Here is a 72,089-nt window from a genome sequence, read left to right as displayed (position 1 = left end):
TTCAGACTTCCAGCTTTCATTTGAGGGTATCCACATTAAAATTGGATGAAGAGTTTAGGAGTTTCAGCTCCTTAACATGTGCCACCCTGTTTTAAAGGGACCAAAAGTAATTGGACAGATTAAATAATTGTAAATAAAATGTTCATTTCTAGTACTTGGTTGAAAACCCTTTGTTGGCAATGACTGCCTGAAGTCTTGAACTCATGGACATCACCAGACGCTGTGTTTCCTCCTTTTTGATTCTCTGCCAGGCCTTCACTGCGGTGGTTTTCAGTTGCTGTTTGTTTGTGGGCCTTTCTGTCTGAAGTTTAGTCTTTAACAAGTGAAATGCATGCTCAATTGGGTTGAGATCAGGTGACAGACTTGGCCATTCAAGAATATCCCACTTCTTTGCTTTAATAAACTCCTGGGTTGCTTTGGCTTTATGTTTTGGGTCATTGTCCATCTGTAGTATGAAATGACGACCAATCAGTTTGGCTGCATTTGGCTGGATCTGAGCACACAGTATGGCTCTGAAGACATCAGAATTCATTCGGCTGCTTCTGTCCTGTGTCACATCATCAATAAACACTAGTGACCCAGTGCCACTGGCAGCCATGCACGCCCAAGCCATCACACTGCCTCCGCCGTGTTTTACAGATGATGTGGTATGCTTTGGATCATGAGCTGTACCACGCCTTTGCCATACTTTTCTCTTTCCATCATTCTGGTAGAGGTTGATCTTGGTTTCATCTGTCCAAAGAATGTTCTTCCAGAACTGTGCTGGCTTTTTTAGATGTTTCTTAGCAAAGTCCAGTCTAGCCTTTATATTCTTGATGCTTATGAGTGGCTTGCACCGTGCAGTTGACGCGCCCAAGGTGATGGGGGTGACTCGGCACCCGGGCCTTGCTGTTAGTTTTGGGGGATGCCGCGGTGGCCGGCTCCTGGGCCCGTACCCTGGGGTCACTCTTAAAAGCAAGGGATAATGGGGGAAAGGTGTATGGGATAGGAAAAGTTTGTGACGCCACCCGTGGTGTCTGGTGAGGATCACCAGTGCTGCTACAGTCCTCTGAGGCCGGTGGTCAGGCAGCTTAGTTGGTGCGGCTCCGCACGGGTGGAGCGGGGCCTCAGGGCAGCGTAGGAAAAGGGATGCAGGACAGAGGGGACTCAGAAGAAGAATAGGCACACTCACAACAGTTCACTTCAGTACCTTTACTGGTGGTGTTTCAGGCACGATCCAGGGCACTGTAGGGTGAAGGGTGCATTTCAGGACTCTCCCCAGTGAGCGGGTGTGGGGCCTCCTGTTTCTTGCCTTTTCCTGATAAGTTTATGACCTGCCTGGAGCTAGGCCTAACTTGGCCTCTGTCTTGCACCTGCTGACCTGGTGGTAGGGCCTTCTGTTGGAGATCACACTCCCTGGTCTCTTGGGCCTCTGTGATTCCTAACCCTGGGATAACGGTCAGCTTTTGGTGTTCCTGGGACATGTAGTTTGTCAGGGGTTCCGGTTGTGGGGTGAGCTGGCTAAGCTCCTCTGCCCCCTATGTAGCTCGCTTACTCCACTTGCCTCACTAGGCTTCACACTGGCAGTAGGCCTCGCTATTCTTCACCGCTCTTATGGCGTCGGCACGCCTTAGGCTCACTAACCTGAGCTCCCTGAGTCTGGGCTGGACTCACAACCTCTCTCTGGCTGCAGCAGACTGTAGACTCTAGACTGCAGACTCCAGACTGACTTTAAAGTGCCTAGCTCCACCTTCCCTATTTATATCCCTAACGGGCTCCCTCTGCTGGTCTGAGGTGGAAGGTGGAGGTGTGTGAATGCTATGAGGGCCTCTTGTGGAGGAATCCGTCCATGCACCCCTCCAGGATCTGTGGCACTAATGCACATTCCCCCCTAGCAAATCTCAGTACTCCCGGACTGAAGTACTTTTTATAACAACAATAACAATAACTCTTCCCTTTATGGGAGGCACTTAGCTTAAATGTTACATATAAAACATTATAAATAATAAATAGATACTGTATGTGCATATAATAAGCAACCCCAGAATTCAAGTCTCTTCCGGTGAGGTTCGCCAACAGGATGTCCATCTCACAGGGTAGAGTACTTGGTAGCTTGAGGGACCTGTCCAAAGCAAACCCTCCACGTAGGCCCTGGGGTGGCTGCAGGGCATGGCGATCCTGAGTTGGACCTCCCTTAGTGCCACACCAGATTTTTCTTCTGAGGTCACCAAAGGGGCACTGCAGGGAGTGCAATTAATTACAGCAAATAGTTTTTGGGCTGCACATAGTCCTCAGCCACAAAGTTCTGTATGTACCCTGACTGGTAGTTAGAGGCAAACAAGAAAAGTGTCCATTTCACTTAAATTGTCCATTATAAGGCAAAACACAAGTTAATAAATACATATACGTGAAAATACACAATATAATACCCCAGGGGCAACTATTTACACTGTTAGAGTTTCCTTCTTTACTCTCTGTATCTGACAGGGGTCTGACCTCGTGTGCTACGTGTCGACCTACGTGGTACTGGGATGCGTGAGGCACTAGTATTTGCACTACCTCCCATTCTGTCAGTTCTAAGTGTTGGGGAACTGCAGGGTTGCCTTAACCTCTCTACAGGACTGGCAAGTATACCATTGGCTGGGCCTTCTTGCTCTGCTCCAACCGGGGATCCTTCTTCCGGGGATTCTTCTTGAGCAGACTCTTCTGAAGCACTTACAGGCTCTACTTGCTGTGGAGGGTCTTCTGGCTGTTGAAAGAATTGGATCACAGGTATTATTACTGCTCCTCCTAGTTGAGGCCAATCTGCCGGGAAATCTCCTAAGTCAGTATGGAGTACTGCTTCTTTAGGCTCCTCCGGTACGGTGAGAGGCACTTCTTCTTGGGGCTTTAGCAGGTCTGGACACAACTTCAGATGGTCTCTAGATACCGTTGCAGTCGTTATTCCTCCGTCTTTGCTAATCAAACAGGTCTTCTTGTTATCAAATCTTGAGTTTAACACAGTGTAGAGTTCTCTCTCCCACTGGTCATCAAGTTTGTGGTTTCTCCTTTTCCTCTTTAACACCACTTCTCCTGATATGAAGGGTTCTGCGGGCACACTTTTATTGTAGTGGGCTTCCTGCTTGTCCCTTACCCGAGTGAGACAGTCTTCGACACAGGCCTGTACTCTTCTGTACTGCTCCTGTCTGGTCGTGTCCCAGTCCTCAGTGGACATATCTGCTTCTGGTTCTACTACACCAAGCTCCAGGTCCATGGGCAACTTTCCGGGTCTGGCTCGCATGAGATATGCTGGAGTACAATTGGTGGAACTCACAGGTATGTGGTTGTACAGATCTACCAGGTCAGGTAGTAGGTCTGGCCACTGATTTCTCTCCTCTAGTGGTAAGGTCTTCAGCAGGTCGATGACAATGTTATTCATCTTTTCACAGAGACCGTTGGTTTGGGGGTGGTACGGTGTAGTCCTGATTTTTTTACACCCGTACAAATGGCAGAACTCCTTGAACAATTCGGCCTCAAAGGCTGAGCCTTGATCCGTCAGCACCTGATCCGGGTATCCATGGGGCCTGCAGAAGTACGCCTGAAACGTCTTTGCCGCGGTTTCTGCCGTCAGATCCTTGACGGGGGTGACCACCAGGAACCGGGAGTAGTGATCCACCATGGTCAGGGCATGAGAATATCCTGACCTGCTGGGTGACAGCTTGACATGATCCACGATCTCCAGGGGATGAGTCAGCTTGATGGGTTGCAGGGGTGCCTTCTGGCTGCTGTAGTCTTTTCTTCTGAGGCTACAGGGTCCACAATCCCGGCACCACCTCTCAATGCAACTGCGCATTCCTACCCAATAAAACTGACACTTCAGCAGGGTTTCTAACTTCTTCCAGCCAAAGTGCTCCGCCTGATCATGGTAGGCTTCCAACACCATCTGGATGTCTGTCTTGGGCACCACTATCTGCCATACCATCTCATCGGTTTTGGGGTTGACGTACCTCAGGCACAGCTTCTCTCTATAGATGAACAGCTGGCTCTTCTTATTCCACAACTGCTTGGCTTGGAGAGAAGCTTCCTTCTCCAGGGAGGAACCTTCCTGGGTTATCAGTTCTTTGATACGGCTGACAACTGGGTCGCTGTCCTGGGTCTCCTTCCAGCTGTGGTGAGGCAGGAGGTTTAACGTCTTACCACGTTGCCTCCTGGAGGCTCGTTGCTCGTGGACCATCCCATTCTGATGAAAGGCAAGTAGTTCAATCTCCTCCAGGTCATCCACTTCCTCTTCAGTGTCCGACTGGTGAGGCATCCTGGACAGGGCATCGGCGTTGGCGTTCTTGCGGCCCGCCCGGTACTTAATAGTGAATTGGTAGTTTGACAACCGAGCCATCCATCTTTGTTCCATGGCTCCTAGCTTGGCTGTTTCCAGATGAGTCAAGGGGTTGTTATCAGTGAAGGCAGTAAATTTACTGGAGGCTAGGTAGTGCTTGAACCGCTCGGTGATGGCCCAGACCAGGGCCAGGAACTCTAACTTGAAGCTGCTATAGTTCTCCGGGTTCCTCTCCGTCAGGCGGAGCTTCCTGCTTGCATAGGCGATCACCTTCTCTCGGCCATTCTGCTTCTGACTCAGTACAGCTCCTAATCCTTCGTTGCTGGCATCTGTGTACATCAGGAACGGTTGGCTGTAGTCAGGGTAGGCTAGGATCTCTTCTCCGGTCAGGATCTCCTTCATCACATTAAAGGATTCAGCTTGCTCCTTACCCCACTGGAACGGGGGATTTCTGCCTCTGGGGGACTGTCCTACCAGGAGGTCTTGCAGAGGCGCCGCTTTCTTGGTATAGTCCTTCACAAACCTCCGGTAATACCCGACTAGTCCCAGGAACTGACGTACCTCCTTGAGGCTCTTCGGCTCCGGCCATTTCTGGATGGCAGTGACCTTCTCCGGGTCTGGTGCTACTCCCTCTGGACTAATGATGTGCCCCAGGTATTGTACCTTTCTCTTGAGCAGGTTGAACTTTGAGGGCTTCAGCTTCATCCCATACCGCGACAGCGACTCAAATACCTCCGCCAGGTGCTTCAAGTGGTCCTCATTTTTTTGGAGTACACTATCACGTCATCCAGGTATAGTAGTACAGTCTCGAAGTTGCGGTGTCCCAGGCTGCACTCCATCAATCTTTGGAATGTTCCGGGGGCGTTGCAGAGTCCAAACGGCATACTATTGAACTCACAGAGTCCCATCGGGGTGGTGAAGGCCGTCTTCTCCCGATCCTCCTCAGCAACAGCTACTTGCCAGTACCCACTAGTGAGGTCAAGGGTGGAGAAGTAATTAGCAGACTTCAAGGCAGCCAGGGATTCCTCTATATGTGGTAAAGGGTATGCATCTTTATGTGTAATGCGATTTACTTGTCTGTAATCTACACACATTCTCATGCTTCCGTCCTTTTTCCTGACTAGAACTAGGGGAGCTGCCCAGGGACTACAACTATCCCTTACTACCCCTGCCTTCTTCATGTCGTGCAACATCTCCTTCGCCTTCTGGTAGTGTGCTGGTGGTATAGGCCTGTAACGTTCTTTGATGGGTGGATGGTTGCCTGTGGGGATATGGTGTTGAACCCCCTTAATCCTCCCAAAGTCAAGTGGGTGCTTACTGAATACCTGTGCGTATTCCTGAACCACCCGGTGTATACCCTGCTTCTGATGGGCAGGAGTGGTGTCTGTCCCAACATGGAGCTGTTGACACCAATCATCCACCTGGGTGGCCCTGTCATTATCATCTACTTCATCTGGTGAGGTTAAGGACTCCGCCGTGTGTATGGAGTAGTTATTTACAGTGTACAGTTTGGCAATAGTGGCGTAGCGTGGTAATCTAACCTCGTCCTCCCCATAGTTTAGGAGGCGTACGGGCACCCTCCCATTGCGTACATCCACTACCCCTCTGGCAGTCAAGAGTGTAGGTCTATGCTCCGAGCTAAGGGGTTCTACTACCGCCTGGTAGCTCCGTCCTTTGAGACCTATTGCTGCTCTACACCAAATCAGCATTTCACTCATCGGGGGAATCACAATGGGTACCGGGTTTGTTACCCGTACATTACCAATTTCATCGCCTGTTAGCTTTACCTGTTGCTGGTACATAAGGGCTCGGATCTCTTTCTGGAGCGCCCTTCTCTGCCCTGGTCTGGCAGTGTCAGCTATCTGTTGGAGCAAGAACAACACTTCTCCCAAACAGTTACTAACAATATTAGTGCCAAGTACCATATGCAAGTCTGTATCGTCAGGATTAGTCTCTACTACAATTAGTCTAAGGTCCTTCAGTTCCACTCTTCCCACCTTTACTGCCACATCCTTAACCCCGACTAGGTTAAGGGGGAGGCCATTTGAGGCATACACGAAAAGATTTGGATCTGGTGGGTGAAGTTCGTCTATGGACCAGAACCTTTTGTAGGCATGATGGTTACCTGAGATCCTGTGTCCAGCAGAGCAGGTGTCGCGATGCCGTCCAGCACGATGGACAGGAAAGGTCTTCCTCCCACGAACCTGCGGTACCAGTTTGATGGGCCTGAGGGGTCTACTCCTGGGTGTCAGCTCTCGGCCCCAGGGTTTGCTTGTTTAAAGGGCAGCTCTGGACGGCGTGACCTGTCTTGTGGCAGCGGTGGCAGACAGGGTCCCTCGGCGGGCGGCGTTGGTCGCTGGTCCTCCCAGGAGGTGGCGTTGTCCTCCTCCTCCTTCTCATCCAGGGGACATCCTCAGGGCTGTCGGCTAGCAGGATCCTTCCTTCTGCCTCGGGCTCCATCCTCAGCTGCAGGGCACTCAGTACAGTGGTCAGGGTTTTGCTCAACTGACGCACTTCAGAGCGCAGGCTGTCCAGCTCACTAGGGGTCGTTGCTTGCACCTTGGCTTCAGCAGCCACTGGGGAAAAGGTGGACGCTGCAGGCACTGGGGTGGCCCCACCCTGGTAACATTGGATAGCAGTTGTTCCAGGGTCTGCAGTCCTTTTATAGCCATGTCCTTAAGGGTGTTAAAGGTGGCATCTGGATGATCCAGGGACCACCAACGCACAGTCCTGCTCTCCTCTTGAGACCTCAGTCCCCGGATAAACTGTTCCTTCAGCATTTTATTTTCATTATTGATACTGGTTGGACTAACCTGTTTCAGAGTTCGCAGGGCCCCTTGTAAACACCAGGCATAGTCCCGAACACTGTCCTCCGGTTGCTGAGAGCAGTTGTAGAACCTCATTCGGAGGTCTGTCTCAGTACGATTCTCAAAGACAGTCTGTAACTTTTTAAAGATTGCGGACACTGACTCCTGGTCTGCGGCCGACCAGGTTTCTTCTTCTCGCTCCGCAGCACCAGTCAATTGTCCCAATACAACAGTGGCTCTTTGCTTGCCTGTCATAGAGTACATGTCCAGTATACCGCATATTTTCCTTTTGAATCCAGACAGGGTATCTGGTTTGCCGCTGTACTGGGGGAGTCACTTCGCTCCAGGGATGTACGTTAGGGCCATGGGTATGACAGGGATTACAAGCCCTGCTGGTGGAGCGGGTGCTTCGGCCTGCTTGGCGCCGAGCGCGCATTGAACATCAGGGCGGTTAACCGGTACTCCGGCGTTGTGCTGTTCTTCGGACATTCTGCGAACCGTGGCCTACCTTCTTTTCTTCCGGTAGGCCGCAGCTCCGCAGGTGACGGTCTTCCTTCAGGACCTTGCGTCGCTTGCGTCCTACGTCAGAGCGCTTCCTGGTTTGACGTCGAGGCGTGGGGTGCGTCCGGGGCTTTGCGCGCTTCAGCAGGTACGCCTCTCAGTTTCCCGCGGTTACACCATTCTTCCAGCTCGGCGGCACAACAATGGCGGCAATCTTTGCCACAGTTAAATACACAGTTTTTTTGATTAAAGGCGCACAGTACCCGGTGGCGTGCAGCGGGCACGGAATCCTGCTCGTGACGCCAGGAAGAGATGACGCGCCCATGGTGATGGTAACGACTCGGCACCCGGGCCTTGCTGTTAGTTTTGGGGGATGCCGCGGTGGCCGGCTCCCGGGCCCGTACCCTGGGGTCACTCTTAAAGGGATAATGGGGGAAAGGTGTATGGGATAGGAAAAGTTTGTGACGCCACCCGTGGTGTCTGGTGAGGATCACCAGTGCTGCTACAGTCCTCTGAGGCCGGTGGTCAGGCAGCTTAGTTGGTGCGGCTCCGCACGGGTGGAGCGGGGCCTCAGGGCAGCATAGGAAAAGGGATGCAGGACAGAGTGAACCCAGCCGGGTCAGAAGAAGAATAGGCACACTCACAACAGTTCACTTCAGTACCTTTACTGGTGGTGTTTCAGGCACGATCCAGGGCACTGTAGGGTGAAGGGTGCATTTCAGGACTCTCCCCAGTGAGCGGGTGTGAGGCCTCCTGTTTCTTGCCTTTTCCTGATATGTTTATGACCTGCCTGGAGCTAGGCCTAACTTGGTCTCTGTCTTGCACCTGCTGACCTGGTGGTAGGGCCTTCTGTTGGAGATCACACTCCCTGGTCTCTTGGGCCTCTGTGATTCCTGACCCTGGGATAACGGTCAGCTTTTGGTGTTCCTGGGACATGTAGTTCGCCAGGGGTTCCGGTTGTTTCTGCTGGTCCTAGAGATCCTTGCAGACACGGACCCGGTGTCTGGTATATGGTCCCGGGGTGAGCTGGCTAAGCTCCTCTGCCCCCTATGTAGCTCACTTACTCCACTTGCCTTCGGCCGCGCTCGGGGCCCTCACTAGGCTTCACACTGGCAGTGTTATGATCTGCAACATAGGCTAAGGGAAAATGGGGAGAGCTGTCCCTACAGTAAGACTAAGCTGAGCCCCTACGTTGTAGCGGGCAACCTGTTCCTTGTGAACCGACCCGCCTTCGTCCTCGGCTAGTCTGAACGGAGACCTATAGAGAAAGGGAGGGGTCCCTAAAGGAACTAAGGACTGGGACAAAAAGGGGACACCTCCTAACAGAAGTTGTTGCAGAGCAAAAGATAAACTGACAAAAAGTACTAGAGGTCCCAGAGGACCAAGCGAACTAGAGAGAGATAGGCACAAAAGCACCTGGCTAGAGAGACAGTCAAAACAACACTGAAGTCCAGCAAAGCTAGAAGGCCGGAGCTGGAATATATAGGCAGATGGTCACATGACCGCAAAACACAAGATAGAAACAAAAACAAACAGGAGGGTTCTAACAGGCAGTAGGCTTCGCTACTCTTCACCGCTCTTATGGCGTCGACACGCCTTAGGCTCACTAACCTGAGCTCTCTGAGTCTGGGCTGGACTCACAACCTCTCTCTGGCTGCAGCAGACTGTAGACTCTAGACTGCAGACTCCAGACTGACTTTAGACTGCCTAGCTCCACCTTCCCTATTTATATCCCTAACAGGCTCCCTCTGCTGGTCTGAGGTGGAAGGCGGAGGTGTGTGAATGCTATGAGGGCCTCTTGTAGAGGAATCCGTCCATGCACCCCTCTAGGATCTGTGGCCCCAATGCGCAGCAGGGCGCCACACAGTGAACCCTCTGTATTTAGTTTCATGCAGTCTTCTCTTTATGGTAGATTGGATATTGATACACCTACCTCCTGGAGAGTGTTGTTCACTTGGTTGGCTGTTGTGAAGGGGTTTCTCTTCACCATGGAGATTATTCTGCCATCATCCACCACTGTTGTCTTCCGTGGGCGCCCAGGTCTTTTTGCATTGATGAGTTCACCAGTGCTTTCTTTCTTTCTTTCTCAGGATGTACCAAACTGTAGATTTTGCCACTCCTAATATTGTAGCAATTTCTCGGATGGGTTTTTTCTGTTTTTGCAGCTTAAGGATGGCTTGTTTCACCTGCATGGAGAGCTCCGTTGACTGCATGTTTACTTCACAGCAAAACCTTCCAAATGCAAGCACCACACCTCAAATCAACTCCAGGCCTTTTATCTGCTTAATTGAGAATGACCTAGCGAAGGGATTGCCCACACCTGTCCATGAAATAGCCTTGGAGTCAATTGTCCAATTACTTTTGGTCTCTTTAAAAACAGGGTGGCACATGTTAAGGAGCTGAAACTCCTAAACCCTTCATCCAATTTTAATGTGGATACCCTCAAATGAAAGCTGAAAGTCTGAACTTCAACTGCATCTGAATTGTTTTGTTTAAAATTCATTGTGGTAATGTCTAGAACCAAAATTAGAAAAATGTTGTCTCTGTCCAAATATATATGGACCTAACTGTATGTATATGTAAGAATATAATCCAGGAAATTTCCTAATGGTTAACCTAAGATTTCTTATTCACTCTCTTGAACTGGCTTCAGGACTTTTCCCATAAATGTCAAAATAATGTTATCTACAGTGTCCACTTGTTGGATATTCCCCACCACAAAATTGCGTCAAAAGTGACAAAATCCATGAGTGTTACATTTCACCCCATGCTTTGTGGAAATATGAGCATGCTCATTGTGCTGCAAAGTTTTTTTTGCCTACACGTTAATTGGATTTTTTAAACTTCATTCATCTGTTTTGTATTATAAATTGCTGCAAGTGTAAGGAGATGAATCTGTACCATGAATAACCTGCACTTCCACCAAGTGTGAAAATGTCCTAGGACTATTCCCATCTCAGAAAGTGATGGCATATTGCTGGTATATATCATCACTTATGAATTGGTGGGAGTCCCACTTTTGGGATCCTCAATAAGAATGAACCACAGCTATTATCCCTGCAGAAGTGAATGGAGCTGTGCTGCTGGTGGACAAGAATAGAAAAATTATAATGGACATGTCACATGTCGAGTAATCATCAGTTAGAATGGATCCAGCAGCAATCCGTTGACAAAAAAGTTGTGCAGACACTACTTCTTTCTCCTCCTGAAAAAAACTAATTTCAACTGGTTTAAAAAAAACATGTTAAAAAAACAGATCCAGTTGAAATCAGTTTTTTCCAGGAGGACAAAAAAAGTTTCTTGTGTCTGCACAATTTTTTTTGTGGACTGATCCTACAGTCTTCTCTATTATGCATTATTTATTATATTACATTGTATATGAAGTATGATACCAATCTGGGTGGGTTAGTGCCATTTATACATTTTGTGGTGGGGGCTCTATTGATCCGCGTAAATGACGGAATGGTATTACTTTAGCCTCTTGTGAAAAGTGTGTGTACTCAGAGGGCTCTTTACAATACATGTATGATGGGACTCACATTGGTGACAATGTCCAATTAATTTAACACGATCTGGGCATGATATGCCTATCGATAATATTTTGTATATTGATCACTGTATGGGTACTACTATATTGGATACCCCAATACTACAGTAAATATAAATGACATGGTGTAAAACGATATTTATCCCATATGTATGTATATGTATAGTGACCGATGTTGTATCGGTCCCCCCTATCTGTTATAGAGCTGTACTGTGTTATAATTGTTTAACTCTGAATACAGGATCAGAAGGTTGCACGCTTTTAATAGGCTTTTCTTTGATTTGATTTGCTTTTGTTTTCATTTGGGTAGTCGTCCATATATGGTATTTCTATATATATTACCTGGCGGTCCGGCGCGCGGGGGTGTCGCCGTCCTCGTGTGCCCGGCTTCTCTTGGCATCCCCGGGTGGTTTTGCTGCCGCGATGCCGGCGCTGTCTGGCGTCCTGGTTGCGCCGGCGTGCCCTGCATCACTTCCGGTGAGCCGCGGTGATGTACTGGGTAGCATTTTCTGCTGCCATGGTTAATGATGACACACAATGTACAACTTCCGGTGTGGGCGGTCCCGCTTTCCTGTTGGTTTGCGGTCCTTGCGCCACTGGATTTAAGGCATCAGCTGTTCAACCTGAGCAGTCCCCTTGAGAAAGGCACAAGCGCCGAAACGCGCGTCGGGGTAAATACATGCGGTGCAGGTTTTGTTTTTCCTACTATGGTAATGACAGCCGATGGTGGCCATATGGGATATGAGGGACATCGATGTAAAAAATGTAATTTGATGGTATATATTATGTGAATATGTCTCCTCTGTTCCGTTGGTAGCACTCTCTCTAGTGTATCATAGCTGTGGCTGAGTATGACTCTAGAGAGGTGCTATACCTGCATCTGACATGTCACCTGTTTGTTTTTAAGTATTTTTTAATGCAAATGTATGTACTTTTTGCTCCTCTTCCCTCCAAACTTTCTGTGTAATATTTATAATAAAGTTTTTTCATTTTTGTTACTATAATGAGCCATATGATCGTTTTCCTTTTGCCTCGGCACCTCCTTGTTACAATTTTTTTTGTCAACAGATTGCTGCTGGTTCCTTTCTAAAGGATGATAACTGGACATGTGGACATAACCTAAGTCTGCAGTGTGGTCCCTTCATTCCTAGGATTGGCGATGGTCCCAACACATTCAATATGGTCATTACAGTTTCCACAAATGTCTCGAAGCAGTTTTTTTCATAGAAAAATGGAAATGGAGAAGACAGGAAAGACAGCTGCCAGCCGAACAATTGGTCGAACTATTATTTGGCCGACAGATACTGTATCTATTATGTATTGGGTCCCTTAGACTTATGAACAGCAAACTACCCTAGTTACATAGTTATACGATGACTTCATACACCAAGAGTTTGACTACTATAGCCAAAAAGTATATTAGTCAATAAGCTTTACTGATATGAAAATGGAAAAACCCTTTAAGAGAAGCACGTACAGTGCTGGCCAAAAGTTTTGGCACCCCTGCAATTCTGTCAGATAATACTCAGTTTCTTCCTGAAAATGATTGCAATCACAAATTCTTTGGTATTATTCTCTTCATTTAATTAGCTTGCAAGGAAAAAACACAAAAGAGAATGAACACAAAACTCCAAAAAAGGGCCGGACAAAAGTATTGGCACCCTCAGCCTAATACTTGGTTGCACAACCTTTAGCCAAAATAACTGCGAACAACCATCAATGAGTTTCTTACAATGCTCAGCTGGAATTGTAGACCATCCTTCTTTGGCAAATTGCTCCAGGTCCCTGATATTTGAAGGGTGCCTTCTCCAAACTGCCATTTTGAGATCTCTCCACAGGTGTTCTATGGGATTCAGGTCTGGACTCATTGCTGGCCACCTTAGAAGTCTCCAGTGCTTTCTCTAAAACCATTTTATAGTGCTTTTGGAAGTGTGTTTTGGGTCATTGTCCTGCTGGAAGACCCATGACCTCTGAGGGAGACCCAGCTTTCTCACACTGGGCCCTACATTATGCTGCAAAATTTGTTGGTAGTCTTCAGACTTCATAATGCCATGCACACGGTCTAGCAGTCCAGTGCCAGAGGCAGCAAAGCAACCCCAAAACATCAGGGAACCTCCGCCATGTTTGACTGTAGGGACCGTGTTCTTTTCTTTGAATGCCTCTTTTTTTTCCTGTATACTCTATGTTGATGCTTTTTCCCAAAAAGTTCTACTTTTGTCTCATCTGACCAGAGAACATTCTTCCAAAACGTTTTAGGCTTTCTCAGGTAAGTTTTGACAAAAACCAGCCTGGCTTTTTTATGTCTCGGGGTAAGAAGTGGGGTCTTCCTGGGTATCCTACCATACAGTCCCTTTTCATTCAGACGTCGACGGATAGTACAGGTTGACACTGTTGTACCCTCGGACTGCAGGGCAGCTTGAACTTGTTTGGATGTTAGTCGAGGTTCTTTATCCACCATCCGCACAATTTTGCGTTGAAATCTCTGGTCAATTTTTCTTTTCCGTCCACATCTAGGGAGGTTAGCCACAGTGCCATGGGCTTTAAACTTCTTGATGACACTGCGCACGTAAGACACAGGTACATTCAGGTCTTTGGAGATGGACTTGTAGCCTTGAGATTGCTCATGCTTCCTCACAATTTGGTTTCTCAAGTCCTCAGACAATTCTTTGGTCTTCTTTCTTTTCTCCATGCTCAATGTGGTACACACAAGGTCACAGGACAGAGGTTGAGTCAACTTTAATCCATGTTAACTGGCTGCAAGTGTGATTTAGTTATTGCCAGCACCTGTTAGGTGCCACAGGTAAGTTACAGGTGCTGTTAATTACACGAATTAGAGAAGCATCACATGATTTTTCAAAGGGTGCCAATACTTTTGTCCACCCCCTTTTTTAGGTTTGGTGTGGAATTATATCCAATTTGGATTTAGGACAATTCTTTTTGTGTTTTTTTCATTGAAGACAAATTAAATGAAGAGAATAATACCAAAGAATTTGTGATTGCAATCATTTTCAGGAAGAAACTGAGTATTATCTGACAGAATTGCAGGGGTGCCAATACTTTTGGCCAGCACTGTATGTCTATGTGACTGTTTCAGATGCCATAAAGCAATATCTAATGCTCGTCACAACGTATTATCCCTTTCCCCTACTGTCTTATCTCTACTTGTTCTGTGATAAGAACATACTGAGGTGAAGGTAAAGAACATAATAGTCCACTCCGAAGCCTTGAATATTCTGAAATTCCCAGAAAACTTTGCAACCTTTGATATACAGTATGTGGGCAAGAGCATCATTCGACTATTAATAGAACACAAACCAAGGAGAGGAAATTTTGCTTTAAGGCTACATTAAAAAGACAAGATCTGTATGTATGATTTTAAGCAAAAAAAAATAAATCAAACATATATTTATTTTTTGTCTTCTGTCTAGTTTTTTGAGAAAAGTGACAATATGGCCGTGATTACAATGTCTACATGTCTACAGCAACAGTCATTGTGATGAAGGGGACTTTATTGTTATTAAGAGCTCTGTGAAAGCTTGAGGACGACCGATGAGGGAATTACAATGGTGACTATATTGGTTTATTAAAGAAAACAACTGGATAATTAATGTTGATTAAAGAGGACCTTTCACCAAATTTTTCGCATTGAACTGGACCTAAGATGTAATAGTGGCTGCAGAGCATAATCGTTTTTTTTTTTTAAATTTTACATCTCTGTAAGCAATCAAAGTATTTGGGACCCAATGATTTAACTATTTAACTTTTCCGAGTGGGTGTTATTATTTAGTTTTTACCTAGGGCAGCAATAAGCAGAAAAAGAACATGCCCCCAAAATATCTTAGGTTTCTCAGAGTGTGAGATGTAATTATACAGCTCTGATCTCCTGGTCTAATCTCCTGCGTGATTAGAAAGTTCTGCTGAGTTTAGCTGTCTCACATTACAAACCCTTCTATCAGCTCACCTCTTCTCACAGCAATGTCAGCTCTGCTGTACTGCCACTTCCCCCACACTGCCTGTCCAGAGATGAGTCACACTTAAGTCTGTTGCCTCACAGAATCTTGTAATTCCTCTGCAGAGCTGGGTGTAGTTACATCTCACACAGGAGTAGATTGTTGTGATCTCACTGCTAAGTGCTTACAAGTTGCTGTTAGCTACAGGCAGGGCAGTAGAGTCGGAATAAAATGGACCGACTCTGATGCCTAAAATATATAATAAATTGGTACAGTAGTTCAATGCAAGATGTGCTGCAAATTTTTTCAGAAGAATTTGGGAAAGTTATGAAATGTCCTATAAATGTCTGTTCTATTCCTGATCTAAGGTTTTAAGCTTTTAGTTGAGATAAATCTGTGCTGCACTTTATGTACATGCTCAGCATTGAGGCAGTGCTGTGGAGTCGGAGCTGGAGCCCTGGATTCGGAGGTCAGGGAAATTGAGGAGTCGGAGTCAAAGGTTTGGCTTACCAACTCCACAGCCTTGGCTACAAGGATGTCAAACTCAAATGCAAATAGGGCCAAAATTAAAAACTTGGACAAAGTCACAGGCCAACCTTGAAAAAATGTCTACAATTGAGAATGTTTTTCCTTATCAAATATAACAATGAACCTTTTAATATGGAAAGAAACTTAAAGGGGTGGTCCCACAAACAAAGTACATTTTAGTTAATAGATCTTAGAATAAAATAAACACATAATCACAAATGGGGAATAGTGGAATAATATAATATGTCATGTAAGAGCCGTATAAAGCATATGACCCAGTGGCCTAATTTTAAATATGTAATAAAGAATAAAAAATCTTGCATTAATAAATAACACAGTATAATGCCAACACACGTGTCCCCCACACACAGGATGATACCCCCACAGGGAATTCCTCCACAGTACCCTCAACACACAAGGTATGATGACCCTACTGTACCCCCCCATCAAAATATGGTGACCCCAACACAGTATGATGCCCCTAATGTGATCTCCACACAGCCCTCCACACAGTATAATGGGCCCCACATATTCTTCCATACAGTATAATGGGCCTCACAAAGTCCTCCACATAGTATAATGATCCCCACATAGTCCTCCATACAGTATAATGGACCTAACATAGTCCTCCATATGGTATAATGGGCCCACATAGACCTCCATACAGTATCATGGGCCCACTGTCATGGGTGTGTCAGGTGTGACAGACAGTCGCTCTGGATCCGGCTGTAGACCGTCACTGCGCTTGGCATTGAAGACGCCTTCTTGATCCTCTCATCTCTGTGGTGTAGTTATATCCTTCTTCCTTTATGACCCAGCAGCGACCTCCACCTTCTGCTGCTGAATGACACACCCTTGCTTGGTAGTTAAAAACTCTCCGTTTCTCCAAAGACTCACCGGTGATAGTTCTATGTATCTCTGTGCAGGCTTGGAGCACTAGAAGTCAGCTAGTTTCTTCTTTGGTGCCCTTGGAGACAGTTGGCGTTATCTCTCTGGTGTCTGCTCAAGCTATGTGTATCCCCTTTGTATGTTTACCTTGTTGTCTTTAGTTTGTAGTGGGACCTGACTAGAGTCCACCCTGTCCCCTCCCTATCTAGGGCCTAGCTCTAGGGACATTCAGGGATTAGGTTCTTGCTCGTTGATAGGTATGGAACCTATATAGGGATGATAGGCTAGGCAGGGTGATATTAGATCTGCCTAGGGTCTCCACTCCCCATTTCCATAGTTGTTGGGCTCCCTTCCCCTCTTCCCATTGTTGTGCACTTAGTCTTTCTCTCACCCTGCTTGACATTATCACCGGCCGTGCATAAAAAAGGAAAAGGAAAAAAAAAATAACTGACGTGTTTTTTTTTGTGTGTATGTGTTTTTGGTTTTTTTTGTGTGTGTTTTATTTTCTTTCTCCCTTGGTTCATGGATCCCGTTGCAATGCTGGCAGAGCAGCTGTACAAGCTGTCTCTGGAGGTGACTGACCTTCGCTCTGAGGTTCAGCAGCAATGGCAACGACTGCAGACTCCTAATGCTGGGGACTCTGCAGGTAGGCCGGTCCAGCTTGAATCTAAGATTGCCCTCCCGGACAAATTTTCAGGAGGTAGGGACAAGTTTTTTGTGTTCAAGGAAGCTCGCAAGTTATATTTTATACTTCGTCCTTACTCCTCTGGAGATGAGGAGCAGCGAGTGGGGATTATGTTGCAAGAAGATCCTCAATCCTGGGCTCTCTTTGTCACAGGGTCCTGTTTTTCTCTAGTCAGAGGAGGGTTTTTTCGGGGCTCTAGCCCTCAGCTATGATGATCCTGACCGAATCTCCTTGGCTGAGTCCAGGCAGCGTCAACCTTCAGCAGGGGAATCGGTCAGTGGAATTCCGCAGATGGGCAACTGATACCAAATGGATTGACCCGGCTCTTAGATGCCAATTTTGTTAGGGCCTTACTGAAAGGTTGAAAGATGCCTTGGCTGTGTATGAAACCTCAGAGTCCTTGGAGGCTGCCATGTCATTGGCTATACTTGTTGATAGACACCTTCGGGATAGGTGGGTGAGACCATCTTCTCTGGAGCCTTCTTTTCGGGATAATGCCCCTTTGCTGGAGGAGCAGTCTGGGGGTGAACCAGTACTGGTGGAGGTGGAAGAACTCAGTTCTGAAGTTAGGGGGTGCCTCTGCATCGTACGCTTCCACTGAGATCTGCAAAAAAAGGGCGCATGTTTTTTTTGTGGAAAAAAGGGACATTTTATGCGTGGCTGTCCCCCGATTCCTAAGCAAAATAAAACTTGATTAACCCTTAGTAGTTTGAAGTTGGATAATCAAGGGGTGTGTTTGTCGTCAACCTGCAGTTCTTGGTTTGTCCTGACAACAGAGGTGGTGCTAGAGAGCAGGATTGAGAAAATTTCTGTGTTTATAGACAATGGAGCTGGAGTCAGCATGGTTGATTCTGAGTTTGTGAGAACTCATGGGTTTGCTTGCTGTACTTTAGCTAAGCCCATTTCTATTTTTGCCATCGACTCAACACCACGTGCACAGAAAGCTCTGACTCAGATTGTCCATAATGTAAGACTGAGGGTGGAGTCTGTTCATTGTGAGAAAATTCCTTGTTATGTCCTGGACGGCCTTCCTACTCCAATTGTACTGGGTCTACCCTGGTTGGTGAAACATAATCCGATAGTGGATGGGCAATCCAGAGAGGTCATTGAATGGGGAGATTACTACCATGAGAATGGTTTAAACATTTCCTTTTCTGCAGTCTCTACAGAGATCTTACCTGCGTTTTTGTCTGGTTTTGAGGATGTTTTTTCTGAGAAGGGGTGTCAGGATTTGCTCCTCATCGTGCATATGACTGTCCTATTAACCAGACCCCCGGAGCTAAACTACCGAAGTCTAGACTGTATAATCTTTCTGGCCCTGAGATACAAGCCATGAAGGATTTTATTGCTGAGAGTCTGGAGAAGGGACATATCATCTTCAGCCATGGCGGCAGGGTTCTTCTTCGTGAAAAAGAAAGATGGCGGTCTATGTCCCTGTTTAGATTTCCGGGAATTAAATCAAATTACCATCCGAGATCCATACCCTCTTCCTCTGATTCCAGATTTGTTCAGCCAGGTTGTGGGAGCTAAGGTGTTCTCCTAGTTGGATTTATGGGGAGCCTACAATCTGGTTAGAATCAGAGAAGGGGACGAATGGAAAACAGCGTTCAATACCCCTGAAGGGCATTTCGATAGTCTGGTTATGCCTTTCGGTCTGACCAATGCACCTGCGGTGTTCCAGCATTTCATTAATGATATTTTCCATCATTTGATGGGCAGGTTTGTGGTGGTCTATCTGGATGATATTTTGGTTTACTCACCTGATTTTGAGACACATCGGGGGCATGTTAAAAAGGTTCTTCAGATATTAAGGGATAACAAACTATATGCTAAACTAGAATGTAGTTTTCACTATCCAGGAGGTGCAGTTTTTGGGGTACCTGTTGTCATCTTCGGGTTTTCGGATGGATCCAGAGAAGATCCGTGCTGTCCTTGATTGGGACCGTCTCGAGAACCTGAAGGCTTTACAGCATTTTCTGGGCTTTACTAATTTTTACTGGAAATTTAACCAGAATTATTCGGTAATTGTGAAACCCCTCACTGACATGACAAGGAAGGGGTCAGATTTTTCTAAATGGTCAAATGCCGCCCTGCAGGCTTTTTCCTCCCTAAGGAGTTGTTTTGCCACTGCACCTATACTCAGTCAACCCAATGTTTCTCAATTTTTTATCGTGGAGGTTAATGCGTTGAAGGTAGGGGTTGGGGCTGTGTTGTCTCAGGGTCCGTCCCCTGGTAAATGGCATCCATGCACTTTCTTTTCCAAGAAATTATCTTCGGCTGAGAGAAATTATGACGTGGGTAATAGGGAGCTTTTGGCAATTAAATTGGCATTTGAATAATGGCGACATTGGTTGGAGGGGGCTGCCCATCCTATTACTGTTATTACGGACCATAAGAACCTGTCATATCTCCAATCGGATAAACGTCTTAACCCTAGACAAGCTAGATGTTTTTTTTTACTAGGTCCAATTTTGTTGTCACTTTCCGTCCAAAAACGTCAAGGCTGATGCTTTGTTCCAGAGCTTCCCTGGTGGTGGTGACCATGAGAACCCTGCCCGATTTTGCAGAATGGGGTAGTCATTTCGGCATTGTACCCTGAACTGGAGGGTGAGGTGTTGGAGGCTCAGGGGGATGCCCCTGCCTCCTGTCCTTCGGAGACGTTATTTGTACCATCTAATCTGCGCCCCAAAGTAATTAGGGAACATCACAACTCTGTGCTTGCTGGTCATCCAGGTGGTAAGTCAACTGCTAACCTCCTTTCTCATCGTTTTTGGTGACTGGGGTTGCATCGGGATGTGGTTGAATTTGTGTCTGCTTGTAGTATTTGAGCGCTTTCTAAAGTGTCGCATACCTGTCCATCTGGTACTCTTCTTACACTATCTATTCCAAGAAGGCCATGGACACACCTGTCCATGGATTTTATTACTGACCTACTCGTATCTGCAGGCAAAGCTGTGGATTTGGTGGTTGTAGATAGGTTCAGTAAAATGGTTCACTTCGCATTACCAGTACTTCCGAATGGCAAGAATCTTGCTCAGGTATTTATAAATGAGATTGTGAAGCTTCACGGGGTTCCCTCTGATGTGGTGTCGCATCGGGGAACCAGTTCGTTTCTAAGTTCTGGAAAGCTTTCTGATTCTTTAAGAAAAAAATCCCCATTAACCTTTCCCAATCGAAATCTTGCCGGGGGCAAAATTTGTCCCCCTTTTTTATATTACTTAAAAGTAACCAAAAATCTTCTCTTAGCAGTCCAATATCCAAATTCATTCAGAATCTTCCCCTTAGGCAAAACCATAGAACAAAATTGTTCCAAAAATGTAATAATGTCTTCCTCTTCAACCAAAGGCGAGTACATTTTAATAATTACCAAATATTCCTTTGGGGGGAAATGAGGGATAACTCGAATCCCCTCCATCTTCTCACTCTTTGATCCGCTCATCAACTTAAAGTATTTTTTATACACCTTCCGATCTGGAAACACCACGTCTTAAAACCCACTTCTTGGGTAATCCATTACCGCTAAAGTATCCGTAGGCTTTACCTTAAATAAGTCCATCAGAACCTCCTTCATAATGAACCGATAGTCCTTTACTTCCAGCATCTCCTCCTGCACCAAGAGGCGCAGAGAGTTCTCCACCCTTGCAAAGTCCGGGATACGTCCCATTTTCTCCCATGATGTAGCTCCAGCTGCCATCCTCCTCCAACAAGCTCCTCCACTCTCCACAAAGAACCTTCAGCACTCCCGTGCCAAGTAAGTGATTGCCTCCAGTTGTCCCGGGACTAATCTGCCTCCCTATAGCTGCAAGGGGGTGAAGCTCCACAAATTAATGTAGAACAATCCCCCAAGGCCGAGAGGACGGGTAACCAGGACACCTCCGAGCAAGGCCAAGGCAGCAACCGCTAGATCTTTTTCAAAAGCCCGAATGTGTGTTCTAAACCCGAGTGCGCTCAAAAAAGTGACAAGTGCCACAAAAAAAGTGCACTAGGATGCTGGTCAACATGAAACCCTCTCCAACAGGAAAAGGGTCCCCCAAACCATTCACCGTCCCGCTGAGCCATAAGGCCATAGCGAGTAACAGGGACAAATAGCCACCTCCAACCAAAGCCAGAGGTGACCCAATCTTACACCCAGCACCTGCCCGAGTTCTCACCCGAGCAAGGCACTGACTGTGCTCCCCTCCCGGAAGAGGGAAGCCAACAATGCTCTCCTTCCGAAAGAGGAGAACCAGGGTGTTCAGGGGGGAGCGGAATTTGATGGCCACACACTCCCCCCCTAGACCTGCCAAGAGAGGAACCCGTTAGGGAACCGCATCCCGACAAAATCCTAGTAGGACGTGGACACACAGTGACAAAAAGAATAAATAAATAAATAGTGAAGGTTTCACAGTATAATACTGCCTGGACCTTCGACCGGGAATTTGAAAATTCCCCATCCTAAGGCCAGAAGGCCCGGAATAAGGGTGTGTGTGAAGAAAGAAATATTGAATTGCTAGTGCAATTGTGCCAAAAACTCAAGTGGGGTTCCCAATTCCAGTGAGTTTAGGCACCCTAGGGTCACCACTCCTGGGGCACTTCACACTTCGGGCTTTCGATCTTCAACTGCCCAATGCCGTCGATACGGGGGGTCATGCTTTTCACCAGATGACTATATAAGCCACCTGGCGTACTAACAAGCGCCCAAACCCCAGTGTGCATAATGTATCAATCTACTAGGGTGGCCGACCGCCAAAGCCTCCTTTTCGAAAGATACTACACTTGATCTTAGCCAAAAGGCCAAGAAGTGATTAACTGAATTGGTTTTGGCCTATGGCTGCACCCTGGACCCAAGAAGGCACCCATTGTAGGGATAGGGACAAAGACTCCCCTTAGGAAGATATGTTGTTCTTCAATAGACACCTTAAAACCCACAACTATACTGCTTGTTGCAGATGCACCCCACACGCTTTTAATCTGCATAAGTCCACCTATTTTCACACATTCCCCCCCCCAATGTCCCACGCGCCTCAAGACGGGGGGGGGGTAGAGAGAATAACTAGTTAATGAACAAACGAGCAGGCTCCCTACAGACTGAAGCTGGCTGCTGCAGCACTGCCAAATAAAAGCCAGGAGCCCATTATGACACGTGCAATGTTTGTTCCATTCTTCCATTCTTTCATTATTCCATTGTTCCATTGCCCCCTAACAATGGGACAATGGAATAATGCAAGAATGCAAAAATGGAACAGACATTGCACGTGTCATAATGGGCTCCGGGGTTATATCTAGCTGTGCTGCAGCACCCAGCTTCAGTCTGTAGGGAGCCTACAGACTGGGAAGCAGGGGGGACCGCTGCTCGTATATTCAATAATTAATTACCCTCTCTACCCCCCACCCTTGCCAGTCTGGAGGCATGTGGGACATTAGGGGGGAGAGGAAAGGAGAATGTGTGAAAATAGGTGGACGCATAGGGGACGTATCAAATATTAAACTGATAGGAATAGATACTACACTTGATCTTAGCCAAAAGGCAGAGAAGCTATTACCTGAATTGGTTTTGGCCTATGGCTGCACCCTGGCCCCAAGAAGGCACCCATTGTAGGGATAGGGACAAAGACTCCCCTTAGGAAGACATGTTGTTCATAAATAGACACCTTAAAACACACAACTATACTGCTTGTTGCAGATGCACCTGGATAACTAATTAATGAACAAACGAGCAGCCGTCACCCCTGCTTCCCAGTCTGTAGGCTCCCTAGGGGGGGACTGCTGCTCATTTGTTCAATAATTAGTTACCCTCTCTACCCCCCACGCTTCCCGGTCTTGAGGCGTGTGGGATATTAGGGTGGAGAGGAGAATGTGTGAAAATAGATGGACGTATAGGGGACGTATCAGATATTAAACTGATAAGGATAAGAAAAGATTTTTTTTTTTTTTTTAAACCATTCAGGTTGTTGTAAACAACAGTATGAAAGTCCGCCAAAACCCTCAACTTAGTTGCTTAACTATAACTGATCATCATGGTTAATCTTTATTCTTTTTTATAAATTTATGTTTCCAAAAACAGAATTAGTAAATTTGTACTTTATTACTCTCATGAAGGTTCATACAATTACTGGTACTTTACCAGATAGCACCATTTCATGACCTTCCAAATGCCCTCATCGTCCAATCCACCACCTCTACTCTTGTCCCATTTGTATATAAGGTACAACCTAGATAGAATTAACTGTATACAGTCTTTTACGGGTACAGTTTTTCTTTTGAATAATCCCAGGTTTCTCACATCCCAAAGGCTTTCCATGACACACACCATTATTAACCACAAAATTCTTTCATTCACCTTACCACATGCACCAATTCCAAACATAGCCACTCTCCAGTTAATATAACTCACACCAGCTAATTCCTTACATAGACCACCCACACCTTTCCACACACTATACGCATAATCACAATCCCACATCACATGTCTCACAGTCTCACTCGCACCACACCCTTCTCTTGGACATACATTTGTTCTGATCAAATCTCTTCTCTTTTGGACATCTCTCACAGGCAGTATATCATGCAAAGCCATCCATACTACATCCTTCTGTTTATTCGACATACCATGCATACCCAATTTTTCCCATGCATCCGCTACTTCATTAAATCTTAAATCATTGATATTACATTCAATCTCATTCGCTCTCATTTTTTTCATCACCGCTTTTGGTTTCTTAAACTCACACATAGACACAGCCAGCAAATCATTCTTTCTAATAAACCTCTCAATCACCTCATACCACACAGGTCATTTAAAAGCCACAGGCACACTTCCATCTCTTTTCACCCAACATAACCCATACAACATCCATCCAGCCATACATCGCATCATATACGCACCTTTGTTCTTTTTTTCCATTAATACTACCACCGTTTTAATATAATTAAGGCTCAGGAATACTTCAGTTTCAGGAAAATTCAGACCACCATTCTGACATGTTTTGCATAAATATTCTCTCTTTAATTTTTCCATTTTACTCCCCCCAAAAAAAGTAAAAATTAATTTTTGTACCTTTTTTATTTTTTTGTATGGGGACGGAAAGACTCCAGCAACATAAAGTAAGGCTGTGTGCCCACGATGCGTTTTTTAAGCGTTTCTGCAGCGGCAAAAACGTTGCAGAAGCACTTAAAAAATGCATGCTAGAAGGCCTGCCATGTTCCCCAATGATAATCTGCATGTGCTGTGCACATGCTGCGGAAATTTTCGCTGCGGATTATCATTGCGGAAAAAAACGCAGCTCTACCAATTATTTAGCGGAAGCGCTGCGTTTTTGCCGCCATTGACTTGCTTTGGAACACATGGATTCCGCATCATTGTATATGTAGATGCGCATTCCATACATTCCAATGTACGGATGGTACCTGGGTGTGGAGGAGAGGAGACTCTCATCCAGACCCAGGTACCATAGTACCTGTAAAAAAAAGAATAAAATAAAAAATATATGTTATATTTACCTTCTGGCGGCCCGCGGTGCGCTCGTCCTCCCATGCCAGCAGATCGCGATGGACTGAAGGACCTGCGCTGACGTCATAGTCATGTGACGGGTCAAGCGATGCTGACGTCGGCAGGTCCTTCAGTGTACCGCGATCTGCCGGCAGCCAGGAAGGAGGGAAGCAAGACTCCGGGGGCCATCGGAAGGTAAGTATAGATTTATTTTTAAATTTTTTACCATTCTTTACGGCCACACTATATAAATCCATGCCGTTTGCATGGGTTTATATAGTGTGACCAAGTTGACAAGCACTTTCCAAGTTATGCTAAAAATCGCTTGGAAAGCGCTTGTCAACCCGCATGCAGAAATGCATGTGAAGAACGCTTCACATCCGCATATCCCTGGCAGGAAAAACGCATGTAAAATCCGCATGCGTTTTTTCTGCCAGGGGAGATGCAGAAACACTCAGGAAAAATACGGAGCATTTCTGCATCGTGGGCACATAGCCTAAGATTGGAAGTATTACTGCCTTAATTATTAGTACCTTCCCATTCAAAGTCAACTCACGCATTCGCCAAAAATTCAGTTTCCTCTCTATCCGTAGCCCACACTCATCCCAACTTTCAGTACCCTTTAGATTCTCATTCAGCAATACACCCAACACTTTAATCGGCCCTTCCATACATGTCACCCCATCTATCCTAATTCTACTATCACCAAAGCATTTACAACAACATTTATCCCAGTTTACCCTAAAAGCAGACGCACCACAGAAAAAATCCAATAATAACTTCACTCTACTCATAGACGCAATACTCTCACTCACAATCACCACATCATCCACCTTGACATTCATTCCTTTACTCCCAGGTATTAGCATTCCTCTTATCGCTTTCTCTCTCCTAATCATACATAACAAAGGTTCAATCACACTAACAAACAAAACAGGGGAAAGAGGGCACCTCTGTCTGACACCTGATTTAATCAGGAATTTATCACACAACGATCCATTCACTAAAACTTCACTAGTCACATCATCATACACACATCTCACACCATCCAAGAACTTCTTGGGGAAACCCATTTTTCCTAACACTTTAAACATAAACACATGCGACACTATCAAACGCCTTCTCAAAATCTAAAGCCAACAACATACACTTCAGCTTTCTATCTTTACAGTCACCCAGCACATCTCTCAACAACAACAACGTATCACTTACACATCTCCTGGGCACAGCACACACTTGATCATCTTTCACAACCTTCCCAATCACTTCACGCATACGGTTTGCTAAACTCTTGCTATACACCTTGTAGTCGGAATTTAGAAGCGTTATTGGCCTCCAATTCCCCAGTTTTTTCTTTTCACCTTTTTTATATATTAACACAACCACACCTTCTTTCATAGAATCACACAGTTCTCAATTCTCCCACATATACTTACCTTCTTCCGTCAGATCCGCACCCATGCTGTCCCACGCTTTCACATACAGTCATGGCCAAAAGTATTGAGAATGAGACAAATAGTAATTTTTCCAAAGTTTACTGCTTCATTTTTTGTAATGGCAATTTGCATATACTCCTGAATGTCAAAGAGTGATCAGCTTAACAGCAATTACTGTACTTGCAAAGTCAATATTTGCCCAGAAAATGAACTTTAACCCCCAAAACACATTTCAACATCATTGCAGTCCTGCCTTAAAAGGAGCAGCTAACATCGTTTTAGTGATTGATCCATTAACACAGGTGTGGGTGTTGATGAGGAGAGGGCTGGCGATCAATCAGTCATGATTAAGTAAGAATGACATCACTGGACACTTTAAAAGGAGGCTGGTTCTTGGTATCATTGTTTCTTTTCAGTTAACCATGGTTATCTCTAAAGAAACACGTGCAGCCATCATTGCACTGCACAAAAATGGCCTAACAGGGAAGAGTATCGCAGCTACAAAGATTGCACCTCAGTCAACAATCTATCGCATCATCAAGAACTTCAAGGAGAGAGCTTCCATTGTTGTCAAAAAGGCTCCAGGGCGCCCAAGAAAGACCAGCAAGCGCCAGGACCGTAACTTAAAACTGTTTCAGCTGCGGGATCGGACTACCAGCAGTGCCGAGCTTGCTCAGGAATGGCAGCAGGCTGGTGTGAGTGCTTCTGCACGCACTGTGAGGCGGAGACTCTTTGAGCAAGGGCTGGTTTCAAGGAGGGCAGCAAAGAAGCCACTTCTCTCCAGAAAAAACATCAGGGACTGACTGATATTCTGCAAAAGGTACAGGGAGTGGACTGCTGAGGACTGGGGCAAAGTCATTTTCTCTGATGATTCCCCTTTTCGATTGTTTGGGACATCTGGAAAACAGCTTATTCGGAGAAGAAGAGGTGAGCGCTACCACCAGTCTTGTCTCATGCCAACTGTAAAGCATCCTGAAACCATTCATGTGTGGGGTTGCTTCTCAGCCAAGGGAATCGGCTCACTCACAGTCTTGCCTAAAAACACAGCCATGAATAAAGAATGGTACCAGAATGTCCTCCAAGAGCAACTTCTCCCAACCGTCCAAGAGCAGTTTGGCGCCCAACAATGCCTTTTCCAGCATGATGGAGCACCTTGCCATAAAGCAAAGGTGATAACTAAATGGCTCATGAAACAAAACATAGAGATTTTGGGTCCATGGCCTGGAAACTCCCCAGATCTTAATCCCATTGAGAACTTGTGGTCAATCATCAAGAGACGGGTGGACAAACAAAAACCAACAAATTCTGGCAAAATGCAAGCATTGATTATGCAAGAATGGACTGCTATCAGTCAGGATTTGGTCCAAAAGTTGATTGAGAGCATGCCAGGGAGAATTACAGAGGTCTTGAAGAAGAAGGGGCAACACTGCAAATATTGACTTGCTGCATTAACTCATTCTAACTGTCAATATAACCTATTGGTACTCATAATATGATTGCAATTATATTTCTGTATGTGATATAAACATCAGACAAACACTAATAAAAACCAGAGGCCAGCAGATCATGTGAAAATATAATTTTGGTGTCATTCTCAAAACTTTTGGCCATGACTGTACAACTCTACTGGTATACCATCTTTTCCCTTTGTTTTGTTTTTCTGAGCACTAAACACCACCTTTCTCACTTCATCCAGAATCACATCCTCACAGAGGTTCTCACATTCATCATTATCCAATTTATCTTCCAAGCTACCTAACATTTCACTCATAAAACCAGAATCAATCCATTTATCCCCATACAGTCTACTATAGAAACCATTCACCTCCTCAATTACACCCTCTCCAGTTATACTCACATCATTCTCATCCAACAATTCATCCATATCTGTTTCTTTCCTGGCAAAAATAACTGAACCTTTTCCAAGAGAGCAAGACGCTCCTCTTTTCCGGTAGGACTATAGATATTAACCACTCTTACCCGCCATCCCATATATTTTACTATGGCAATAATGCACCTCAACCACTGTGTAGCTGTCCATGCAGCACTCTGCGTTCCCCAGCAGGATCCCCACACCATCATTCTTATTTACATTAGAACCAGACCATATGTGCTGTCCATGAGGCCAGTTCTGATCGTTCGGAACTTCCAATAGTCCGCACTCTTGCAAGCTTGAGCACAGTACACCTGCATCCTTTAGATTTAATTTGCCTTACATATAAGGATAAGACATTATGGCTATGTGCCCACGATGCAGAAATGCTCCGGATTTTTCCTGAGCGTTTCTGCATCTCCCTGGCAGAAAAAACGCATGCGGATTGTACATGCGTTTTTCCTGCCAGGGACATGCGGATGTGAAGCGTTCTTCACATGCATTTCCGCATGCGAGTTGGCAAGCGCTTTCCAAGCGATTTTAGCATCACTTGGAAAGTGCTTGACAACTTGGTCACACTTTATAAATCCATGCAACCGGCATGGATTTATATAGTGTGACAATAAAAGAATGGTAAAAAATAAATATTATACTTACCTTCTGATGGCCCCCGGTGTCCTTATCCGATCCGTCCGGTGTCCCCGGTGTCTATTGGTGGTCTAAAATGACATGCCAGGACGTCATTTAGTCATGTGACGCATCGCGTGACCCGTCACATGACTAAATGACGTCATGGCAGGTCCTTTTAGACCATCGCGAGCTGCCGGGGACACCGGATGGATCGCTATGGAGACTGGGGGCCATCAGAAGGTAAGTATAATGTATATATTTTATTTTATTCTTTTTTTACAGGTACTATGGTACCCGAATCTGGAGGAGAGTCTCCTCTTCTCCACACCCGGGTACCATCCGCACATTGAACCGCATGATATCGGCATGTGTACATGTAGTGATGCGGATATTAAGCGATTCATTGCAAGTCAATGGCGGCAATTATGCTGTGTTTACGCAAAATTATTGGACATGCTGCGGATTTTTCCGCAATGATAATCCGCAGCGGAAATTTCCACAGCATGTGCACAGCACATGCGGATTATCATTGGGGAACATGGTAGCCCTTCTACCAAGCGCTTTTTAAGCGTTTCTGCGGTGGAATTGCCGCTGCAAAAAAGCTTAAAAAACGCATAGTGGGCACACAGCCTAAGTGTAGCTTTGGAAGCCATATAAGAGCTTTTTTATGGAGATTTCCACATGTTCCCCATTTTTGTGTCAGCCTTGTCCTTCTGGGGGCTGCAGCCAGTCTGGTAACAGGTGAGGGCAGGAAAGCCCTCTAAAAAATCACAAACAGCAGAGAAAACCAAGTCTAGATAAGCCCCTCACTCATGGGACTTTCCCTGGGTTTCTTCTGAGCATCCCCCCTGGTCTCTTCAGAGGACCTTGCTGCTGCTGTGAAACCCCCCTGCTCCTTTATTTTATACTTAGTGCCACTGGCACTGACACTCAGCTTCTCCTCATCCTCTTCATCTGCCTGCGATTTGTCCCAGGAGACATAGGGCTTCAGCTCAGTGCCTCCTCCATATCTCCTTCACCACAGGCAGACACACACATGACTTGGGAGCTGCACAAGGAGCTGAGCTCCGTGTGTAGCCCCGCCCCGCTCCACCTCCGCTGACATCACTGGCGCCGTAGCTCCGCCCCCCCCCCCATTCCCACTGCAGGCACAGAGGCTGCTGTTGGAGCGCTCTGAGTCACAGGGATGGCGCTGGCAGGTGTCAGCTCCTGCAGCTGATTGCCTGAGGGCAGCTGATTACCTGCAGCTGTGGGGGCAAGTAACTCTTTGCTGACCATGGAGTCAGCTCCATGGAGGTCGGCGCTGCTGCAGAGCATTGCCACCAGGGATTACAGGGCTGGCAGAGGCAACCTGCAATCCCTGTATACATGTACAGACTCCCCACAGCCATTACATACAATAGGGTTGGGGCAGTCCTGTGCAGCGTGCCCAGGTAAATTACACTTTCTGCAGAGCATTGCTTCAGGGCAGTTCTCTTGTGACGCGCCCAGGGGATGGGGACGACTCGGCGCCCGGGCCTTGCTGTTGGTTTTGGGGGATGGGGATGTCGCGGTGGCCAGCTCCCGAGCCCGTACCCTGGGGTCACTCTTAAAAGCAAAGGGAAGGGGGAAAAGGTGTATGGGATAGGGGGAATGTTCGTGACGCCACCCGTGGTGTCTGGTGAGGATCACCAGCCCTGCTACAGTCCTCTGAGGCCGGTGTTCAGGCAGCTATAGATGGTTCGGCTCCCCACAGGTGGAGCGGGGCCTCAGGGCAGCGTAGGAGAAGCGGGGCCTCAGGGCAGTGTAGGAGAAGGTGTGCAATAGAGCGATGGCGGGTGCAGAGCCGCGGAGGAAAGAACAGACAGAGGCAGTAGTTGAAGTCATCCAAGTCTTTACTCACGGTGGTGTTTTCTCAGCTCAGAGCTTCTCTCTGCTGTCACATGGTGAGCTGCGGCCGCCAGGGTGGGGTTCAGCACACTCCAGGTAGTTCAGGAGCACTAGTCAGGACCCCCGCTCTAGTGTGTTCCTCTCTTGTTGAACTTCTCCTGCCTTGTGTCCCCCACTGAGTCCCGTGCAGGTACTGCGATGTCCCTTGTGGGTAACGTATAGTTCCCGGACCGATTGAGTGCCCTTTTTGGTGACTTGTGGTGAGAACGTTGCGTAAGGCCAGGTCCCTCTGGATAAACTCAGATTAGGGCATACAGGTGGCGACTCCGCTCCGTCCGTATCCCCCTGGGATCCACATAAGCCTCCGGACTTTTCCGACAGAGACGTGAAGTGCAAAGTCAGATAATCGGGGACCGGTACCCCCTCTTGCGGCAGGGTCTCTCTGGCTGGGCCAGAATAAGGTATGCAGGTGGCGACTCCGCTCCGTCTGCACCCCCTGAGCAGGGGCGGACACAGACTGTAGTGGGCCCCTGTGCAAGAAATTTTGGGGGGCCCCCCCCTGCCCTTCATAAGGCAACAAAGTTCTGTAAACATAACCCCCACATGTGCATCTCTCATCTCCCCCCCACATGTGCATCTCTCACCCCCCCCCACATGTGCATCTCTCATCTCCCCCCCATGTGCATCTCTCATCTTCCCCCCACATGTGCATCTCTCATCTCCCCCCCCACATGTGCATCTCTCATCTCCCCCCCCACATGTGCATCTCTCATCTCCCCCCCCACATGTGCATCTCTCATCTCCCCCCCCACATGTGCATCTCTCATCTCCCCCCCCACATGTGCATCTCTCATCTCCCCCCCCACATGTGCATCTCTCATCTCCCCCCCACATGTGCATCTCTCATCTCCCCCCCACATGTGCATCTCTCATCTCCTCCCCCACATGTGCATCTCTCATCTCCCCCCCCCATATGTGCATCTCTCATCTCCCCCCCCCCACATGTGCATCTCCCATTCCCCCCACTCCTAGTTAATTGTATTTAAAAAAAAAATAAAACTTGTTATACTTACCCCCATGCGATCCCTGCAGAATCCTGGCGCTCGTCCAAATCGCTGACACCACGTTCTCCTGACTTCCGATCATGTGACGGCACCGTCACATGACCGGAAGTCAGGGGAATCATGAAGGCGCCGCAGCAGCGCAGCGCTGAGATGTCCCGGACCCGGCGCTTAGCATGGGGCCGGGGGCCCCATGAGGAGAGAGACGCACAAGAGGGGGGCCCCTACCGGCCGGGCCCCATACTGGAGTCAGGGTAGTCATGCCCTGATGGCGGCCCTGCTGGAGGGGCCCCCTCTCCCTCGGCGCCCCCGTTCAATGAACGGTCTGCAAGGGCGGTAGTTCCACCCCTGCCCCTGAGATCCTTTCGCCTGTGGAATCTATCTCCTCTGCTCCCCTCCTGGGCCTTCTTGGTTGGACTCTGACCAAGGACAGAGTCGGTTATAACTCTGCCCCAATCCCCCGTCTCGAGGCCTGAGACCAGGAACCGTGGACCCTGAGGCGGCTGCAGCCTTGTACTGACCTGCCGTCCCAAATACCCACGACCAAGACCCGGTTAATAAAATGGCCTCCAGTTATATAGAATTCTCATAAGTGCTTAGGTAAAGTGCTTCCTCCACCCTCACTCACTACATGGTTCCCCCGGTTCCCCCTAACTCCTCCATTCAGGCCCGGGGCAGCACTATGGTGCTTTAGGCCCCCTTCAGAACTGGAGTGGTGTAGTGTTGAGTGTGTGGTTGGGGTCCTGTGTAGTACTCCATCCTTACCTGGGAGAGGAGATACCACACCTCATTCTGAGATGCAGTACCCCTGTGGCGACTGAACCCTTAGGGGCGCCACACTTGCATGTGACCATCTGAAATTCATTTGCTGCAATTAAAGGGGGCTTCAGGGAAAAATAAGTATCCATTATTTCTGCCAATGATAAAGTTTAAAGGGGGATAGTGGATACCCCCAGGGCCCTGAGGGTCCACACCAAAACGGACAAAGAATTTGTGCTTCCCAGTCCGGAGTCCAGACTCCATGCTAATTACCCTGTGGGCATACTGTACATAGGCACAATGTCTTTTAAGGAACTCCACTATTTCCTCCAGGGGGACAAAGGGATTGTGCATGAAAACCACTAAGGGTATGTCCACTCTGGATTAAAGGACTGTGAAAGTAAGTCCTGAAAGTAAGTCATTCTCAGCATTATCCCTGAGGGCTCTGTCCAGGTTCTGGCAAGCTCCAACAGTAGAAAAAATAAGCACATACTGTCCCTCTCTCCTGAATTCCTGCAGGCATACGATATCCTCCTTCTTCACTTTCAGTATGTCATAAAGCACCATATTAACCCGGTTTCCCAGCAAAAAGTGCATCCTTTCTCCTGCGCGACCACAATCCTGAAACCATTACGGACCTGAGAATCCCCGGTCTCTGCGAAGCGGACTACTACTCCCATCCTTTCCAGGTTTGCCTTCTCTCTCTGCCACTTCTTTCAGTACAGCATACCTGTACTAGCCTTTAACCCCTTTACTAGCCAAGGTGATTTGCAGGTTAATGACCGGGCCAATTTTTACAATTCTGACCACTGTCACTTTATGAGGTAATTACTCTGGAACGCTTCAACGGATCTCCCTGATTCTGAGAACGTTTTTTCGTGACATATTGTACTTCATGATTGTGGAAAAATTTCTTCAATATCACTTGTGTTTATTTGTGAAAAAAATGGAAATTTGGCGAAAATGTTGAAAATTTTGCAGTTTTCAAAATTTGAATTTTTATGCCCTTAAATCAGAGAGATAGTTAAAATAGTTAATAAATAACATTTCCCACATGTCTACTTTACATCAGCACAATTTTGGAACCAACATTGTTTTTTATTAGGGAGCTATAAGGGTTAAAAGTTGATCAGCGATTTCTAATTTTTCCAACAAAATTTACAAAACCATTTTTTAGGGACCACATCACATTTGAAGTCACTTTGAGGGGTCTTTATGACAGAAAATACCCAAAAGTGACACCATTCTAAAAACTGCACCACTCAAGGTGCTCAAAACCACATTCAAGAACTTTATTAACCCTTCAGGTGCTTCACAGGAATTTTTGGAATGTGGAAGAAAAAAACTTTTTTCACAAAAATGTTACTTTAGACCCAATTTTTTTTATTTTCGCAGGGGTAACAGGAAAAAATGGAACCCAAAATTTGTTGTGCAATTTCCCCTGGGCACGCAGATACCCCATATATGGGGAAAAACCACTGTTTGGGCGCGGCAGGGTTCGGAAGGCAAGGAGCGCCATTTCACTTTTTGAATGTAAAATTTGCTTGAATAATTAGCGAACGCCATGTTGCGTTTGGGGAGCCCCTGATGTGCCTAAACAGTGGAAACCCCCCACGAGTGACACCATTTTGGAAACTAGACCCTTCAGGGAACTTATCTAGATGTGTGGTGAGCACCCTGAACCCCCAAGTGCTTTACAGAAGTTTATAACATGGAGCCGTGAAAATAAAAAAATCAAACTTTTTCCACAAAAATGATGTTTTAGCCCCAATTTTTATATTTTCACAAGGGTAAGAGGAGAAAATGGACCCCAAAAACTGTTGTGCAATTTCTCCTGAGTACGCCAATACCCCATGTGTGGGGAAAATACAGTGTTTGGGCGCACGGCAGAGTTCAGAAGGGAAGGAGTACTGTGTGACTTTTTGAACGCAAAATTGTCTGGAATCGAGAGCGGACGCCATGTCGCTTTTGGAGAGCCCCTGATGTGCCTAAATAGTGGAACTCCCCCACAAATGACCCCATTTTGGAAACTAGACCCCTCAAGGATTTTATCAAGGGGTATAGTGAACATTTTGAACCCAGAGGTACGACACAGAATTTGATAACATTAGGTCATCATATTGAATAAGTTGTCATTAGTCTTGAGCGCAAGTGCTCGCTACTTGAGTTTGCATCGGGTACTCAGGTATGCACCATGTATCGCGGGTGCTTGAGAGACATGCTCGAGTCCCCGCCCACATGTTTCACGGTTATTAGACACCCCAAAAAAAACATGCGGGGATCGCTCGTGCATAGCAGGCAATCCTCGCAAGGTATTTTTGGCCGCGAAACATATGGGGCGGAGACTCGAGCATGTCACTTGAGCACCCGCGATACTCAGTGCATACCCGAGCACCCGATGCAAACTCAAGTAGCGAGCACTTGCGCTCAACACTAGTCGCCATATCGTCATCTTTTTTTTTTACTTTTGAAAAAAATCCCAACCCTAACCCTAGCCCAACGCTAACCCTAGCCCAACCCTAACCCCACCCTAACCCTAGCCCAACCCTAACCCAACTCTAACCCCAACCCTAACCCTAGCCTAACCCTAACCCCAACCCTAGCCCAACCCTAACCCAACTCTAACCCCAACCCTAACCCTAGCCCAACCCTAACCCTAGCCCCAACCCTAGTCCAACCCTAACCCTAGACCAACCCTAGCCCAACCTCAACCCTAACCCTAGCACAACTTTAACCCTAGAGTTTATTTTTTATGTTGTTCCTCGTATGGTATAAGTGATTAGAAGACTTTATTCTTCGGGTCGGTGCGATTACAGCGATACCAGAATCATATCGGGTTTTTATGATTGACATCTGTCACACACTAAAAGACACATTTTTTTGTGAAATCCAGTTTTTGCATCGCCATATTTTGATAGCTATAATTTTTCCATATTTTGGCTGACAGAGTCATGTAACAGCTTGTTTTTTGCGGGATGAGTTACCGTTTTTATTGGTGCCATTTTCAGGCACGTGACATTTTTTGATCGCTTTCTATTCCGATTTTTGGGAGGCAGAATAAACAAAAACCAACAATTCAGGAATTGTTTTTTTTTTTTTTAAATTTATGCTGTTCCGCGTGTGGTAAAATTGATAAGGTAGCTTTATTCTTCGGGTTAGTACGTTTACAGTGGTACCACATTTATATTGTTTTTCTATGTTTTGGCGCTTTTACATAATAAAAACAATTTTATAGAAAAAAAAATTTTTTGCATCGCTTTATTCTGAGAGCTATAACTTTTTTAATTTTCGGCTGATGGAGCTGTATGGTGGCTTGTTTTTTGCGGGACTAGATGACGTTTTCAGCGGTACCATTTTTATTTATATTTGTCTTTTTGATCGCATGTTATTCCATTTTTTGTTTCGTGATATGATGATAAAGCATTGTTTTTTGCTTTTTTTTTTTTTTTTTACCGTGTTCACTAAAGGGGTTAATTATTGGGACAGTTTCCTGTACACGACGATACCAAATATGTGTACTTTTATTTATTTATTTTTTCTCATAATAATATTTATTGATGGGTACATTATATTTTTATTTTTGGTGGATTATTTATTTATTTATTTATTTATTTTTTTTTAATATTTTTACAATTTATTTTTTTTTTTTCTCTTTCTGACAGTTTTTTTACTTTTATCCTTTGTCCCACTATGGGACTTTCATTTTTTTTATTCTGAACGAATACAGGCTGTCAGCGCTGCAGATGCAGAAGATACTTTGGTCATGCACTGTTCATGACCAAAATATCTTCCTGCTGTCTGGTGACCCAGATGTTGTCATGACGACATCGGTCATCATGGATCATGGCAACATCCGGGAAGCCACGGCAGACAGCGCTGGAGGCCGGGAGAGGAGGTGAGTATTGCGATCACCTCCCCTTGCCCCCGCAATGCTGCGATCGACTTCGATCACAGCATTGTGGGGGTCAATGTGTCGGGATCTGTGACACCCGGCGGCGGTCGCGCCCGCACAGCCTGTGTGCGGGCGCGATCACAAACACGTACTAATACGTATCAGGCTCTTAAAGCCCAGGGCGCAGATACATATTAGTACGTCTTGGGCTTAAAAGGGGTTAAATGACCAGACCAGGCATACTGCACTTGGTATTAGCCAAAAGGCCGCAAAGCGATTAACTGAATTGGTTTTGGCCTATGGCTGCACCCTGGCCCCAAGAAAGCACCCATTGTAGGGATAGGGACAAAGACTCCCCTTCGGAACACATGTTGTTCATCAATAGACACCTTAAAACACACAACTATACTGCTTGTTGCAGATGCACCCCACACATTTTTAATCTGCATAAGTCCACCTATTTTCACACATTCTCCCCTCTTCCTAATTTTCCATGTGCCTCAAGACCGGGGAGTGGGGGTGGTAGAGAGGATAACTAATTAATGAATAAATGAGCAGCGATCCCCCTGCTTCCCAGTCTGTGGGCTCCCTACAGACTGAAGCTGGCTGCTGCAGCACTACCAGATAAAAGCCAGGAGCCCATTATGACACGTGCAATGTCTGTTCCATTCTTGCATTATCCCATTGTTAGGGGGCAATGGAACAATGGGACAATGGAATAATTCAAGAATGGAAGAATGAAACAGGCATTGCATGTGTCATAATGGGCTCCTGGCTTTTATCTATCTGTACTGCAGCAGCCAGCTTCAGTCTGTAGGGAGCCTGCAGACTGGGAAGCAGGGGGACCGCGGCTCGTCTGTTCAATAATTAGCTATCTTCTCTACCCCCCCCCCCTTCCCGATCTTGAGGCGCTTGGGACATTAAAGGGGAGGAGAGAGGAGAATGTGTGAAAATTTGTGGACGTGTAGGGAACGTATCAGATGTTAAACTGATAAGAAAAGATCAGGTTTTATCAGAATATCAAGAAAACTCAATAACGTGAGTCCTTTGGTAGTGCATTGAGCTGTAGGGTGGATTGCTGCTAAAAGGGAAAAAAAAAAAAAAAAAAACCTCTTTAAATCTTCTTCCTTAGCGAGTGTGAACACAGCATAAGTGCAAACGGAAGTAAGTGTGTGACTTGTTTTTCAGTGAAGAGGTATTTGGGAATCCTGCAGAAAATACCTGTGTGAATTGCAGTGAGTTGCTGAATTGTAAACTGCTGAGTGCTTTTCTACCTGTTTAGTTTTACTGGGCTTTTTAAAACCTGTTTTCTCTCAACAGTTTTACAGTCTCTTATTTTACTACCTGTGTATTTAAGGGTTAGCTACATTGCATTTAAATCCTGAGGTGTAGCTATACTCACAAGGGGTTAATTAAGGGTGAGGGGTTATAATTAAGGGTTTATAAGGGACAGCTGGTTGGGGCATCCAGTCCTTTGGTAGTGCACTGAGTTGTAGGGTGGATTGCTGCTAAAAGGGAAAAAAAAACAACTCTTTAAATCTTCCTTAGCGAGTGTGAACGAGTTGAGTGTGACTGGAGTGTAAGTGCAAACGGAAGTAAGTGTGTGACTTGTTTTTCAGTGACTTGCATTCAGGGAGTTTAGAAGGGAGGAATTTGGACTGAATTGCTGTCTATATTTTATTAATTCTTTACATTTCTTTGTACTTAACATTTCTGTCAAGGGCAATCCCCATTAGGAAATGAGCTCCATTATTGACAATGCTATCCAGTGTACATCTTGCCACATGTATGCAATCCGTGAACAGCCGGTCGTGGAGGCATACTGCTGTGCGAGATGTGTGCACATTGTGCGTTTGTAAGCCTAGGTACTGGATCTAAATGAGCAGCTGGCAACACTGAGATCCATTGACAATATGGAAAGGAGTCTGCTGCTCACTGAGCAGCTGCTCACTGGGGTAGATGTGGGGGAGGGTGGTAGTAGGGAGCTGCAGGACAGTGAGGCATCTAGCTAGGTGACAGTTAGAAGTGGGGGGATAGAGGGAAGAGTGCCAGGGAGGCTAGTCCTGATCTGGCACACCCCAATAAGTTTGCAAAGTTGGCAGATGAGGGGAGTGTCGGTACAGGGGTAGCACTGCTTAAGCAAGGCATGTCCTCTGAAAGCTGGAGGAGTGTCAGCTCCAGTAAGGGGGGAAATAGGAGAGCAGGGCAGGCCAGGCAGGTGCTGGTAGTGGGGGACTCAATTATTAGGGGAACAGATAGGGCAATCTGTCACAAAGACAGGGATCGTCGAATAGTGTGCTGCCTACCTGACGCTCGAGTCCGGCACATCGCTGATCGGGTTGACATTACTGGGAGGGGCTGGTGAGGACCCAGCGGTGATGGTGCACATTGGCACAAATGACAAAGTTAGAGGTAGGTGGAAGGTCCTTAAAGATGATTTCAGGGAATTAGGCTGCAAGCTTAAAGCAAGGACCTCCAAGGTGGTATTCTCTGAAATACTACCTGTACCACGCGCCACGCCAGAGAGGCAACGGGAGATTAGGGAGATAAATAAGTGGCTCAGGAACTGGTGTAGGAAGAAGGGGTTTGGGTTCCTGGAGAACTGGGCCGACTTCTCAGTTGGCTACAGATTCTACGCTAGGGACGGGCTGCACCTCAATGGGGAGGGTGCAGCTGTGCTGGGGGAGAAAATGGCTAGAAGGTTGGAGGAGTGTTTAAACTAGGGATTGGGGGGGAGGGTATACATTTTATAGGTGGGGAAGATAGTGCAGATAGTGACCTAGGCACAAATAAAGAAATTGGGGGTGGGGTTATAAGAGTCAATAAAGTAAGAAGGAATAGAGGTACAGAGAGATGCATAAAATGCATGTACACTAATACCGGAAGCCTCACCAACAAAATGGAGGAATTAGAATTAATTTTGTTGGAAAATAATTATGACATGGTGGGGATATCTGAGACATGGCTGGACAAGAGCCACGACTGGGCAGTTAATTTACAGGGCTATAGTCTGTTCAGAAATGACCTTACAAACAAGCGAAGGGGGGGGGGTGTTTACAGAACAGACCAAAAGTTTGGACACACCTTCTCATTTAAAGATTTTTCTGTATTTTCATGACTATGATAATTGTGCATTCACACCCCCACACCATCACACCTCCTCCTCCATGCTTCACGGTGGGAACCAGGCATGTAGAGTCCATCCGTTCACCTTTTCTGCGTCGCACAAAGACACGGTGGTTGGAACCAAAGATCTCAAATTTGGACTCATCAGACCAAAGCACAGATTTCCACTGGTCTAATGTCCATTCCTTGTGTTCTTTAGCCCAAACAAGTCTCTTCTGCTTGTTGCCTGTCCTTAGCAGTGGTTTCCTAGCAGCTATTTTACCATGAAGGCCGGCTGCACAAAGTATCCTCTTAACAGTTGTTGTAGAGATGTGTCTGCTGCTAGAACTCTGTGTGGCATTGACCTGGTCTCTAATCTGAGCTGCTGTTAACCTGCGATTTCTGAGGCTGGTGACTCGGATAAACTTATCCTCAGAAGCAGAGGTGACTCTTGGTCTTCCTTTCCTGGGGCAGTCCTCATGTGAGCCAGTTTCTTTGTAGCGCTTGATGGTTTTTGCAACTGCACTTGGGGACACTTTCAAAGTTTTCCCAATTTTTCTGACTGACCGACCTTCATTTCTTAAAGTAATGATGGCCACTCGTTGTTCTTACTTAGCTGCTTTTTTCTTGCCATAATACAAATTCTAACAGTCTATTCAGTAGGACTATCAGCTGTGTATCCACCAGACTTCTGCACAACACAACTGATGGTCCCAACCCCATTTATAAGGCAAGAAATCCCACTTATTAAACCTGACAGGGCACACCTGTGAAGTGAAAACCATTTCCGGTGACTATCACTTGAAACTCATCAAGAGAATGCCAAGAGTGTGCAAAGCCGTCATCAAAGCAAAAGGTGGCTACTTTGAAGAACCTAGAATATAAGACATATTTTCAGTTGTTTCACACTTTTTTGTTAAGTGTATAATTCCACATGTGTTAATTCATAGTTTTGATGCCTTCAGTGTGAATGTACAATTTTCATAGTCATGAAAATACAGAAAAATCTTTAAATGAGAAGGTGTGTCCAAACTTTTGGTCTGTACTGTATATGTAAATTCATCCTTAAAACCCATCTTGCGTGAGAATATATGTGAATCTAATGAAAATGTAGAGTCCCTGTGGGTGGAGATAAGGGGAGGGGAAAAAAATAATAAATTACTGATAGGGGTTTGTTATAAGTCTCCAAAAAGAATGGAAGCAGTGGAGAATATCCTCATAAAGCAAATAGATGAAGCAGCGACTCAAGGAGAAGTCATTATTATGAGAGACTTCAACTACCCTGAAATACATTTGGGAACAGAAACCTATAGTTCAAGCAAAGGTAATAGGTTTTTGACAACTTTGAGAGACAATTACCTTTCGCAACTGGTTCAGGACCCAACAAGAAGGGGGGCACTGCTAGACCTCATATTAACCAACAGGCCAGACCGCATATCAAATATACGAGTTGGGGGTCACTTGGGTAATAGTGATCACAAAATAATAAGTTTTCATTTATCCTTTAATAAGATTTGTAGTAGAGGGGTTACAAGGACACTAAACTTCAGGAAGGCAAATTTCCAGTGGTTGAGAGATGATCTTAGTGCAATAAACTGGGACGATATCCTGAGACATAAAACTACACAAAGCAAATGGGAGACATTTATTAGCATCCTGAATAGGACCTGTGCACAATATATACCCTATAGGAATAAACATGCTAGAAATAGGAGGAAACCACTATGGCTAAATAGAGCTGTAAGGGGCGCAATAAGTGACAAAAAAAAGCATTTAGAGAACTAAAGCAAGTAGGTAGTGATGAGGCATTAAATAAATACAGAAAATTAAATAAATTCTGTAAAAACCAAATCAAGGCAGCAATGATTGAGACAGAGAGACTCATTGCCAGAGAAAGCAAAAATAATCCCAAAATATTCTTTAACTACATAAATAGTAAAAAACTAAAAAATGATAGTGTTGGCCCCCTTAAAAATAGTCTGGGTGGATGAGGAAAAAGCCAATATGCTAAATTATTTTTTTTCAACAGTATTACACAAGAAAATCGCATGACAGAAAAAAACATGATTAGTGATGACAAAAATTCTCCATTAAATGTCACTAGCTTAACCCAGCAGGAAGTATGGCGGCGTCTAAAAATCACTAAAGTTGACAAATCCCCGGGCCCGGATCGGATACACTCACGAGTACTGCAGGAATTAAGTAACGTCATAGATAGACCATTATTTTTAATCTTTAAAGATTCCATAATAACAGGGTCTGTACCACAGTACTGGCGTATAGCAAATGTGGTGCCAATATTCAAATAGGGGACAAAAACCAAACTTGGAAATTATAGGCCAGTAAGCTTAACCTCTACTGTGGGTAAAATCCTGGAGGGTTTCCTAAGAGATGCTATACTAGAGTATCTGAAGAAGAATAACCTCATGACCCAATATCAACATGGGTTTACGAGGGACCGTTCCTGTCAAACTAATCTAATTAGCTTTTATGAGGAGGCAAGTTCCAGACTGGACCAAGGAAATGCAGTGGATGTTGTGTATATGGACTTTTCAAAAGCTTTTGATACGGTTCCACACAAAAGGTTGATAAATAAAATAAGAACAATGGGGATAGGGGAAAATATATGTATGTGGGTTAAGAACTGGCTCAGTGATAGGAATCAAAGGGTGGTTATTAATTGAACACACTCAGACTGGGTCTCAGTTAACAGTGGGGTACCACAGGGGTCAGTATTGGGCCCGCTTTTTAACATATTTATTAATGACCTTGTAGGGGGCATACAGAGTAGTATTTCAATATTTGCAGATGACACTAAACTCTGCAGGGTAATCAATACAGAGGAGGACAATTTTATATTACGGGAGGATCTATGTAAACTAGAAGCTTGGGCTAATAAATGGCAAATGAGCTTTAATGGGGATAAATGTAAGGTAATGTACTTGGGTAGAGGAAATAAAATGTATAATTATATGCTTAATTGTAAAACACTGGGCAAAACTGTCACTGAAAAAGACCTGGGTGTATTGGTGGACGACAAGTTTACGTTTGGTGGCCAGTGTCAGGCAGCTGCTGCAAAGGCAAATAAAATAATGGGATGCATTAAAAGAGGCATAGGTGCTCATGAGGAGAACATAATTTTACCTCTATACAAGTCACTAGTGCGACCACACTTAGAATACTGTGTACAGTTCTGGTCTCCGGTGTATAAGAAAGACACAGCTGAACTAGAGCGGGTACAGAGAAGAGCGACCAAGGTTATTACAGGACTGGGGGGGTCTGCAATACCAAGACAGGTTATTACACTTGCGGTTATTTACTTTGGAAAAACGAAGGCTTAGGGGTGATCTTATTAATATGTACAAGTATATGAGGGCACAGTACAAAGACCTTTCTACTGATCTTTTTACTCTGAGGCCTGAGATGGGGACAAGGGAGCATCTTATATGTCTGGAGGAAAGAAGGTTTAATCATAATCACAGACGTGGATTCTTTACTGTAAGAGCAGTCAGACTATGGAACTCTCTGCCGCATGTTGTTGTAATGAGTGATTCACTACTAAAATTTAAGAAGGGCATGGATGCCTTTCTTGAAAAGTATAATATTACAGGTTATATATACTAGATTCCTTGATAGGGCGTTGATCCAGGGAACTAGTCTGATTGTCGTATGGAGTCAGGAAGGAATTTTTTTCCCCAATGTGGAGCTTGGTGTTTGCCACATGTGTTTTTTTGCCTTCCTCTGGATCAACATGTTAGGCTATGGGTTGAACTAGATGGACTTAGTCTTCCTTCAACCTCAAAAGCTATGTTACTATGTAACGTAAACGTATTGTAGAAACTGACATTCATCATTTTGAAACCACTAAAATAAAATTTACTCTATCATAGATAACATAACTTTTCCCGTAAAAAATCATATTTCACAAAATCTCTACATTTTAACAACATGCTAATGACACACAACCTTTCCTGAATTTTCAAACGGATCTTCCCAATACACAAAAACTCCCTGATCCCTCCATACCTCCTTTCCCTTTACTTCAAATTCTTCACCAAAAGATTCATCTTCTTCAAATCTTAACTGTTCAGATTTCCCCTTTGAGATCACTTCCTCAACTTCCACCATTAAGTCTTCTACTGCAACCTTCTTTATTTCCTTTTTATCCAGTTTAACTTTCTTCTTCACTTCCTTATTACCCACTTTTACTCCCACCTTTCCACACTTTTTTTGTTTCTTCCTTTACAACAGACAGTATCTTCCTTAAATCCACAGCTATCGACTTCCCCATCTCAGTATTCTGCAAAACATTCTGTTTTTTTAACTCCAAATCCACAACTTCCTGTTTCGTTTTCTCCCATTGTCCTCCAGAATTCTCTTCAAAATATGCAAATCCAGATTTTCCACAAAAAAAAACCTCCCAGCATTCACCTCTTCATCTTTTTTCATTCATACAAAAAACCTTTGTTTGCAGTTCCATAATCCTATTTTATTGACATAATTTTTCTGAAATTTTGCCATAACACATCGTGACTCCAGATATTCCAACACTTCTCCACTGTCCACAAATGGATCATCCATTTGTATAACCAAACTTGTTGGTTTCCCACCATTGATGTGTATACATGTGACGCACCCCTGGGCCTGTGTCGCACAGCGTTGCGCATGCAGGAGCTTACCCGGAGCCGGATCTGTTGAGGGTTGTAGTCTCGTGGCGGTGACCCGGTCCGTGCCCAGGGAGTCAGACTAAGTGGCGTTGTATTAGCGGTAGATGTTGGACGACTACGCCACCCGTTGAATGCAGCGAAGGAGCTGCCGCTGCAGGGCAGACCGCTGAGGCCGGTGGTAGGATTGTGCAGCGTGATAGTATCACCCCCAACGGGAGGGGTATGGCCTCAGGGCAGCCGACGTGGATGATGGGGGTAGCAGGAATCACTCAGAGACGATGCGGTGTAGTTCAGGGTCTTTACTGGTGATAAAGATAGACCCTCCCGGAGTACTGGCTAGCGATCGGGGCCTGGTCAGTCCTTGAGTAGATGGGATCTCCCCTGGCCAGGCGGAGTTGTAGGCCTCCCAAACTGACTCTACTCTTCTGGCTACCTTGCTAGAGGCGGATATAAGTAGCCCACGTCCCTGAGTGTACCGTGTGGTGCTCACCCGTATGGCCGGTGACTCGGGGCCTTCTAGTGGCGTCCGCTCCACGACGGCGGTGCTGGTCCCACGCGTGTGACCGTGCCTTCGGGTTTCTTGGCCAGAGGACCTGAAATCCCCTGCCGGGCGGTTTCTGCTGCTGGGTAAAGATTAGTCCCCACAGCCTCGGACTCCGGGTCCGGTGATAGCTTCTCAGTCAGGGTGAGCTCTGCAGCTGCCAGACCCTGACTCCTTATAGCACTGCTCCCACAGAGCTCCTGATGTTCTTTTCCTATATCTGCTTCTCTTCTCTGTCTCTACTTCTTCTCTACACCCTAACCCTGCCTCAGCCCTAGGTTTATATAGGGGAAGTCCTTCCCCTCCCAGGACTGGGCAGGAGGTGTGGCATGCATAGGATCCCTGACCAAGAGACCTCCCACCTGCTCTCAGACATAACATTGCTGTTACTGTGGAAACCAGACCCCTGTGGTGCCACATTCCCCCCTAGTGAAATTTAGTACTCCGGGACTAAACATATTTTTAGAAAAACATAACAAGGTATAAACAATAATAATACAATAAGAAAAACACATAAAGATGGTTACGGCGTGTCCGCAACCGGGTGCAGTTTTGAAGAAAAGCAAGGTGTCCATTTCACCAAAACAGGGAGACGTAACCAGGTAGGGGTCTGTCCTGCCCCGAGTCCTTAACAGTCTTTAGTCCATTCCTAGGTTACGCTCCAACCAATTGTACAAGGATTCCCGGTAAATCCACCAAGGACTCCTAAAAATAACTAGAAACACATAATTATTTACAAGTAACAGACAGGTGACCACAAATAAAACAATTTAAACACTTCAAATCCTCCAACGTGCGGGTAACTGGCCTCTAGTGGCCCTAGTGGACCTACGGAGCTGACTGTCTGGCCCTGAACTACAGGGTGTAGGAGCTGTCAAGGGTAAACTGGGCAGCTGTCTACGGGCTCTTTGGCTCACTAGGGGTACGGCAGGCTCACTATGAACAGAGGGTTGATCCTCCTGTTCTGCTTGTGTGGAGTCTGCTGCCTCCTGGACCGGCTGCTCTTCCAGCTCTACCTGTTGCTCCGTAGGCACTTGGGATGCTGGTTGGAGGAACGTGAGGACGGGTACCCCAACTGCACCATTGACTTGAGTCCAGGACCGAGGGAAGTCTCCGAGCACAGTACTAACCTTATCTTCCCTTTCCTCTACGGGTCGAGGGTCTTCTTGCTCTCCTTCTGGGTTCCGTAGCTGTTCGGGACACTTCTTCAGGTGATCCCGGGATACAATGGCTGTGGTTTCCCCTCCGTCTTTACTGATGGTACAGACCTTTGGGTTGTCGTGGCTTGAGGGCAGTACGGTGTACGGGTCCTTCTCCCACTGGTCGTCCAACTTGTGGAGCCGTCTCTTCCTCTTCAAGACCTGCTCTCCAGGTACCAGGGGAACAGCGGGAGCATACTGGTTGTAAGTTTTCTCTTGTCTTTCCCTAGCGAGACAGAGACTTCGCTCCACGCTCTCCTGTACTTTCCGGTACTGCTGCTGCCTCTCTGTGTCCCAGTCTGCTTCCGGTGAAGTGTCCTCGGGTGTCAGGACTCCCATCTCCAGGTCAACAGGTAGCTTACCAGGCCTTGCCCTCATTAGGTAAGCCGGGGTACAGTTGGTGGAACCTACAGGGATGTAGTTGTATAGGTCCACCAGGTCGGGCAGCTTCTCAGGCCACAGACTGCGTTCTTCCAGGGGCAACGTTTTCAGAAGATCCATTACCACCTGGTTCATTTTCTCACAAAGTCCATTAGTTTGCGGATGATAGGGTGTCGTCCTTATCTTCCGGCAGCCATACAGATTGCAGAATTCCTGGAAGACCTCCGCTTCAAAGGCAGGTCCCTGGTCCGTCAGCACTTGGTCCGGGTACCCGTGTGGACGGCAGAAGTGCTGCTGGAAGGCTCTAGCTGCTGTTTGAGCTGTTAAGTCCTTAACGGGGACGACAACCAAGAACCGGGAGTAATGATCCACAATGGTTAACGCGTAGACGTAGCCACTTCTGCTTGGGGTCAGTTTTACATGATCCAAGGCTACCAGTTCCAACGGCTGCTTGGTGACGATGGACTGAAGGGGGGTCTTCTGGCTGGCACGGTCCTTCCTTCTTAGGTTGCACGGGCCACAGTCTCTGCACCACCTCTCGATGGTTCCCCTCATGCCTACCCAGTGGAACCGCCCGCGCAGCAGGAACTCCAGCTTCTTCCATCCGAAGTGTCCAGCCCCGTCGTGGTATGCCTCCATCACCATGGCTGCGTCTCTTCGTGGCACCACTACTTGCCAGATTAGTTCATGCGTCCGGGAGTTAACCATTCTGCGGCACAACTTCCCCTTGTAAAGGAACAGTCGACTCTTCTCAGCCCACAGTTGTTTGGCTTCCTCCGGAGCGTCTGGGTCAAGGCGAGCCTCTGGCCGAGTCAGCATCTCCTTCACCAGTCGGACGGCAGGGTCACTGTCTTGCGTTTCCTCCCAGTTGTAGTGAGGCAAGGGGTTAAACGTAGCGGCTTGCTTACTCCTTACCCGATGGGAATACTGGATAGTCCCATGACGGTGGAACGCGGGGAGTTCGACTTCTTCCAGTCCCTCTGGATCTTCTCCTACGTCCGGTAGGTTTGGCATCCTGGACAGGGCGTCCGCGTTGGTATTGGAGCGTCCTGCCCGGTATTTGATTGTGAACTCGTAGTTGGACAGACGGGCCATCCATCTCTGCTCTAGGGCACCGAGTCTTGCCGTGTCCAGGTGTGTCAACGGGTTGTTATCCGTGTACACGGTGAACCGGGAAGAAGCGAGGTAGTGCTTAAAGCGTTCGGTGACTGCCCACACCACTGCCAGGAACTCTAGCTTAAATGAGCTGTAATTCTCAGGGTTTCTTTCGGTGGGTCGCAGTTTTCGACTGGCGTAAGCGATTACTCGTTCTTTCCCCTGCTGGATCTGGGACAGTACGGCTCCTAGCCCGATGTTACTTGCGTCGGTGTAGAGGATAAAGGGCTGGCTGTAATCAGGGTACGCCAGGATTTCATCCCCCGTGAGGGCCATCTTCAGCTGGCGGAAGGACTCTTCTTCTAACTTCTCCCATTTGAAGGGCGGCTTCTGGTTCTTGGCCTTCCGGGACTGGCCTATCAGGAGGTCCTGCATAGGAGCTGCCTTTTTGGTGAAACCGGGGATGAATCTGCGGTAATAGCCTACCAACCCGAGGAACTGCCGCACTTCCTTTACACTGGAGGGACTTGGCCATTCCTTAATTGCGGTGATCTTATCAGGGTCGGGAGCCACTCCGTCAGCGCTCACCACGTGTCCCAGGTACTGCACCTTTGGTTTTAGGAGGTGACACTTGGAGGGTTTTACCTTTAGGCCGTAGTTTGCCAGAGCTTCGAACACTTCCGCCAGGTGTTTCAGGTGGTCCTCATAAGTCTTGGAATATACGATGACATCGTCCAGGTACAACAGGACCGTCTCGAAGTTTCTGTGGCCCAGACAGCACTCCATTAATCGTTGAAAGGTTCCTGGTGCGTTACAGAGTCCGAACGGCATGCAGGTAAACTCGCTAAGTCCCATCGGGGTGGTGAATGCGGTCTTCTCCCGGTCCGCCTCTGCTACAGGAACCTGCCAGTACCCGCTAGTGAGATCCAAGGTAGAGAAGAAGTTAGCAGATCTTAAAGCAGCCAAAGACTCCTCTATCCTTGGTAAGGGGTACGCATCCTTGTGTGTGATACGGTTGATTTTCCGGTAATCTACACACATCCTCATGGTGTTGTCTTTCATTTTGACTAAGACTAGTGGAGCTGCCCAGGGGCTACAGCTATCCCTGATCACCCCAGCCTCCTTCATGTCCCTAAGCATCCCCTTGGCGTGTTGGTAGTGTGCAGGGGGTACGGGTCGATACCTCTCTTTTATGGGAAGATGGTCTCCCGTGGGGATGTGGTGACTGGTCTGCAAACCATGTCCTATGAGGAACGGTTGCAGGATTTGGGAATGTTTAGCTTGCAAAAAAGAAGACTGAGAGGAGACTTAATAGCTGTCTACAAATATGTCAAGGGCTGTCACATTGTAGAAGGATCATCTTTATTCTCATTTGCACAAGGAAAGACTAGAAGCAATGGGATGAAACTAAATGGGAGGAGACACAGATTAGATATTAGAAAAAACTTTTTGACAGTTAGGGTGATTAATGAGTGGAACAGGCTGCCACGAGAGGTGGTGAGTTCCCCTTCAATGGACGTCTTCAAACAGAGGCTGGACAGACATCTGTCTGAGATGATCTAGTGAATCCTGCTTTGAGCAGGGGGTTGGACCAGATGACCCAGGAGGTCCCTTCCAACTCTACCATTCTATGATTCTATGATTCTACCCCCTTGACTCGCCCGAAGTCTAACGGGTGTTTACTAAACACTCTCTCGTACTCTTGAACCACCCGATAGATTCCCTGTCTCTGGTGTGAGGGAGTGGAGTCAGTACCCAAATGTAGTTGCTGACACCAGTCTTCCATTGTTTCCTTAGAGCCGTTACTTTCCTCCGGGGAAGATGGAGGCAAGGGTTCTACGGACTGTATGGAATTTTGATTGATGGTATACAATTTGGCTAGCGTGGCATACCGGGGCAGGTACACTTCCCTCTTCCCGATATTTATTATGCGAACGGGCACCCTCCCATGGCGTACATTGACCACCCCCCGTGCTGTCAAAATGGTGGGCCTACTGTCTGAGTAAACTGGTTCTACCATTGCCTGGTAATCTCTACCTCTCAGACCAATAGCTGCCCGGCACCAAATCATCATTTCACTTTTTGGGGGCATGGCAATAGGGAAAGGGTCACACATTCTTACGCTACCAATCTCACCACCGGAGAGTTCTATCTGTTGCCGTCGCATCAGTGCCCGGATCTCTTTCTGGAGCACTCGCTGCTGGCCGGAGCTGGCGTTCTTGGCAACCTGCTGTAAAAGGAAAATCACCTCTGCAAGACAATTTTCAATTACATTAGTTCCTAGAGTTATCTTTGGGTGACTCTCGTGCTTGTCAATGTCTACAATGATCAGTCCCTGTGCCGCCAGTTCAACTCTACCGATTTTAATGGTCACCTCTTTAAATCCAATCTGTGGCACGGGCTGACCATTGCTGGCGATGATACTCAAATCGTCGTCAGGGTAGCGGGTGATATCCGAGTCATTCCAGTACTGCTTGAAGAGCACGTACGGGATAGTGGTAACCTGTGACCCGGTGTCCAGTAGGGCACTCATGGGGATGCCATCCAGTACCACAGGCAAGACTGGACGTCCTCCCACATATTTGTCGCGCCAGTTCGATGGGCCTGATGATCTTTTTCCTGGGGTTTGGCCCTCTACCCCAGGTTGTGCCAGTTTAAAGGACAGTACCTTGCCATATGTCCGGGTTGATTGCAGCAGCGGCAGATGGGTTGTCCGTCCTCGTTGTATCGGTCGCTGGGTCTTCCTCTGGCCGGTGGGGTCCTCCTTGGTCGACGCCACGGGATGTCCTCCGGTCCGGATGCCAGCTGGATCTTCCCTGGAGTGGAAACCTGTAAAGACTGCACAGTTCGGGTTAGCGCGGCAACGCTTTTAGCTAGCTCTTGGACCTGATGGTGCAGGTCTGGAGCCGGGTCATTGTTCAAAGCCTGCGCATCAGCTCCCACAGGCCCTGCCGACAAGGGTGCCGCCTCCTGGTGGTAAGTGGTAGTGGGGCGTCTGTGGGTCACAACGCCACCTGGTGCCGGTTCTCGGAGCACCCGGATGGCTCTGTCCTTGAACTGTGCAAATCCCAGATGAGGGTCCTGTAAGGCCATTGCCCGCAACTGGGTTCGGTGGGCATTGCAATATAAACCCTCTATAAATTGTTCAGTCAACAGCCTGTCCTCGTCTCCCACGCCGTCAGGGTCGGTCTGCTTAATGGCTCTCAGGGCCTCTTGTAGGTTCAGGGCATAGTCCCTTATACTCTCGTGTGCTCGCTGCTTGCACCCGTAGAATCTAAGCTTGATCTCGGCTGAGGTGCGGGTATCAAAGGTGTCCCTCAGCCGGGTTAGTATCCCTGCAACAGTCCTCCCCCCAGGTGGCCAGGACTTTACCTCCCTTTGGGCTGCCTCGGTTAATTGGGCCACCAGGATGCTCACTTTTTGCTCTTCTGTGAGGGGATACACCTGGAAGAGGCTATCCAGCTTTTCTCTAAAGTCATGCAGGGTATGTGACTCCCCTGAGTACTGGGGTAGCCAGGCCGCTCCCGGGATATAGGGCATGGTGAAAGGCATGACTGCAGCAGCGGTGGCGCTGGCGGGGGTTGAGGCAGTGAAGCTCTCCTCCGTATCCGACATCTTCCTCCCCCCTAGTGGACCGTGGCCTACCTTGCGATGATCCTCTTCCGTAGGCCGCGGCTCCGCAGTGGATCGTCAGGGTTGAGGACCTTCCGTCGCGCTCCTGTGACGTTGGCGTCTGCTGGACTCCTTCCAGGACCTTACGCAACGTCCGGACGTGAGGCGGGGCTTCAGTTCTCGCGCGCTTTCGGAGTCCACGCCCCTCTTCTTCCCGCGCGGCGTCTTCAAGATGGCGTCCAACGGCGGGAAAACTCCACGGATGGCGGGAAGAAGGCAGAAGATGGCGCCGGATGGTGGGAAAACTTCGCGGATGGCGGGAAGAAGGTAGAAGATGGCGCCGGATGGCGGGAAACCTCCACAGATGGCGGGAATCTTCACCACTGGTAAGTTTGAACAGTCTTTTTCAGGCACGCAGTACCCGGTGGTTGCGGGCACGTTATCCTGCCGACTACGCCAAAAGTTGACGCACCCCTGGGCCTGTGTCGCACAGCGTTGCGCATGCAGGAGCTTACCCGGAGCCGGATCTGTTGAGGGTTGTAGTCTCGTGGCGGTGACCCGGTCCGTGCCCAGGGAGTCAGACTAAGTGGCGTTGTATTAGCGGTAGATGTTGGACGACTACGCCACCCGTTGAATGCAGCGAAGGAGCTGCCGCTGCAGGGCAGACCGCTGAGGCCGGTGGTAGGATTGTGCAGCGTGATAGTATCACCCCCAACGGGAGGGGTATGGCCTCAGGGCAGCCGACGTGGATGATGGGGGTAGCAGGAATCACTCAGAGACGATGCGGTGTAGTTCAGGGTCTTTACTGGTGATAAAGATAGACCCTCCCGGAGTACTGGCTAGCGATCGGGGCCTGGTCAGTCCTTGAGTAGATGGGATCTCCCCTGGCCAGGCGGAGTTGTAGGCCTCCCAAACTGACTGTACTCTTCTGGCTACCTTGCTAGAGGCGGATATAAGTAGCCCACGTCCCTGAGTGTACCGTGTGGTGCTCACCCGTATGGCCGGTGACTCGGGGCCTTCTAGTGGCGTCCGCTCCACGACGGCGGTGCTGGTCCCACGCGTGTGACCGTGCCTTCGGGTTTCTTGGCCAGAGGACCTGAAATCCCCTGCCGGGCGGTTTCTGCTGCTGGGTAAAGATTAGTCCCCACAGCCTCGGACTCCGGGTCCGGTGATAGCTTCTCAGTCAGGGCGAGCTCTGCAGCTGCCAGCCCCTGACTCCTTATAGCACTGCTCCCACAGAGCTCCTGATGTTCTTTTCCTATATCTGCTTCTCTTCTCTGTCTCTACTTCTTCTCTACACCCTAACCCTGCCTCAGCCCTAGGTTTATATAGGGGAAGTCCTTCCCCTCCCAGGACTGGGCAGGAGGTGTGGCATGCATAGGATCCCTGACCAAGAGACCTCCCACCTGCTCTCAGACATAACATTGCTGTTACTGTGGAAACCAGACCCCTGGGGTGCCACACATGCACACTTCCATTTTCATCCTCTTTCCACTTCTTAAAAAAAAAACACATTTATCCTCCGATTTTATTGTCACATCAAAACGCTTTCTGTACCTTAATTCCTGCATACAAAAAGCTTCCTTTTGTTCAATTCCTCCATGTTTCTCCAGCATTCCCAATATCTCCTTTTCATCCAAAAAAACGTCCACTGCCTCCAACTTCACAAAGAAGCGCAAACAGTTCTTCTTCCTTGCCAGCTCCATCTTTCCAAATTTTCCTCCAAGCTTTCCATCCATAAAGTTTCTTCCTCAATTTCCTCAAAATGTTGTCACCACCACTCCGTGTGGCGACAGTTGCCTCCTGCAGCTATGTGCAGTGGCAAGGGTGATCGCTTTTCGTTGCCCAGGGACTAATCCGACTCTCTAATAGCAGCAGGGGGGTGAAGCCCTGCCGTTAGACAAGGCGATCCCCCCAGGCCAAGGAGCCGGGTACCCTGGGCACCTCTCTGCCAAGACCAAGGCAGCAACCGCTAGATCACTGCATTTGATCTTAGCCAAAAGGCCGAGAAGCGATTACCTGAATTGGTTTTGGCCTATGGCTGCACCCTAGCCCCAAGAAGGCATCTATTGTAGGGATAGGGACAAAGACTCCCCTTAGGAAGACATGTTGTTCATCAATAGACACCTTAAAACACACAGCTATACTGCTTGTTGCAGATGCACCCCACACATTTTTAATCTGCATAAGTCCACCTATTTTCACACATCCCCCCCCCTAAAGTCCCACGCGCCTCAAGACCAGGGGGTAAGAGAGGATAACTAATTAATGAACAAACGAGCATCGGTCCCCCTACTTCCCAGTCTGTAGGCTCCCTACAGACTGAAGCTGGCTGCTGCAGCACCGCCAGATAAAAACCAGGAGCCCATTATGACATGTACAATGTCTGTTCCATTCTTGCATTATTCCATTGTCCCATTGTTAGGGGGCAATGGAACAATAGGACAATGGAATAATGCAAGAATGGAAGAGGCATTGCACATGTCATAATGGGCTCCTGGCTTTTAGCTAGCTGTGCTGCAGCAGCCAGCTTCAGTCTATAGGGAGCCTGCAGACTGGGAAGCAGGGGGACCGCTGCTTATCTGTTCAATAATTAGCTATCCTCTCTACCCCTTCTTCCTGATCTTGAGGTGCTTGGGACATTAAGGGGGAGGAGAGAGGAGAATGTGTGAAATTTGTGGATGTATAGGGGACGTATCAGATGTTAAACTGATAAGAAAAGATGCTACACTCGATCTTACTCAAAGGCCCAGGAGCGATTTCCTGAATTGGTTTTGGCCTATGGTTGCACCCTGGCTCCAAGAAGGCATCCATTGTAGGGATAGGGACAAAGACTCTCCTTAAGAAGACATGTTGTTCATCAATGGACACTTTAAAATACACAACTATACTGCTTGCTGCAGATGCACCCCACACATTTTTAATCTGCATAAGTCCACCTATTTTCACACATTCTCCCCCCCTTTAATGTCCCACGCGCCTCAAGACCAGGGGGAGGGGTATAGAGGATAAATAATTAATGAACAAACAAGCAGCGGTCCCCCTGCTTCCCAGTCTGTAGGCTCCCTACAGACTGAAGCTGGCTGCTGCAGCACCGCCAGATAAAAGCCAGGAGCCCATTATGATGCGTGCAGTGTCTGTTCCATTCTTGCATTATTCCATTGTCCTATTTTTAGGGGGCAATGGAACAATGGAGTAATGCATGAATGCAAGAATGGAACAGGCATTGCACATGTCATAATGGGTTCCTGGCTTTTATCTAGCTGTGCTGCAGCAGCCAGCTTCAGTCTGTAGGGAGCCTGCAGACTGGGAAGCAGGGGGACTGCTGCACTTCTGTTCAATAATTAGCTATCCCCTCTACCCCCCCACTTCCCGATCTTGAGGCGCTTGGGACATTAGGGGGGAGGAGAGAGGAGAATGTGTGAAAATTTGTGGATGTATAGGGGACGTATCAGATGTTAAACTGATAAGAAAAGATGCTACACTCGATCTTAGCCAAAAGGCTGAGAAGCGATTACCTGAATTTGTTTTGGCCTATGGCTGCACCCTGGCCCCAAGAAGGCACCCATTGTAAGGATAGGAACAAAGACTCCCCTTAGGAACACATGTTGTTCATCAATAGACACCTTAAAACACACAACTATACTGCTTGTTGCAGATGCACCCCACACATTTTTAATCTGCATAAGTCCACCTATTTTCACACATTCCCCCCCCCTCTAATGTCCCACGTGCCTCAAGACCAGGGGGAGGGGTATAGTGGATAATTAATTAATAAACGAGCAGCGGTCCCCCTGCTTCCCAGTCTGTAGGCTCCCTACAGACAGAAGCTGGCTGCTGCAGCACCGCCAGATAAAAACCAGGAGCCCATTATGACACGTGCAATGTCTGTTCCATTCTTGCATTATTCCATTGTCCCATTGTTAGGGGGCAATGGAACAATGGGACAATAGAATTCTGCACGAATGCAAGAATGGAACAGGCATTGCACATGTCACAATGGGTTTCTGGCTTTTATCTAGCTGTGCTGCAGCAGCCAGCTTCAGTCTGTAGGGAGCCTGCAGACTGGGAAGCAGGGGGACCGCTGCTCGTCTGTTCAATAATTAGCTATACTCTCTAAACCTTCCCCTTCCCGATCTTGAGGCACTTGGGACATTAGGGGGGAGGAGAGAGGAGAATGTGTGAAAATTTGTGGATGTATAGGGGACATATCAGATGTTAAACTGATAAGAAAGGATGCTATACTCGATCTTAGCCAAAAGGCCGAGAATCGATTACCTGAATTGGTTTTGGCCTATAGCTTCAACCTGGCCCCAAGAAGGTACCCATTGTAGGGATAGAGACAAAGACTCCACTTAGGAAGACATGTTGTTCATCAATAGACACCTTAAAACACACAACTATACTGCTTGTTGCAGATGCACCCCACACATTTTTAATCTGCATAAGTCCACCTATTTTCACAGATCCCCCCCCCTAATGTCCCACGCGCCTCAAGACCGGGGGGTAGGTAGAGACGATAAGTAATTAATGAACAAATGAGCATCGGTCCCCCTGCTTCCCAGTCTGTAGGCTCCTTACAGACTGAAGCTGGCTGCTGCAACACCGCAAGATAAAAGCCATTAGCCCATTATGACACGTGCAATGTCTGTTCCATTCTTGCATTATTCCATTGTCCCATTGTTAGGGGGCAATGGAACAATGGGACAATGGAATAATGCAAGAATGGAACAGGCATTGCACGTTTCATTCGTCTATTCAATAATTAGCTATCCTCTCTACCCCCCCCCCTTCCCGATCTTGAGGCGCTTGGGACATTAGGGGGGAGGAGAGAGGAGAATGTGTGAAAATTTGTGGACGTATGGGGGATGTATCAGATGTTAAACTGATAAGAAAATATTTTCTTTTTAAACCATTCAGTTTAGATTTTTAGCAAACAGTATGAATTTCTCCAAAATTTGCTACTTAAAACTTCTCATCATCATGGTTCTATTTATTTAGCAGTAGTATATGAAAAAATCTAATCACATGGGAGCTTCCTATACATAACACAAATGCAGAAACTTCATGGCAACCACAAAGAAAAAAATCACTGATATTTGATAAGGTGATGCCACTTTTTAAATTTCCAAATTCCTTCGGCATCTGTACCACCACCGCCTCTGCTGTCCAACTTATATATCAGGTATAGTCTTGAAAGAATAAGTCTAACACATTCATACACTGATAAAGATTGTCTCTTGAAAAGTCCAAGGTTCCTTGCATCCCACAAACTCTCCATCACACAAGCAATTGTCAACCATAAAATTCTGTCTTTTGCCCGACTACACACACCAATTCCAAACATCGCCACACCCCAATCCACAAAATTCACGCCTGCTAAACCCTTATACAATCCACCTACACACTTCCACCCACTGTACGCATACTAACAATCCCACATAACATGCCTCACAGTCTCACAACCACCACATCCCACTCTCGGACACACATCTGTTCTTTACATATTATGTAAAGTCATCCATACCACATCCCTCTGTTTATTTGACATCCCATACGTATCTAACTTCTTCCATGCATCTGAAACCTCATTCCCTCTCAGCCCAACAATTTTACACTCTACTTCATTCGCACTCATTCTTTTTACCACATTCTTAGTTATTCTAAAATCATTCATTCCTACACTCAACAAATCATGCTTTCTCACAAATTTCTCAATCACCTCATACCAAACAGGACTCTTAAAGGCCACAGGCACACTCGCATCTCTCTTCCTCCAGCATAACCCATACAACATTCATCCAGCAGAATAATTAGCCATAAAAGCACCTTTCTTGCCTTTACCCAGCAAAATAACCACAGTCTTAATATAATTAAGACCTAAAAAGACCTCAATATTGGGAAAGGCCAGCTCTCCATGCTGACAAGCCTTAAAAAGGCTCTCCCTCTTCAACTTCTCCATCTTACTACACCACAGGAATGTGAATACCAACTTCTCTATTCTCTTAATTTTCCTGTAAGGAGAAGGAAAAACAGTCGCCACATAAAGCAGGATAGGGAGAATCGCTGCTTTGATAATTAATACCTTACCACGCAGAGTCAATTCTCTCATTCGCCAAAAATTAAATTTACGTTCAACCCGCATACCACACTCTTCCCAACTTTCATTCACTTTTAAGTCATCATTAAGTAATACGCCCAAAATCTTGATTGCACCCTCTTCACACTTTACACCATCCATACGAATACTACTATCTCCAAAACATTTAAAACTACATTTATTCCAATTTACCCTAAAACCAGACGCACCAACAAAGAAATCCAAAAGCAACTTAATTCTACTCAAAGAAGCCATACTTTCACTCACAACCACAACATCATCCATATAACCTATCACTTTCACATGCTTACCACCACTACCAGGCACCAACAAACCTCTCATCATTTTATCCCATCTAATCAGACATAACAATGGTTCTATTACACATACAAACAAGACAAGGGACATAGCACACCCCTGCCTAAAGCCCCCGTCTCACATAGCGAGATCTCTAGCGAGATCGCTGCTGTGTCACGGTTTTGGTGACGCAACAGCGACCTCACCAGCGATGTCGCTATGTGTGACACTTTGCAACGATCAGGCCCCTGCTGTGAGGTCGCTGATCGCTGCAAAGTGTCCTGGACCATTTTTTGGTCGTTGCTCTCCCGCTGGTCAGTACACATCGCTGTGTGTGACCAGCGGGAGCAGCGATCAGGCTGGTAACTATGGTAAACATCGGGTTACTAGGGGCACACGCGCACCTAGTAACCCGTTGTTTATCATGGTTACGAGCCTGCTAAAGTGAGCGGTAACCTCCCGCTCACTGTAGCAGAGTGGTAACCATGATAAACAACGGGTTACTAGGAGCGCGTGTGCCCCTAGTAACCCAATGTTTACCATAGTTACCAGCCTGCTCCTGCTTCAGCAGGCTCGTAACCAGGAGCAGGACATCGTGGAAAGATTCTTTCCACTATGTCGCTGCTCCCCTGATCGTTGGTGAGCCTGCCTGTTTGACAGCTCACCAGCGACCACATAGCGACGCAGCAACGATCCCTGACAGGTCGTATCGTTGTCGGGATCGTTGCAGCATCGCTAAGTGTGACGGGGCCTTTACTCCTGACCTAATCTTCACTTTGTCACACAGCCAACCATTAACCAAGAACTCACTTGACACACAATCATACAATGATTTTACACAATTCACAAATTCTCTAGGAAACCCCATTCTTTCCAGTACTTTAATCAAAAACAAATGCGAAACCCTGTCAAACGCTTTCTCAAAATCAATAGCTAAAACCATACATTTCTGCTTTCTATCCTTGCAATCCTCAATCATATCTCTCAACAATAACAAATTATCACTCATACTTCTTCCAGGCACAGCACATACTTGGTCCTCATCCACAACACCTTCCGTTGTGGATGAGGACCAGCAGTGAATTCAGCAGTGTTATTGGTCTCCAGTTTTCCGAATTTTTCCTCTCACCCTTTTTATACACAAGCACAACCACTCCTTCTTTCATTGATTCACACAACCTACCATTCACCCACATATACTTACATACCTCAGTCAAATCTGTTCCCAAAACCTCCCATATTTTCACATACAACTCTACAGGTATACCATCTTTCCCAGGAGTCTTACTCTTCTTAGCACTCCACACCACATTCTTCACTTCATCCAGAATGACATCCTCACACAACATATCACGCTCCTCAGAATCACGTTTTTTCTCCACACCATTCAGAACATATGACACAAGCCCCATAGTCAATCCATTTCTCATCATACAACTTGCTATAAAACCTATTCACTTCTTTCAGCACATCCTCACCCATACAGCTGGTTCCACTTTCATTCACAACTTCATTCATATCAGTCTTCCTACCATTCATTTTTTTTAAAAAAAAGAACCTCATACACTTCTCATTTTTCTCCAGGTGTTCAATTTTAGTACAATATATAATTTCTTTTCCTTTCTCATCCAACACACGCTTCAATTCATTCTTAGCCTCAGTAAGTTGATCAGACATCTCCAAACCACTTGCAACACACTTTCTCAACCAGTCAATCCGCCTATTAAGGTCATTAAACCTATTCCTATATCTGGCAGCTTTCCTGTAGCCCCACTTTTTGAAGAAAGTTTTAAATTGCACTTTCACCCAATCCCACCAGTCAAGCACACACACAAAATCCTTCTTACACATTCTCCATCTTTCATACTTTACATTAAACTCATTCATCACCTCTTCATCCTCTAGCAGCTTTGCATTCAACTTCCATACCCCACCCCCATACACTTGGTCACCATTTGCACTAAACACGCCTCTCAAACATTCATGGTCCGAAAAAGGTACCTTGTGTTGAGAAAAATCCAAACATAACATATTTTTAGAAATAAATGGTGGCATGCCAAGAACAACAACTGTTGCATCTAGAAAGGAAAAATCACAAATTAAATGGGACAATTTCTTTCCTGTTATGTCACACTTGCTTTCTGTGACACAACTGACGTCCCCAACAAAAATAGTGGGAGATTTCCCTGGAAGAAAAAACTTAACTTTTCAAGAAGAGCAAGCCGCTCTTCCTTCCCTGTAGTGCAATATAAATTAATAATTCTGACCCGCCACCCCCTATAACTCAAAAATGCAATTAGACATCGGCCCACCTCCACCACAGTATAACTATCAATAGAGATTTCTTTATTCCCAACTAATATCCCCACCCCATCATTTTTATTATGATTAGACCCAGACCAGACATGCTGTCCATAAAGCCAGTCTTTGTCACTGGGAGCATCATGAATCCCACACTCCTGAAGGCAAAAAACATCAGCAATAGTGATGAGCGAGCATGTTTGCTACTGCTCGGTGCTCGCCCGAGCATCTCACTGCTCGACATGCTCGGCGCTCGAGTATTTCCGGGGTTGCTCGGTGGGAGCTCGGGTCTCCTCCCTGTATGTTTGGCGCCAATGAACATGCAGGGATTGCCTGCCACTCACTGTAATGCCGTAGCCATGTTGGTTGTGGCATTACAGTGATTGGCTGGCCGCACAGCGCCATCAGGTCTATATCAGACCTGGCGCCGCCATGCTCGTCACAGTCACTCCGGATCAGACAGTGTAGGGAGAGCTGCTGCTGAGCTAGGGAGAGATTTGCTTGTTTCTAGTTAGTGTAGGTGTACCAAACTATATTAGAGACACATATCCATCTCAACAAACAGTCCTTCTGAGGACTAATCCATCTGCAGAGATATCAGGCAGGCAGTGTGTATAGCAGACTGCAGTGCATGTAGCACAAGAGGCTCCATTCCAGTTTTGTCTGCTGCTGCTGCTGTTATATTTCTAGAAATAGGCCCAGGTCTCGGGGGCCAGGAATAATTTTTTTTTGGATCTTAATCCTCATTATTTGCTTAAAAAGAAATGAATTCCAGAGAACACAGTTTTTCTGCGCCATTTGCTTATTGGCACTGCAGAATACAGCCAGGTCCTTAACATATTACAGCGCTAAAAATCCAGCTATTTAAAACTTTGTTTTCTCCGTCACACGGATCACATATACGTCTTCAGAAAATACTGCCATTTCTGACCTCCATTAAAAATTTGTTTCAGTGTGTCAGTGAAGCAATTGACACCTGATTGCTGTTCAAAATAGTTGCCTACAGGCCAGGTATTTAAAACTGTTTTCTCCGTCACACGAATCACATATATACGTTTTCAGAAAATACTGCCATTTCTGACCTTCATTAAAAATTTGTTGTAGTGTGTCAGTGAAGCAATTGACACCAGATTGCTGTTCAAAATAGTTACCTACAGGCCAGGTATCTAAAACTGCGTTTTCTCCGTCACACGGATCACATATATACGTTTTCAGAAAAGAATGCAATTTCTGCCCTCCATTACATTTTTTTTTCAGTGTGTAAGTGAAGCAATTGACGCCAGATTGCTGTTCAAAATAGTTGCCTACAGTCCAGATATTTAAAACTGTGTTTTCTCCGTCACACGGATCACATATACATTTTCAGAAAATACTGCCATTTCTGACCTCCATTAAAAAATTGTTTCAGTGTGTCAGTGAAGCAATTGACACCAGATTGCTGTTCAAAATAGTTACCTACAGGCCAGGTATTTAACTGTGTTTTCTCCGTCACACGGATCACATATATGTCTTCAGAAAATACTGCCATTTCTGACCTTCATTAAAAATTTGTTTCAGTGTGTCAGTGAAGCAATTGACACCAGATTGCTGTTCAAACTAGTTGCCTACAGGCCAGGTATTTAAAACTGTGTTTTCTCCATCACACGGATCACATATATACGTTTTCAGAAAATAGTGCTATTTCTGGTCTCCATTAAATTTTTTTATCAGTGTGTCAGTGAAGCAATTGACACCAGATTGCTGTTCAAAATAGTTGCCTACAGGCCAGGTATTTAAAACTGTGTTTTCTCCGTCACACGGATCACATATACGTTTCCAGAAAATACTGTCATTTCTGACCTTCATTAAAAATTTGTTTCAGTGTGTCAGTGAAGCAATTGACACCAGATTGCTGTTCAAAATAGTTACCTACAGGCCAGGTATTTAACTGTGTTTTCTCCGTCACACGGATCACATATACATTTTCAGAAAATACTGCCATTTCTGACCTCCATTAAAAATTTGTTTCAGTGTGTCAGTGAAGCAGTTGACACCAGATTGCTGTTCAAAATAGTTACCTACAGACCAGGTATTTAAAACTGTGGTTTGTCCATCACATGGACGTTCGCTCCAAATTCAGTCATTTGTTGTGAGAGTAGAAGATATTGTCCTCCATTTAAAATGGTCAAGGCATGTGGCAATGGACGGGGAACTGGACGTGATGGTGATGATGGTGCATGCAGAGACCGAGGCCGTGGGCAAGCTGAAGTTGTGCCACAGCAAACACCCACATATTCTCGCTCGACCTTCCTGTCCCAATTAATAGGGGATCGCAGAACACCACTATTGAACACAGAGCAGTGTGATAAGGTTATTGGTTGGATAGCAGATAATGCTTCCAGTCTCTTAGCCACCACAACCACCACCTTGTCTTTCACACGGTCAAGTCTCAGTAGCTGTGAGTCTGGACCGCATACTCCTCACCCTGAACCTCCTTCCTCCTACCAGAGACAACTGATCCCACACTTGGACACTCCGAAGAGCTGTTCACTTTCCCATTTATAGATTCGAGCCTCTCGCCCTGTCCACTTGAAGCGAGGCATGAGGAGATCGCAAGTAGCAATGCCCAAATATTTGAGCAGCCATGGTCACAGGAAGGTGACGGTGGGAAAGTGTCACAAGAGGTGGACGATGATGAGACACAATTGCCAGAAAGTCAGGAGGAGGACCAGAGTGTGGAAGTGGAAGACGAGGTGGTGGATGATATAGTAACTGACCCAACCTGGCAGGAGGACATGCAGAGCGAGGACAGCAGCACACAGGGGGAGGGAGGCAGAGCACCCCAACAGGCAGCAAGAAGCAGTGTGGTGGCCGCAGAAAGAAGGCAGGCAACCGTTCCTCGTAACATCAACACGAAGGAAGTTGCCAGTACAACTGTTAGGTCTTCCCGAGTCTGGTTGTTTTTTAAAGACTCTGCCGATAACCCCAAAAAGGCCATTTCCACCACCTGCCAGGCCAGCATCAGCAGGGGTGTTAAAAAGACCAGCCTGACCGCCACCAGCATGATCAGGCACATGGCAGCAAAGCACCCGACTTTGTGGGCCGAACCCCAGGGTCCAGGAAGAGTGTCTGCGGGTGACACCATTGCTTCTCCCGCTGTTGTACATGCAAGCCAATCCCCTGTCCATGGTGCATGTGAAGATGCCTCTTGCCCTGCACCTGTCGTTGCACACTCTCAAGTAGCAGCATCAGGAAGCACATCCACGTCCTTGTCCCAGCGCAGCATTCAGTTGTCCATACCCCAGTCCTTGGAACGCAAGCGCAAATACGCAGCCAACGCCCCACAGGCCACAGTACTAAATTCCCACATTTCACGACTGCTTGCGCTCGAAATGTTGCCTTTTAGGCTCGTTGAGACGGAAGCATTTGGCAACCTGATGGCGGCGGCCGTCCCTCGGTACTCAGTCCCCAGCCGCCACTATTTCTCCCAGTGTGCTGTCCCCGCATTACACAAGCATGTGTCCCAAAACATTAGCCGTGCCCTGAACAACGAAGTCCACCTAACCACAGACACGTGGACAAGTGGTTGTGGGCAGAGACGGTACATCTCACTGATGGCACACTGGGTTAACATAGTGGAGCCCGGGACCCAGTCAGACCTTGGGATGGAACACGTCCTCCCGAAGCCAAGGATTGTGGGCCCTAGGTTAATCAGGGTTGCCGCCACAGTCTACAGCTCCTGCACCTCATCCTCTTCAGCCTCCATCTCCGAAATGACCACATCAGTCACAAGCTGGAAGCACTGCAGCACTGCCTCGGCCAAGCGGGAACAGGCTGTGCTGAAGCTAATATGCTTAGGTGACAAACCGCACAATGCTGAAGAGTTGTGCAGTCACTGCATAGGCCAACACTATGGGAGACCCTCTCCTTTCTAATGGGAATTTGTCGTTACTGTGGCCCTGCTCTATGTGTCTTTAAATTCTTAGTAGGGTTTTTCCTAAAATTGGTCAGCCGTTGGACTCACTGCATACGCTATAACTGTATAGCAGACTCTCTCCTTTCTAATGGGAATTTGTCGTTACTGTGGCCCTGCTCTATGTGTCTTTAAATTCTTAGTGGGGTTTTTCCTAAAATTGGTCAGCCGTTGGACTCACTGCATACCCTATAACTGTATAGCAGACTCTCTCCTTTCTAATGGGAATTTGTCGTTACTGTGGCCCTGCTCTATGTGTCTTTAAACTCTTAGTGGGGTTTTTCCTAAATTTGGTCAGCCGTTGGACACTCTGCATACCCTATAACTGTATAGCAGGCTCTCTCCTTTCTAATGGGAATTTGTCGTTACTGTGGTCCTGCTCTGTGTGTCTTTAAATTCTTAGTGGGGTTTTTCCTAAATTTGATCAGCCGTTGGACTCACTGCATACCCTATTACTGTATAGCAGACCCTCTCCTTTCTAATGGAAACTGTCATACTTGTTACTATGGCCCTGCTCTATGTGTCTTTAAATTCTTAGTGGGGTTTCTCCCAAATTTTGGCAGCCCTTGCAGTCACAGCATGGGTATTACCACTATAGGAGACCCGCTCCTTTATAATGGGAACATATTTTTTACTGAGACCTCTATGTCTCTTCAAAGGGATATTGGGTTGCGTTCAAATTTTTGGCAGCCCTTGCAGTCACTGCATATGCAATAACAGTATAGGAGACCCACTTGTTAATAATGGGAACAACAAAGCATAGCCAGCTGATGGCTCCCTAACAATCGCGAGGGCTGACTGCTAGCCTTTTAAGAATAGTAAGGGCCTGATGGCCCTATAAAAATAATCTTTATGACTTTCAGAGTCCCTCCATCATAAATGAAACAGGATGTGTCTGATGTTGTGTCACACACCACATTGCCAGATAAGGTTGTAAAATGTTAAAATGACATTTCCCGTTGAATGCATTTGTCTTAAAAAATAACGTAAAAAAACTCAAAACAATAGGATCTTTCTTTAGCATAAAAAACAGTGTCGCCAATTTAACCTCAATGTAATCACATTGTTCAGCTCTTGCACCTCCTCCCCCATCTCCGAAATTACCACATCAGTCACAAGCTGACAGCACTGCAGCACTGCCTTGGCCAAGCGACAACAGGCTGTGCTGAAGATAACATGCTTAATGCTTAGGTGACAAACCGCCCAAGGCTGCAGAGTTGTTGAAAGCTGTAACACAGCAGCCTGATCTGTGGCTCTCACTGCTGTGTTGCACAGCTTCTGGATATCCACAGTTGCAGTAGAAAACTTCACAGAGCAGAATACTTGGGATAACAAGCTTTCACTTATCAGAACATGAGGTAAAGGAAAAAACGCACAGTCACACAGTACTGCACCAGGAAGTAAGAACAAAACAGAAAGTAAAAGAGAGACCTTTTGTCTTTTTCAATACAGTAAACAAGGAAACTTTACACAACATCGCCATCTACTGTAAGATCAGCATAAAGTTCCCCTTCACACAAACAAAGAAGTCCACAACTGTTGCATATACCAACACTTATTCAGTCAAACCTAATTTCTTCATTAGTCTCTGATGTTTTTCAGCATTCAATGCCTTTGTGAAAATGTCTGCTGTCATATCTTCAGTTGGACAATATTCTTATTTCAGGATTCCTTGTTCCTGATAGTCCCTCAAGAAATGATACTTCACATCAATGTGCTTGGTTCTTGGGTTAACTCTTGCCATCTGAGCAAGAACAAGACATCCCTGATTGTCCTCATTTATTTTTGTTGGTTCCAACTGTGCTTGTCCTAGGTCTGTTAGCAATTGTCTTAACCATAGAACTTCTTGACTCACATGTGCTGCTGCAACATATTCTGCTTCTGTTGACGACAGCGTTACTATTGATTCTTTTTTACTAGTCCAACTAATTGGTCCACCTGAGAGAAAGAAAAGATAGCCACTGGTAGATTTTCTGTCAGTTGGATCTCCAGCCCAATCTGTATCAACGTATCCAGTTAAAATGCATTTATGACTTGTAGGCAGTTTCAGTTTAACATTGCTGGTTCTTTTCAAATAACGTATTACTCTCGACAGCATTCCAATCTGCTTTATTTGGCTTGGACACTTTTCTACTCAGAATTCCTACTGCTGCTGCAATGTCTGGCCTTGTATCAGCCGCTAGATACAGTAATTTTCCTATCTCAATTCTGTACTCTTCATTTGGTAACACATTTTTCTCACTACTCATCTCTTTAAGATAATTGGTTTCCATTGGAGACTTTGCTGGTTTTGCATCCTTCAATCCAAATGTTTTGGTTATGTCTTGAATCATGTGATTTTGATTATGTAGGAAACTTCCATCTTCTTCTCTTTCTATCTGTATTCCTAAGTACTGTTTCACATTTCCCAATCTTTGATCTCGAAATGTTGATTCAGGATTTTCAGTATATCCTCTTTATCCCTTTCTTTTTCAAAACAAACTAAAATGTCATCAACATATATGAATACATAGATGCATCTGTCCATAAGTCTGTTTGTGTACAGGCAAGGATCAGCTTTGCTTCTTTTAAATTTTTCACTTCTGAGCATCTCCGTGATTTTATCATTCCACGCTTTAGCAGCTTGTTTTAAACCGTATATACTTTTCTGTAATTTGCAAACCATGTTTGGGTTACTTTTATCTTTGAATCCTGGAGGTTGTTCCATGTTAATATCTTCTGTTAAACTTCCATTCAAAAATGCTGTCTTTACATCCAGATGTTTCAGTTCCATTGGTTTCATTGCTGCAACTGCAAACAAAGTTCTTATTGTAGTATGTTTGACAACTGGAGCAAATGTTTCATCATAGTCTTCTCCATATTTTTGAGAATAACCTTTAGCTACGAGTCTTGCTCGGTATCGTTCAGCTGTGCCATCTGTTCGGTACTTTACTTTAAAAACCCATTTACATCCTGTAGCTTTTCTTCCTGCTGGTAATTCTGTTAGTGTCCATGTTTTTGAGTCATGTGATGCGCCCCCTGGGCCTTGGGGTACTCGGTAACCGGGCCGGTTGATGCTGGGGGACATCACGGTGGCAGTGACCCGGTCCGTGACCCAGGGCGGTCAATTAAAGGGAAAGTGAAAGGGTAATAAAGTTTTTAGAGATAATGTTCGTGACGCCACCTGTGGTATGCGGCTATATTGGTCGCTGCTGCAGTGCAGATCCCCTGGAGATGATGGTGACGCAGCAGAGTTGGTTCAGCTCTCCACAGGCAGAGCTAAGCTCCGGGGCAGTGTAGATGATTTGAAGAGTAGATGTTGTCGGCTGGGAGAGTGTCGTGCAGGGCTGAGGGCGCAGGTAATGAACAGACAACACATTAATGGCAGTTTCCTCTTAGCTTTACTTGCTGTTTGGCAGAGCAGACCGGGACACGGGTACTAGCTGGTAGTGGGGGTCCGGGCGGCCTGGAAGCAAGTTGGGGATCCACCTCGCCAGGTGGAGTTGTAGGCCTTCCCTCTGTGCTATTCTCTTTGGCCCTGCTGCTTGAAGCTATGCTGCGGCCCTCGTCCCTGAGTAAAACGTCTTTTTCCTCACCCGTATGGCAATCAGCTCGGGTCTTCCTCAAGTGGTGCTCCCAGGTGGCGATGCCTGACCCTATGATGCAGCTGAGCCGCTGGGCGTCTGGTGGGGCCAGGAGACCTGCAGTCTCCTGCCCTCCGGATTCAGCTGCTGGGCCTTCAGTGCACCCCAATCACGGACTCTGGTGTCCGGTTCCTTTGCGCTTCTCTCTGGGGTGAGCTTATTCACAGCTCCCTTCCCCAGGTCCTTCCTCGTCGTTGTCCTGTCTTCAACTCCTCTCCACTCACTCTTACTAACCCCGCCTCCAGATTCCAGTTTTAAGGGGAAGAGCTCCCCTTTCTGGTCTGGAGCCAGGAAAGTGTTGTATGCTGGTAAACCTGATTAGGGGACCCCCTCCTTGCTTCCAGGCATGCCATAAGCCCTTGTGAGGGAGGCAATGCCACTGTGGCAACCGGACCCCTGGGGTGCCACACATGCATGGATTTTATTTCTATTTCTGTTGCCTCTATCCATTTATTGGCTTCTTCTTCAGGAAGTCGAGATATGTCTTCCCAAGAGGTAGGCTCATAAATTTTACTTGTACTTGCCTTGTATGAAAGGCGTATTGGTGGTTTTCATTTGTTTTCTCTTAGTGAACGTTTTGGTTCTGTGTCTGTTTGTAGTTGTATCTCTTCACTTTCAGTATTCTGTTTTTTATTAATTTCAACTTCTTTTTCATCAGATATTCCTTCAGCTATATCATTGCTGTTTTTCTAATTTTTTGTTTCCAGTGGAATCATAGTGTCTTCATTTAGATCCTCAATGAATGTCACACTGTTACTCACCATAACTCTGTCTGTTTTGGGATCTAGGATTCTATATCCTTTGAAATTTTCACTATATCCAACAAATATTCCTTCCATGGACCTATTTTGAAGTTTGGAACTTTTTTCTGTTGGAATGAATACAAAAACTTTACAACCAAAAACTCTTAAATCATTTACACTTGGTTTCATACCTTGCCACAGTTCATATGTTTTTTTTTTCAGTTTTCTAGAAAAAAGTCGGTTCTGTAGATATGTAGCTGTCATTGCTGCTTCACCCCAATATTTCTCTGATAGTTTGGAATCTGTCAGCATACACCTTATTATTTCAGTCAGAGTTCTGTTTTTCCTTTCTGCTACTCCATTTTGTTCAGGTGTGTATGGAATAGTCTTTTGATGCTGTATACCAGGGGTCTCAAACACGCGGCCCGCGGCTGACGTCTGCGTCCCAGCGCAGCGGCATATGACGTCACTGCCATGTGCAGATGTCAGCTGCTGGCCTCTGATAGGCCGGCGGCTGACACTGGTATTGCTGTGCAGAGAGTCGGTCTCTGCGCGGCAATACACTGGACTACAGCGCTGATGTCGGCGGCTGCTGGAGAGAGCCGCGATCGTTACGGGGTCTGTGCCTGCGGGACACAGGTGCAGAAAGGACACCGAGGGAACAGAGGACAGGTGAGAATCTCTTCTTTTATTTTTTTCCTCTGTCATGTGAAATACAGCACACGGGGACCCTGACCTCAGTATGGGGGGACGGGGACCGCAGTATGGGGGGACGAGGACCCTGACCGCAGTATGGGGGGACGGGGACCCTGACCGCAGTATGGGGGGACGGGGACCCTGACCGCAGTATGGGGGGACGGGGACCGCAGTATGGGGGGACGGGGACCCTGACCACAGTATGGGGGGACGGGGACCCTGACCGCAGTATGGGGGGACGGGGGCCCTGACCGCAGTATGGGGGGACGGGGACCCTGACCGCAGTATGGGGGAACCTGGATGGGGGACCATGTCTGTAATATGGTGGACCATGTCTGTAATATGGGGGACCTGGATGGGGGACCATGTCTGTAATATGGGGGACCTGGATGGGGACCATGTCTGCAATATGGGGGACCATGTCTGCAATATGGGGGACCATGTCTGCAAAATGGGGGACCTGGATGGGGGACCATGTCTGTAATATGGGAGACCATGTCTGCAATATGGGGGACCTGGATGTGGGACCATGTCTGCAATATGGGGGACCTGGATGGGAGACCATGTCTGCAATATGGGGGACCTGGATGGGGGACCATGTCTGTAATATGGGGGACCTGGATGGGGGACCATGTCTGCAATATGGGGGACCATGTCTGCAATATGGGGGACCTGGATGGGGGACCATGTCTGTAATATGGGAGACCATGTCTGCAATATGGGGGACCTGGATGGGGGACCATGTCTGCAATATGGGGGACCTGGATGGGAGACCATGTCTGCAATATGGGGAACCTGGATGGGGGACCATGTCTGTAATATGGGGGACCTGGATGGGGGACCATGTCTGCAATATGGGGACCATGTCTGCAATATGGGGGACCATGTCTGCAATATCAGGGACCTGGATGGGGGACCATGTCTGTAATGCGGGGGACCATGTCTGTAATATGGGGGACCTGGATGGGGGACCATGTCTGTAATATGGGGGACCATGTCTGTAATATGGGGGACCTGGATGGGGGACCATGTCTGCAATATGGGGCACCATGTCTGCAATATGGGGGACCATGTCTGCAATATGGGGGACCTGGATGGGGGACCATGTCTGCAATATGGGGGACCATGTCTGCAATATGGGGGACCTGGATGGGGGACCATGTCTGCAATATGGGGGACCATGTCTGCAATATGGGGGACCTGGATGGGGGACCATGTCTGCAATATGGGGGACCTGGATGGGGGACCATGTCTGCAGTATGGGGGACCTGGATGGGACACCATGTCTGCAGTATGGGGGACCTGGAGGGGAGACCATGTCTGCAAGATGAGGACCAGTTCAAAAGGTGTATAGAAAATAAAATGGTATCACTAAAAATATCACTTTGTCATACAAATAATGCGGCCCCCCAAGTTAAATGTTTTTCCGTGTGCGGCCCATATGCCCAGCTGAGTTTGAGACCCCTGCTCTATACCATTTTTTCTTAAGTAGTTTTCTATTTGTTGTCCTTTGAATTCACCTCCATTATCACTTCTAATGACAATTGGCTTCCTCTGAAACTTGTTATTCGACTTTGTCACGTAGTCTACTAGTTTATTGAAAACCTTGCTTTTGTTCTTGATCAAGTATGTGACTGTGTATCTTGAGTAGTCATCTATAAAAGTCACCATATATCTATTGCCTTCTGATGTAGTCACTTTCATTGGTCCACATATGTCAGTATGCACCAAATCAAGTGGTCTTGTGCTTTTCGTTTCACTTTCTTTAGGAATAGATATCCTTTGGCTTTGGATTTTATACTACATTCTCATCTTACGATAATTGAGCAATCAGATATCAATAGATCCCTTGTCAATTCTTTCCTATGTAGCTCCATTATACTTTCAGGATGTCTGTGTCCTAGACGTCTATGCCACATGTGAATACAATTCTTGTGATTATGTGTACACAACTTCATCTGTTCCTTTAATGTGTCTAGATGATATAATTGTTCATCTGACTTGACATTGGTTATTACCTTGTTTCCTGCTAGGATTGTACACTCATCATCTTTTAATTTTACAGTAAGTCCTTTAGCTGTTAGATGTTTTACAGATAACAATCCTCCTTAAATTCCTGGAACATATAACACATCCTGTACAAGTCATTTTGAATCATGCCCAAACTTGTTAGAAAAGTTTAGCATTCCTTGTCCAACACCTTCTGCAGTTATTTTGCTTCCATCTGCACAATAAATGGCTTCCTTCTTACTTAAATTAAGTTCAGTAAAGAAATTTTTATTACTTGTCATGTGACTTGCACTCCTGAGTCAATAAACCAGCCCAACCATGATTTCTTATCAGTCACTTTAAATGTGCCATTCCAATTATTTTCACATGAATCAGAAATAGTGTTTTTCACCTTCTGTATATTCTCTTTATGATGCAATTTCTGTTGTTCTGCTTTCCATATAGTACAGTCTTTCTTTAAATGTCCTTTTTTCTTACATCTGAAACATTCTCTTGTCTCTTTATTATAAGGTCTTTTTGATTCTGTAGCTTTAAGAGCATTTCCATTATGTTTTTCAGTAGAAGAATCATTTGTTTGTTCTTTCCTTCTTTGATATTCATCTATGAGTCTGGTCTTCACAAACTCTAATGTAATGTCTGTTTCAGGTCTTGTCTCTAGTGCATTTATCAAAGCAGTATATGAATCGGGTAAACTGCACAATAATATTGCTGCTACATGGCTTTCCTTAATATCTTCACCATTTGATCTCAGCTGTGACATCACTTCCATAATAGAGAATGTATGCTTCTGCATGTCATTGTCTGCACTTACTCTCATACTGTAAAGCTTTCTTAGCAGAAATAACTTGTGATTTAAGCTGGGTCTTTCATGTAGCTTTCTTAGTGCTTCCCACATTCCCTTTGCTGTATCCTCATTCCTTATGTGGATTAATTGAGCATCATCCACTAATAGGCTGATTGTAGCTCTTGCTTGTCTATTTTTCTTATCCCATGTCTGATTATTCTCACCAGGTCTATCTGTAGTGATTACTTCCCCTAAATCATCTTTAGACAATAACATTTCTACTTTGAACTTCCATAACTGATAATTCTCATTATTCAGCTAGCTACTGTGAGTTTTAGCTCTGTGCTACTTGTCATCTTTAACTTGTCTTACTTGTTTGGAGAGAATTGTACTGAAGAATTGTTCTGCATTCACCAGGGTCTTGCTGAGAGTTCCGGTATTCTGGGTGTCTGGGGTCCTCTGTGCCTGGGCCCATAACCTGTTGCACAGCTTCTGGATACCCACAGTTGCAGTAGAAAACTTCACAGAGCAGATTACATGGGATAACAAGCTTTTACTTCTCAGAACATGAGGTAAAGGAAAAATGCAGAGTCACACAGTACTGAACCAGGAAGTAAGAACAAAACAGAAAGTACAAGAAAGACCTTTTTTCTTTTGCAATACATTAACAAGGAAACTTTACACAACATCGCCATCTACTGTCAGATCAGCATAAAGTCCTCCTTCACACAAACAAAGAAGTCCACAACTGTTGCATATACCAACACGCTGAACATACTGCCAGGCATGGTCATGTGT

At 46.3% G+C, this 72,089-nt stretch overlaps 1 non-coding gene and 4 pseudogenes across 1 annotated transcript; all 5 read right to left on the bottom strand.

Moving 5' to 3' along the window:
• Positions 1 to 21,890: 21,890 nt before the first annotated feature.
• Positions 21,891 to 21,982, bottom strand: LOC141151309 (U2 spliceosomal RNA; annotated as a pseudogene).
• A 627-nt stretch (positions 21,983 to 22,609) lies between these two features.
• Positions 22,610 to 22,716, bottom strand: LOC141150912 (U2 spliceosomal RNA; annotated as a pseudogene).
• Positions 22,717 to 53,346: 30,630 nt separating this feature from the next.
• Positions 53,347 to 53,545, bottom strand: LOC141151302 (U2 spliceosomal RNA). Its single transcript, XR_012247000.1, has one exon. It is a non-coding gene; the product is annotated as a U2 spliceosomal RNA (small nuclear RNA).
• A 551-nt stretch (positions 53,546 to 54,096) lies between these two features.
• Positions 54,097 to 54,300, bottom strand: LOC141150910 (U2 spliceosomal RNA; annotated as a pseudogene).
• A 659-nt stretch (positions 54,301 to 54,959) lies between these two features.
• On the bottom strand, positions 54,960 to 55,060 carry LOC141150971 (U2 spliceosomal RNA; annotated as a pseudogene).
• Between the last annotated feature and the right edge of the window lie 17,029 nt (positions 55,061 to 72,089).

This window comes from Phyllobates terribilis, unplaced genomic scaffold (genome assembly GCF_046119375.1).
Source record: "Phyllobates terribilis strain yellow unplaced genomic scaffold, ASM4611937v1 Scaffold_5__5_contigs__length_657084704, whole genome shotgun sequence".
NCBI lineage: Eukaryota > Metazoa > Chordata > Amphibia > Anura > Dendrobatidae > Phyllobates > Phyllobates terribilis.
Note: the sequence above shows the minus strand (reverse complement) of the source record. Positions and strands in the feature narration are given on the sequence as shown.